The 72,089-nt window shown below is 41.2% G+C and overlaps 1 long non-coding RNA gene across 1 annotated transcript; it reads left to right on the top strand.

Annotated features, from left to right (window-relative positions):
• The first annotated feature begins 5,812 nt into the window (after positions 1 to 5,812).
• LOC126427395 (uncharacterized) lies at positions 5,813 to 49,010 on the top strand. Its single transcript, XR_007576664.1, has 4 exons — positions 5,813 to 5,879; positions 21,106 to 21,174; positions 28,854 to 28,910; positions 48,282 to 49,010. It is a non-coding gene; the product is annotated as an uncharacterized LOC126427395 (long non-coding RNA).
• The last annotated feature ends 23,079 nt before the right edge of the window (positions 49,011 to 72,089 follow it).

Genomic DNA, 72,089 nt, shown 5'->3' on the forward strand with positions numbered 1-72,089 from the left:
ATCTGTGTTCTCTGAAGTTTTTAAAAAGGATGTGACAAACAGCACTCGATTTTCAGTGAGCCTTAAGAGTACAGAGGGAACTCACAGGCTGTGAGTTTGTGAATGGGTGTAGAGGCTACTATGATCATCACTAGGAGAATCGTAAATGGGGGGCTGGGTAAACATCATTGAAAATTCTGATATTATCAGGGTTGACACAGATTATGGAAATCAGGGAATATCAGGGAATTTCAAACACATGAGGTAAATCTGAAAAAAAAACACTGGAAATATTTGGTTTTTGTCTCAGAAAATGGAATGGTTTGTTTGCTGAGGTGTCGTGCATCATCGCGGCTGGGTGCAGCCGAGTGTGTGCGCCGCTTCCTTACTTCCTCATTCCCACTGCTTCTTCCCTTCCTACCACTCCCCTCAGCTTGCAGTCAGTGCTACCACCACTTCTTGCCCCTAGCCTAGCAGCTGCCAATGAGAGCCAAGGAGGTAAGAGTAGTAGTTTATTTGGATCTGATTCTCAGAAACTGCAGATGCCGCGGCCGGAGACAGAGGTTATGTGTGACTGAGTTGTGTCTGAGTGGAGAGAGAGAGAGAGAGAGAGAATGAGTGAGTGAGTGAGTGAGTGAGTGAGTGTGTGTGTGTGTGTGTGTGTGTGTGTGTGTGTGTGTGTGTGTGTGTGTGTGTGTGCGCGCGCGCGCGCTCTCATTTTGTGACAGATACTTAGGATGAACATTTGGTTGTGAGAGTGTGATTGTTTTTTCTACATGTCTGTCTGAGCCTCAGCAATCATCTTTATGGTGAGTTACCGTACTACCTATCCTCATTATTATTGATTGTCAGAGTATTTGAGCAAGTTACCTGTTGCACGGATTGATCACCATGGTCTCATTTCTTCAACTAGCTGTCTGTTGCTCGTGAAGAGCTGGCTGTGTGCGGGATTTCCGAGGTGGGCCAAAAGTGCAGGCTGCTTCTGTGGGTATCTGTAACGGATCGGGCCTGCCGACCTAAAGCCATTTGGTTCACACTGAGGTGCAGGCCCTGCCTGTCGGATCTAGTCTCACCGACCTGCCCGCAGGCTGGATCTGTTTGTGTGTGATGTAATGCAGCAGATTTTCACGGATTATCCGTGGGCCTAGGACTGTGGTGTTCGCCGGCAGGCCAGAGGCCGTGGGCGATGAACTTCAGGAATTACAACTGTCTCGTCATAAGTATGTTGTACAGTGTGGCATTTTATAGACATTTTATTTGTTATAGTTCATTTTGGCGCTTAAAAGTACTGTACATGTTATAAAGCATGGAAAATAAGAAGAAAAAGATTATGCCAGTTGCTGGCGGTTTGTGCTTATATATTTCTTGAAAGATAAATCCCTGAATACCTGTAAAATAATAGATGTAGCACAGTGGGTAATAACCGACAATAACAAACATTGTAGAACCGATATTTCATTGGGGGTCCCCTGCAGTGCTGCTTTACGCAATTCTTTCCCACCTTGTACACTTCTTTCAAGGGGCCAGCTTTTTCCTGAGATTATTTCTGAAATCAGTGAAGGTATTTTAAATCTGTCTTGCAACTCCAAGGAAATATCCATTTTTATCACAATGTGTGTTTCGTTTTATTGAAGTAAAATAATATCATTGGTCTGAAGGAAACACACATACCATTTGGCTTGGTTTCTCCATCTAAACGCAGTTCATTACAAAAGAGTTTGATGTTAGTACTTAAGATTTTTGCTCACATCAGGAAACCCCATCTGATTGCTAGCTTTTTAAAATATTTCCTCATTTGCACTATTGTACCATAGCTGCAAAGACAGATTGTCAACTTACGTCTTAACTTACCTTTGAGATCTCAAAATTTGTCATGGAAAAGTGCTAAAACTTGTCCGGAAATCAGGGAAATATCTTGGAAATTTGTGGCAACCCTGATTATTGTCTGTTAGTATTTGGGGGCTGATGTATTGCACTTTTAGTTACAGTTATGGAGAATGTTCTAGAAGTGTTGAAATGTAGAAGCTTTTTTCTTTCTTTCTTTTTTCTATTGTGGTATTTTCTGAGAAATTGTTCATCTTCCTAAACACAAAGAGGCACAGGTAAACCTACATTTATACTGCATCTAGTTGATACAGGGTCTCTGTTAAACAAGAAACTATAATCAAGTGGGGAAGTTGGTTTATTTGAAAAACTATATGGTGTGTCCTCAGATGGAAAACCCGTCGTAAGCAAAGAAGGGAAAGCTGAAAGGTGGAGGAGTATGTATAAGGTCTCTACAAGAGAGGTGAACTTGAAGGCAATATTATAGAAATAGAAAATGAAGTAGATCAGATGAGATGGGAGAAACTATACTACGAGAAGAATTCGACAGAGCACTGAAAGACCTAATTCGAAACAAGGTCCTGGGAGTAGATGAGATCCAACTACTGGTAGCCTTGGGGGAGCCACACCTGACAAAACTCTATCTGGAGTGCAAGATGTATGCAACAGGCGAAATAACCTCATACTCCAAGTAGAATGTAATAATTGTAGTTCCGAAGAATGTAGCTACTGACAGGAGCGAAAATTATCAAAATATCATTTAATAAGTAATAGTTGTAAAATACTAACAGGAATTATTTGCAGTAGAATGGGGAAACTGGTAGAAGCCAACGTCGGGGAGGATCAGTTTGGATTTCGGAGAAATGTAGGCGCACACGAGGCAATACTGACCCTATAACTTATCTTAGACGATAGGTTAAGGAAAGTCAGACATACATTTATATCATTTGTAGACTTAGACAGTGTTGACTGGAATACTCCCTTTGAAATTCTGAAGGTAGTGGTGATAAAATACAGGGAGCAAAGGGCTATTTACAACTTATACAGAAAACCAGAGAGCAATTATAAAAGTCTAGGGGCATCAAAGGGAAGGAGTTGTTGGGAAGGGAGTGAGATAATGTTGTAGCCTACCCTTGATGTTATTTAGTCCGTACATTGAACAAGCAGTAAAGAAAACCATAGAAAAATTGGGAGTAGGAATTAAAGTCCAAGGAGAAGAAGAAGTAAAGACCTTGAACTTTGTCAATGAGATTGCAATTATGTCAGAAACAGGAAAGTACTTGGAAGAGGAGTTTAACAAAATGAGTGGAATATACAATGAACAGCAGCAAAATCAAAACAAGGATAGTGGAATATTATCAAATTAAATCAGGCAATTGTGAGGAAATTAAATGTAGTCAAATTAAATCAGGTGATGGTGAGAAAATTAGATTAGGAAACAGGACACTGAAAGTAGTAGATAAGTTTTGCTATTTGGGCAGAAAAATGACTGAAGACTGTCATAGTAGAGGGGATATAAAATGTTGGCTGGCAATGGCAAGAAAAGCTTTTCTGAAGAAGATTATGAAAAGGAAAGTTGCTACTCACCACAAAGTGGAAATGCTGAGTCACAAATAGGCACAAAAAAAGACTGTCACAAGTAAATAAAGCATATCTAATATATGGTGAGTAACAACTTTGCTTTTCACAATACTGTTACATTCCATCCTGGATTTTCCATTGTTGCATTTTCTGAAAAAGAGAAATTTGTTAACATCGAATACAGATTTAAGTGTTAGGAAATCTTTCCTGGAAATATTTGTCTCGAGTGTAGCCATGTAGAGCAGTGAAAAATGAACTGTAAACAGTTTAGACAAGAATACAACCTTTTGCAATGTGGTGCTACACATGAATGCTTAAGATTAGATGCGTAAATGATGTAACTAATGAGTAGGTGCTGGACAGAGTTGGGGAGAAAAGAAGTTTGTGGCACAACTTGACTGAAAGGCACAATTTGACAGAAAGAAGGGATCAGTTGAGGGGACTTATTCTGAGACATCAAGGGATCACTTAAGTGTGGTGGGTAAAAATCGTAGAGGGAGACCAAGAGAGGAATACAGTAAGGAGGTTAAGAAAGATGTAGGCTGCAGTAGTTAGTATGAGATGAAGAGGCTTGCACAGGATAAAGTAGCATGGAGATGTCCATCAGACCAGTGTCGAGATTGATGACCCTGACAGCAACGTGTTGCTTCTGTAAAATTAAATTTGCCCAAAAATTTATGTATTCTTCTCCCAGAGAGGAAGCTAAAAATATTATTCATAGTCAAGTTTTATGTTACAGTGCATTGAGTGTGTAAAATATGTTGCTTTATAATTGGTAGACAGTACTTGTACTTTTAAAAATTTGTTTAATAGAGGACTTGCATAAATAAATAACTGTGCAGTGGTGAGTAATCAGCTGGCTTGTTATGAGAATGATAAGCCTTGCCTTAGATATGTCAGTGTCTTTATCAGAGCAACTAAAATATTCAGTCCTGTAAGTTCAAGTTTCTTAGTGTTAAATGAGATGGAAGAAACCTATGCAATATAAGAAGAATATTTCAACAATTAAATGCTGCCAGTCAGACTACTGGGGGTCGTACTTGTCATCAACATCTACACTCCGCCTACCACTGTGAGGTGCATGACAGAGGGCATGTCCCATTGTATCAGTTATTAGGGTTTCTTCCTGTTCCATTCACATAAGTAGTATGGGAAGAATTGCTGTTTGAATGCCTCTGTGTATGCAGTAATTATTCTAATCTTATCCTCATGATCCCTGTGTGAGCAATACATAGCGGGTTGTAGTATATCCCTAGAGTTATCATTTAAAGCTGGTTCCTGAAGCATTCTTATTAGATTTTCTTGGGATAGTTTATGTATATCCTCAAGAGTCTGCCATTTCAGCTCCTTGTGTATCTCTGTGACACACTCCCGTGGATTAAACAAATCTGTGACCATTTGTGCTGCCCTTCTCTGTACACGTTCATTATCCCTCGTTAGTCCTTTCTGGTACGGACCCCACACACTTGATCAATATTCTAGAACCAGTTGCACGAGTGATTTGCAAGCAATCTCCTTTGTAGACTGATTAACTTCCCCAGGATACTGCCATCTGCTTTACCCGTGACTGAACCTTTGTGATTATTCCATTTCATATCCGCACAAAGTGTTGCACCCAAGTATTTGTATGAGCTGGCTGATTCCCAACAGTGACTCACTGATGTTATAGTCATAGGATTCTACATTTTTTTCATTTTGTGAAGTGCAAAATTTTACACTTCTGAACCTTTAAAGCAAGTTTCCAATCTTTGCACCTCTTTGAAATCTCGTCAAGATCTCACTGAATATTTATGCAGCTTCTTTCAGACAGTACTCCAACATAGGTAACTGCAGCATCTGCAAAAAGTCTGATGTTACTATTAATATTGCCTACTCACCAAGCGGCGGCAGGGGAACACACACACAAAAGGATTTGACTTTTGCAAGCTTTCAGAGCCAGTGGCATTACATTGTATTATCAATAATTGATTATTTCCATTGTTATATTAATATTGTCTAAAAGGTCACTAATGTACAACACATATAGCAAGGGTCCCTACAAACTTCCCTGGGGCATACCCGAAGTTACTTTACATCTGATGATGACTCTCCATCCGAGATCATACGCTATGTTCTCCCTACCAAAAAGTCCTCAATCCAGTCTCAAGTTTCACTTTATACACCATATGATCATACTTTTGACAATAACAACAGTCATTCTTGTCCACTGTACCCATTGAACACTGTGTAAGAGAATTTGTAACTTCATATCTAAATGCCCTTATAATATTGTGTAATGTTGATTTTTTTTTTTAAAGAAAGAGAAAAAAAAGAACAACAAAACCATTTGTAAGATGGCTAAGCGAATAAAACTAATTTAAAGGAAAAAAAAGAGGAAATAAAGAAAAGAGGACATATAATTGAGTGCCTTTTTTTTCTGCTTTCAGATACCTGGCCAATGAGATGAAGTTGTACCACTTCCATCAGTCCCGACATTTGTCAAAGAAGTGCAGTTTGTAAGTATTCTGAAACGTTGACTGTCGAGTACCCACTGCAGTTATGTGAATATTGACTGAATTCTGTCATGTTGAGAACTTGGATGACGCAGTCTGTGTTTTGTGAGGGGGAAAAAGCTTTCATTAGCAAAGATCACAGAAGTTAGTCTGTATTGTTGACAGTCGGTTTCAACAGTTGGAGCTGTCGTTTTCTGGTCTTAAGAAATTTCTGTGATGAAACATGTGCCATTGTGAATTTGTAGCTTATGGATAAAACCCAGCACATTATACATAGGTTTTTCAAAAACAAAACCGTTTACAGTTAAAAAAGCAGCTTGTGCACACAAGCATGTTCACATACATAGCACTCGCAGAGGCTCGTTAAGTCTTAAAATGTACAGTATACATTAAACTGTAGTTGCACCGTATACTTCGGCTGAGGTGTGGATCCACAATGTGTGGAACATTTCTGCAAACATAAACAGATGTGCATTTTGCTGTATATCATGTGCTTCAAGAATTAACAAGCCTCCGCGAGCACTACTTATGCAAACGTGCTCATGTGCACGAGATGCTTTTTAACTGTAAATGGTTTTATTTTTGACTAAATTATGTATAATGTCCTGCATTTTAAGCAGTGCAATGACAGTGTGGCATAAGGTACAAGCTCACAGTGGAACATGTTTCATAACAAACTTTTTTTGAAGACAAGAGGATGACAGTTAGAACTGTCAAAACCGGTTGTCCACAATAAAGACTAATTTATGCAATATTGGGTATTGAAAGTTTTTCTCAAGGAATAAATATTACTTCTGTTCCTTATAGCTATCGCAGAGAAGCTGTATGGATGCAGTTTCATATCATGTCTGCTACAGTGAAAGACTGAAGTTGAAACAAGGCTGCTGGATAGACACAGGGTGTATATACCGCAGGCTAACTGGGAAATCTGGGGAGAACACAGGAATCTTTAAGATTTCTGATAATTTTTCATTGTTTTAGTTTCCAGTTAAATTTTTGTAATTTTGACGAGTAAGAACTGATATTTGTAACAAAAATTTTACTTTGGCCCACTACAGCAGGATAATATTGCAGAAAGAAAACATAAATGAGAGAATAACACCAAAATGAAATTTTAGTTGCAAAGAAAGTGCGCCATTTACTACAAAACAAAGTGCACACACAAGTGTCTGCCAACAGCAAAATGTGTTGAAGGCTTTAGGATGAAGACTGTGTTATATTTTGTAACAACAAACTGCTTTCAATGAGTATGATGTCACAAAAGTTTACTTTTATAACAGGCCTTGGGAAAATATTGAGGATGGTGGTTTGAGAAGCATTATTTACGAAGTAAATTTCCTATTATGCAAGATGACTTACGTCGCATGTGAGAATCTGTGATTAATTTCTTAAATCACAGAACGTTTGACTGTCACTCAAAACTTAGCACTTTGAGGGACAGCCATGTAGAAAAATTTTGAATCTAGAAGACCAGCCATTTATGCCATTATTTAAATATTTACAGCATATTAGACTGAGTAACACCTTACAGTGGTTAGCACACTAGTCTCCCATTCGGCAGGACAACAGTTCAGGCCTGCATCTGGCCATTCTGATTTAGGTTTTCCATAAAAAAAACTCTCCGAACAGGCCTCGGAAGGCTCATCGGTACCGAACGGCCGCCGTGCCATCCTCAGCCCACAGGCGTCAGTAGATGCGGATATGCAGGGGCACGTGGTCAGCAAACCGCTCTCCCGGCCGTATATCAGTTTAAGAGACGGAAGCCACTACTTCACAATCAAGTAGCTCCTCAGTTTGCCTCACAAGGACTGAGTGCACCTCGCTTGCCCACAGGGCTTGGCAGACCAGATGGTCACCCATCCGAGTACTAGCCAAGCCCGAAAGGGCTTAACTTCGGTGACCTGACGGGAACCGGTGTTAACGACAGCAGCAAGACCATTGGCTAGGTTTCCCATGATTTCCCTAAATCGCTTCAGGCAGATGCTGGGATGGTTCCTTATAAAAGGGCATGGCCGACTTCCCCACCCTTCACCTATCCGATGGGACTGATGATCTCACTGTTTGGTCCCTTCCCCCTAACCTACTAACCAGCCAACCAACCAACCAATCAGCGTATTTGTGTTTGATATATCTTGAAAAAGGACAAGCTTAGTTTTTCATATCTGTTTTATTTCTGTCATAGATTACAAATTATGCAATAATGGTGGCAAAAAGTAAAATTATCCTTCAAAAGCAGTTCGAGGTGAAATCTTGAGCAATTTTCCATGTAACTGGCTTTTCTATGGAAAAGTTGGATTGCTTGTCAAAGGATCCATCGTATCCTACAAAAAAAAAAAAAAAAAAAAAAAAAAAAGGGCAAAAAGCTTTCGATGACTGGTATATTGTAGCTGATAGCGTATCTTTTCATGTAGCTATACTGAATGTATATTAATTTAAACCATTAACTTTTCCTATTTGCATATTCGCTCTACTTAACAGTGATGTTGCTATCGGCCGACTACAACACAAGTCCTGTGCTCTGAATATCTGCTGTCATTGGTTGGGGAGTACTGTAAGTTGAGCTATGATTGGTGGCAATGGCTCATCGCAATCTCGTTTTCGGTGCTTCGAAAGATACCGTGCTTTAATTGGTGGAATTCGTATTTATACTTTTGTAATTTGAAAATATGCGCTGTACATGATGCTGCGCATCAGATACTTTTCCAAAACAAGTTATTTTTTGCTGAAGTACCGGGAATTTCTACGCTTGTATACAATACCTTTACAATTCAAAGTATTTGTCAGTTCGGCAGCGCCAAGGAAAAGTATATTGTCACTTAACACAGGGAAAGTTTATTTTTAACTGGGAAATTTGGGAAAAAATCCATGCCCCCCCCCCCCCCCCCCCACCCGCCTCCTTCCTTGTCAGCGTATATACCCTGAGACAACATTGGCCCAGTATTACTGATATGTTTGAGAGCGCCAACCATTATATAATTATTGCATGTGCTGTGCAAGATATATGAGACAGACAAACTATCAGTTTAATAACTCATGAAACTTCCTGGCAGATAAAAACTGTGCGCTGCACCAGGGCTCAAACCAGAGATCTTTGCCATTCTCAGAGCTTTACCTCTGCCAGTATATCTCCTTTCTTCCAAACTTCTCATTCAAAACCTATGGGACTAACACTTTGGAAGAAAAAGGTTTTGGAAGTTTTTGCAAAAGCAAACATTACTGTCACAAAGTTCCCAATCAGCACCTTTCTTTAGCAGTCAGTTTCACAGAAATAAGGCTTTGTTTATTTTCACTCACGTGACAACCTTTGAGGCAGGTGCATCTAATCATTAAAAGAAATATGAATCTCAACAAAAATAGATGCAAATTTTGCCAAAGAGAGAGAGAGAGAGACAGAGAGAGAGAGAGAGAGAGAGAGAGAGAGAGAGAGAGATTCCAGTACGTGGGGTACATATAGAAGTTTGGGCCTGGCAAAGAGTTGTGCACAGACAGCTGAAACAGTTAAGGTGACCGCTCGTGTAAAGCGGGAATCCTAGGTTAGAGTTCCAGTATGGCACAAATTTTAGTTGTTTTCATTCCATTATACAGCTGATGGTTGTCCGTATTTGCAACTGCAAATACGTTTTGTGTATTCCATGTGGGCTGTGGTCAGCACAGTGCTTGTTCTTTTGGGCATGCATGTATGTCCAAAGGAACATTGCATCATACTTTTAACAACACAGGCCCTGCAATATCATAAAATGTCTGTGTTTATACAGTGTCTGCATCGTCACAATATAATGCTCTTCAGTCACGCATGCCTAAAAGCTGTGGATGAACATTATGAAATACACTCCTGGAAATGGAAAAAAGAACACATTGACACCCGTGTGTCAGACCCACCATACTTGCTCCGGACACTGCGAGAGGGCTGTACAAGCAATGATCACTCGCACGGCACAGCGGACACACCAGGAACCGCGGTGTTGGCCGTCGAATGGCGCTAGCTGCGCAGCATTTGTGCACCGCCGCCGTCAGTGTCAGCCAGTTTGCCGTGGCATACGGAGCTCCATCGCAGTCTTTAACACTGGTAGCATGCCGCGACAGCGTGGACATGAACCGTATGTGCAGTTGACGGACTTTGAGCGAGGGCGTATAGTGGGCATGCGGGAGGCCGGGTGGACGTACCGCCGAATTGCTCAACACGTGGGGCGTGAGGTCTCCACAGTACATCGATGTTGTCGCCAGTGGTCGGCGGAAGGTGCACGTGCCCGTCGACCTGGGACCGGACTGCAGCGACGTACGGATGCACGCCAAGACCGTAGGATCCTACGCAGTGCCGTAGGGGACCGCACCGCCACTTCCCAGCAAATTAGGGACACTGTTGCTCCTGGGGTATCGGCGAGGACCATTCGCAACCGTCTCCATGAAGCTGGGCTACGGTCCCGCACACCGTTAGGCCGTCTTCCGCTCATGCCCCAACATCGTGCAGCCCGCCTCCAGTGGTGTCGCGACAGGCGTGAATGGAGGGACGAATGGAGATGTGTTGTCTTCAGCGATGAGAGTCGCTTTTGCCTTGCTGCCAATGATGGTCGTATGCGTGTTTGGCGCCGTGCAGGTGAGCGCCACAATCAGGACTGCATACGACCGAGGCACACAGGGCCAACACCCGGCATCATGGTGTGGGGAGCGATCTCCTACACTGGCCGTACACCACTGGTGATCGTTGAGGGGACACTGAATAGTGCACGGTACATCCAAACTGTCATCGAACCCATCGTTCTACCATTCCTAGACAGGCAAGGGAACGGGGTGTTCCAACAGAACAATGCACGTCCGCATGTATCCCGTGCCACCCAACGTGCTCTAGAAGGTGTAAGTCAACTACCCTGGCCAGCAAGATCTCCGGATCTGTCCCCCATTGAGCATGTTTGGGACTGGATGAAGCGTCGTCTCACGCGGTCTGCACGTCCAGCACGAACGCTGGTCCAACTGAGGCGCCAGGTGGAAATGGCATGGCAAGCCGTTCCACAGGACTACATCCAGCATCTCTACGATCGTCTCCATGGGAGAATAGCAGCCTGCATTGCTGCGAAAGGTGGATATACACTGTACTAGTGCCGACATTGTGCATGCTCTGTTGCCTGTGTCTATGTGCCTGTGGTTCTGTCAGTGTGATCATGTGATGCATCTGACCCCAGGAATGTGTCAATAAAGTTTCCCCTTCCTGGGACAATGAATTCACGGTGTTCTTATTTCAATATCCAGGAGTGTAAATCTACTTATTTCATATCTGCATCGATGTCAGCATTTTGTTACACACGAAAGTTTGTGCCGGACCGAGACTCGAACTCAAATTTTCCACTCGTTACGAGTGTTCACCTTAACTGCTTCAGCGATCTGAATGTTCCCCCGGGACTGATCGAGACTTCTATACATCGTGTAGTCACATCCCGTATGCCCACACAATTTGCGATTCTCGTGCAGGGAGAGAATAGTGTTATATTATCATTTTAGCCTCTCATTGGTGCATATTTGTAATATGCGAACTTTTTCACAACATTATACTATTGTATATAAATTAGTTGTCAGTTAACAGCTCCCACGAGCAATACACGAATGGGACCTGTGCTGGTTTTGCAGGCTCCAACCCTGTTGGCAGTTCCACTATGCAAATCATTGTTCTTGCTGGTACTCAAGTAGCAAATGTATTTTAATGCGAAAATGTTGTCTAAATGAAGAAAAAATGTAACCCTGGCCCTAATGACAATTAACAGCACTACGGAGGTCTACATCGCAGTGAACTTAGAGAATTTTTATGTACTTTTTGTAGGAAGTACAGACGTCAAACTTAATACTTGTTACGAGTTAAATGTTGACAAAATTTCAAAACGATGTCATCCTCGAGGATTATGCGCGAGTCTCTATAGACCATACGCTGAAGCTGTGGCGCGATCCCAACCGAGGGATGTTTGGTGAAGACTAGGGACCGTATTATACGCTTTTGCATGCTGCATATCCATTTGCATATTTCGCTCATTTTCACCAGTTATTGCATATTTTAATGAAAACTGGTGACGATACATATTTCACTCTGTTTACAATATTTTAAAAATTGAGACGGGTAGTCTCTAGCTCTATCTAGTTTTTACGTCTCACACATTCACCACACCTAAAACTGCGTGTAATAGCTAACCGAAAGCCCACTGCATGGCGAAATCATTACAGAATAGGAACAGGAAGAGGCATACAGAGTCAGTGCTCCTGTGCCTGTGCCCCCCGGTTGATCCCCCCCACTCTTCCGCCGTATGCGTTCACAACAAATAAATTAAATTACGCGAGCTTTTAGTCGCACATCCGTTGTTTCAGTTTAGCTTTCTGCTTACTTGTACACAGTTGAACGTGTTAATGATGTGCAGTGTATAACGTGTCGTGTGCCATACCACCCGAAAAGAGAATGGTCGTTTCGTGGATAGCTGACCGTCCCGGAACATTTACGTATGACGGAATTATTTTATGTTTTCAAGTCTGTGAAAAAAAAATGTTTTGTGCAAAAAAAAAAAAGTTTCAAGTAGATCAGCATGCCGAGACAAATCTTCCTATCACAGGAATGCAGAAGAAAAGGTGATGACAAAAATTTCTGATAACAGCAAGTTGCAGTAGCAGGCACTTGTCCAGAGGTAACCAAGAAAGTCTGTTTAACATGGATCTGTGCAGAGCATTCATTGCAAGCAATATTCCTCCTCACAATCTTATAAACTCTATCCTCTAAGGCTTCCTGCAGAAATATTGCTTAAATCAAAATATACCAGATGAATCGACATTGTGTAAAAGTTACATACCGACAATGTGCGTAAATGTTCTGGATGAAATACGCAATGAACTCGAGGGCAACATGATCTGGATTTCAGTTGATGAAACTGCAGACAGTTGTGACCTGTACTTTGCAAATTTAATTGTTGGTGTTTTAAAAGAAAAGCCTTCTTCTTCCTATTTAGTGTTATGCAAAGAACTTAAAAAGTAAATCATTCTACGACCACTAGATTTGTGATTGAGGGTATTAGAAAAATATATCCAGAATCTTCTGCAGATGAAAGTGTGTTTGTGTTTGAGATGCTGCTCCCTATATGATCAAAGCAGGAAAAGCCCTCAGAGTATTTTATCGTAATTTGATTCGTGTGATGTGCTTTGTTCACTGAGCACATCGCCTTGCTGAATGTAAGTAAACTGATTTCACCCACATAGAAAGTGTTTCTAAAGGCTCCTGCTCGCATCAAGACCTACAAAGGAAAACTACCAAATGTGCAATGATTATAAAGAGTCCGCCTCGATTGCAAATAGAAACCGGATGTTCGCCTAGGATTCGGTGCAGATAACCACACCTTCTTCGGAACACACTAAAACTACAAACTGCGTAAATAGGCATCGCCCAGCATTAATACAGTTAGTAGTTTTAGTGTGTTCCGAAGAAGGCACGGTTATCCGCGCCGAAACCTTGGTCAACATCTGGTTTCTATTTGCAATTGAGGCAGATTCTTAATAATCATTGAATTATTCCAGTCGTAACTCATTGGGGTACATAGGTTGAAGCTGTGTCATTTTACAATGAAAATTTCAAGGCCATTAGAGGGGTAGTAAATGACTTTAATAGTGCAGAGGCTTTGGCAGTTTGCCAATCCAAGGAAGCTTTTAATGATTCCGGTATTAAAAAAGACATTGCTGTGATTAGCACTACTTTTCCCATATGCCTGCAAGTATTAAAAAGCTTGAAACTCAAGGTTTGGCATTGAATGAATCTATTCAGTTAATGAATGAAATTATTCTAGTGAGCTGCTCATTTTCGGAGGTATTCCCGAGAAAACTTATAGAAAAGTTTGAAAACATTTTATACAATAACCCAGGCTTTGAACCCTTGTACCATATTGATAGTTTTATTAATGGGATGGGTGAACTTTTACCAGAAACGGTAAGTGCCAACATAGCACCCAAATTCAAATACTGCCCAGTCACCTCAGTTGATGTAGAACGGTCCTTTTCTACTTGTAAAAATGTTTTGAGTGATCGAAGACACAATCTTACCGTCAAACTTTTGGAACAGTACTTGTTTGTATGTATTTACAATAGTAGAAAAATGTAAAATAAATTGTAAATGATGCTTTGGTCCAATAGTATTAATTAAAAGTTAATGATGTTAAAAATTTCATGATTGTGTTTTGTTTTTTAAATAAAATATTACTGGGTTTTTGAGTGTGCCCCCCCTGCGTGCAGTATACCTCGAAGTTGGTCCTGTACGTATCGATTGTTTTGTCGTGACTCAACTCACATCGCGTCTGTTTGTTACCGACAACAATAGTGAAGAAGGAACAACTCTTGAAATACAGTATGAGTCCCCATTTTGCAAATTTTTAGAAAATAATCCCAGAAAGCCCCCCCCCCCCCACCCCTTCCTAACCTCTACCAGAAATTATTCAGAAAGTGATATCAACATTCTAAATGTACCGATGTTTGGCATGGCTGGCACTCTTCCTCGTAATTGATATGCACAGGTTCGACTTTGAGATGTGATGCACGCAGTAACTCCTATGTTTTTTTATTATTTAATCTTGTAGATTTCTGCACTTTTTGTGCATTTTAAGCATTTTTCATGCATATTTTAAGATTTTTATGATGCATATAATCCAGTGATGACACACCCACAAGAATAGCATTTTAGAGCAGTTTTGAAAAAATTGTAAGCTTTCATCAACCTGAAGGTGGTTTTGAGCAGCACAGTGCTCTACTAGGGACAGTCCTACTCAAGGCCATACACCATTGCCCTCCTCTGACCTTTGAACTCATTCATCTACAGTTTGACAACTCCAAACTGTGGTGGAACTTGCCGTTTTTGACAATAACAGATCCATCAGGAGGTTAAGGAAGTGATTAACGACAAATAAAGACGTGTAGCTACCTCAGCTCGTACACCACTCCTCACCTGTCTGTCAGCGATGTCGCGAACGACCGACGGTGGAAAGATGGTGTGCTCCAGCAGTCAGTACCTCGCTACCTGCCATGGCGCGAGCATCAGTGTGTGTGCAGATAATGGATGTGTGTTACTTAAAGTAGCAAGCGGGATTATGATATTACGTGTGTTATCAGTTGCTTGTCTTATTACTGTGCTGACTAATAAAACATTATTATCTCGAAGTGTAGTGTTTGATTAGCTGCAAAGGTGTTACTCATACTGGCACGCTGCCAGCTTCATACTGTATTTACTTGAGTGTAAGACGCCCCTGAATATAAAATGGCCCAATTTTAAAAAAATTTTTATTTATTCAATTTTTTAATGAGAGGCTCCTTGAGAGAAATTTATTTTTAACAGATTCTGATTAACTAGAATTACAAACTGTTTTATACACATAAAGTATCTGCCAAAAAGGTAACCTTATAACTATTCTAAACTTTTGCCATTTATTGATTGTCTAAATTTTGATAACACTCGGAGAAATAAAATAAACAACAAGAAATTGTTCACATGAATTTTTGGACTGTTTTCTTTTCTGCCTTTTATGCTTACAATCCCTGTAGTGTGTGCTACCACTATTTTGGGTCATCACCATCATCAACCTAATGGCACAGCCGTGAAATTTATACCTTCATTGTCACAAACATATGGCTGTTTCTTCAGAATATGTGGCTATTTCTGGGGTGGTTGTTATGTTGGAATTTGAGAACACAGCTATTTTTCCCTGTATACATACTAGATTTCACCTCTATGCTGAGATGAGTATGTTATAATCCCACTTCCAAACATGTCACCTCCCCCCACTCTGTGTAGAACCACCTGATATACCCCCTTTCATTCTTGTCATACGTCACGGAGAGTGTTGACAACATTGCAGCAAGAAACACAGAAGTACATCACTTGCCTAGATCTAGGCTTTTGTTGTCTTGTGCAGAAATGAATACTATTGTTGAGTATTTGTCCAATTTTAAAGTCAATTCAATTCCGACTACAAATGCATTTGGGCAAACTGCAGTTTAAACACAGTAGATGTTCATACACTGAAGTGCTGAAGAAACTGGTATAAGCATGTTTATTATAACACAGAGATTTGTAAACAGGCAGAATACGCCGCTGCGGTCGGCATTGCCTTTACGAGACAACAAATGTCTGGGGCAGTTCTTAGATCAGTTACTGCTGCTACAATGGTAGGTTCCCAAGATTTAAATGAGTTTGAACGTGGTGTTACAGCCAGTGCATGAGTGATGGGACACAGCATCCCTGAGCTAGCAATGAAATGCAGATTTTCCTGTACGACCATTTCATGAGTGTACTGTGTACTGTGACTATCGGGGATCTGGTAAAACAGCAAATCTCAGACATCACAATGGCTGGAAAACAGTCCTGTGAGAACAGGGGTGATGACAACTGAAGACAATTGTTCAATGTGACAGAACTGCAACCCTTATGCAAATTGCTGCAGATTTCAATACTGGGTTATCAACAAGTGTCAGTGTGTGAACCATTCAACGAAACATCATCGATACAGGATTTCGGAAGCGAAAACCCACTCGTGTACCCTTGATGACAGCATGACACAAAGCTTTAGGCCTTGTCTGGGCCCGGTCAACACCAACATTGGACTTATGATCACTGGAAACATGTTGCCTGGTCGGACGAGTTTTGTTTCAAATTATATACAGTTATGGAGACAACCTCATGAATCCAAGGACCCTGCATGCCAGCAGTTGACTGTTCAAGCTGGTGGAGGCCATTAATGGTGTGGGGCATGTGCAGTTTGAGTGATATGGGACCCCTGATAAGTCTAGATATGACTCTGACTGGTTACACATACGTAAGCATGCTGTCTGATCACCTGCATCCATTCATGTACATTGTGCATTCCAACAGACTTGGGCAATTCCAGTAGGACAATACGTGGTAATTACAGCAGGACAATGCGACACCCCACACACCCAGAATTGCTACAGAGTTGCTCCAGGAACACTATTCTGAGTTTAAACACTTTTTCTGGCCATCAAACTCCCGATCATTATTGAACATATCTGGGATGCCTTGCAACGTGTTATTCTCAAGAGTTCCATTTCCTCACACTCTTAGGGATTTGTGGACAGGCCTTCAGGATTCCTGTTGTCAGTTCCCTCCAGCATTACTTCAGGCATTAGTAGAGTCCATGCCACGTCGGGTTGCGGCACTTCTGCGTGCTCGCAGGGGCCCTACGTAATATTCGGCAGGTGTACCAGTTTCTTTGGCTCTTCAGTGTAGAAAGCAAATGTACTTGGTATAGATTACCACGCATAACAACATGATGAAATTTGCTGCGGGCTCAGTTCTTCCCTCCATGCAATCATCATAGCTCTCAGCCAAGCTGGTGTCACTGTTCTCCTTCCAAGCTTGAGTAACTGTCAAAAACAGACTGCAATATCTGCTAGTATGCAGGTCATATGTAACAACACCAACTAATATGTAAATAAAAGATTGCATTTAAGATTCCGTTCCACTCTCGAAGTTTTGCTCATCCCGCGATCTATTAACGTCTGTCGGTACTATCTCCACAACGGGTCTTGCGACTGTAATTTATTTTTGCTTCGACAATTACAGTCTATTTAATATGATCTACTTCCTTTGTTAGCCACATCATTCTATATTAATTTTCCTTCTTGTTTCAACTGAATTGCACCAACATGGTATACAGCTGAGTAAAATCAGGTAATGTTTTTACATGGTATTGTAATACATGAAGATGATTGTGTGGTCAACTGAAATTAGTCTTCACATTTTAATGCTTTATAGTGCACGGGATCTAGACATTAAAATAGTTTTTACTGACTTGAGCTATTAATACCTGCTGGGTCGAAATGGAAACACAGTTTCGTTCTGCAATGTGTTTCTGTTGTTTTTGGGGAGGACACTAGACAGCGAGGTCATCGGTCTCATCGGATTAGGGAAAGAGGGGGAAGGAAGTCGGCCATGCCCTTCCAGAGGAACCGTCCTGGCATTTGCCTGGAACGATTTAGAGAAATTACGGAAAACGTAAATCAGGATGGCCGGACGTGGGATTGAACCGTCGTCCTCCCGAATGCCAGTCCAGTGTCCTAACCACTGCGCCACCTCACTCGGTGTGTGTTTCTGTCGTGGCCGGATGACGGTGGGTCGAGTGGTGCCGCTAAATGACTGCCGCATCTGGGAGTGTGGTGGCTCATCAGTTTGCACGAGGGCCACACTGTTTTGGAAGACTTGCAGTGTTGAGGGCTGCAATGTGGCGGGAGCTCTGTGTCTAGTGGTAGCCTGTATTGAGGTAGGCTGGCTTGCACCAGGACGTGGACAGTGCTGTGTCTACCCCTTTAATGTGGAGAGTGAGTGTGCTAGTGTTGTGTCCTGGGAATGGATTTGAGCCTCAGAAGGGCGGTTCTAGTGCTCCACGCAGTGGACCGTGTCAGAGGAAAATGTGGTACGTCATTGCCAGCTCTCTGAGAACAGAAGTAGCCTATTTTCAGTGCCGTGTTGTTCCACTCGGTAAGTAAGTGTGGAGGGTAAGAATTGTAGAGGGAAACCTAGGTGTAACTACGGGAACCAGGTCCGAAAAGATATAGATTGTGGTAGTTGTGCGTGAAGAAGAGGTCTGATTGAGATACACCGATGTGGGAAGCTGCTTATCTGTTGCAAAGCCGTTGTACAGCAGGCATGTGAATCGGTACTGAGGATGTTATGCCACCAGTTGTCAGATGGGTGATACTTTTACCGCAACATGTTTGGGACTATGTTACCTCATTATTGAGTGCTATAAAATATGGAAACGAGTTAAGAAATCACAATACTACACATACTGACCCCTATAAAAATATTTATATCTCCCTTTAATGTAACATACCATAAAGCTTCTGTGCCATTAGGCATCATCAGCAGTAAAATCCAGCAGCAAATGTGCATTGTCATACATAAAACTCTTCTCAGAACATCTCATATTGGCATGTTACACTCTCGAGGTACAGTTTGCGTGTTAAATTGGACGACATTAGTGTCACTTTAGCGATATCTCCTCAGGGAACAGCAACAGATTTATTCGAATTAGCGGCATTAGGTTTAATGTTTTCAGTTGCCTTCCATATGGATGCACACAATGAAACACAGGTGTAGTAATTGTTTTTAGAATTTTTAGAACTTTTGTTTTTCATAAATTTTACAGTAGAAAGTAACATTGTTGAGGGCTCTGACATATGCTTTGCAGTCGAGTGCTATTTTTGGTAGGTGACAGCGGCAGCTTTAGTTTAACAACTGTGCCTTGAGAGTATAACATACTTACTTGAGATGTTCGAGGAAGAGTTTTATGTTTGACAGTGCATGTTTGCTGTTGCCTTTTGCTATTGATGATGACGCTTAATGACACAAGAGCTTTGAGGTACATTACACTGTGGGCCGACATAAATATTTCAGTATAGGTCAGTTGGTAGAGTGTTGTAATTTATTGGTGGGTTTCCTTGTTTTATAGCACTTGATAAATGCGTTGTGGTAAAAATACCAGACATTTGACCACTCATGGTGTAACATACTCAGTACCATTGGGGTGCAGAGTAAAACAAAAGTCTTTTGAATGAAGACCACAGCAACATGCAGTTGACATTGATGAAGTTATAATAAGTGACAGATAATTATTATTCACGTATGGGCCCAGTAGGACCACACGAGGTACAATCCATCAATGTCACGTTTGATGGTTGACCTTTCTTTGTGCCCAAATTTGTTTCATCCTTTCAGAATGAAGTCTCTTTCTTTCATCAGACCACGGTGTTCCAATCTGTTGAATGTCCTTTAGCTGTAGCAGAGAATGCCTGTGGATGCAGTTTCTTATCTGCTACAGTTGATAGTGAGTGAATTGGAAAATACACATTGTATTGCGTCAAAATTCTACTGTGCAACAACGGAGCGAGGTGGTGCAGTGGTTAGACACTGGACTCGCATTCGGGAGGACGACAGTTCAATCCCGCGTCCGGCCATCCTTATTTACGTTTTCCGTGATTTCCCTAAATCACTCCAGGCAAATGCTGGGATGGTTCCTTTCAAAGGGCATGGCCGGCTTCCTTCCCTGTCCTTCCCTAATCCGATGAGACTGATGACCTCGCTGTCTGGTCTCCTTCCCCAAAACAACCAACCAACCTACTGTGCATAAGTGTACAGGTAGGCTAGCTTGCTAGCTCTGTGAAGCTCTTTGCAAATGTTGCCATTGTGTACAGGGATTTCATATTGTTAGGAAATTATTGTTAAATGTAGTGAGTCTTGAAGATGATTTGCATATCGTTCAAGGACTGGCAAATGATGTAATGTAAATTGTAAATTGCCCGATTACTAGAATCGAATGTAACTGTCAATAGGTGCAGTTAAGTGTGTGAGTAGTGAGTTTATGTTTGTGTGTGTGTGTGTGTGTGTGTGTGTGTGTGTGTGTGTGTGTGTGTGTGTGTGTGTGTGAGAGAGGGAGAGAGAGAGAAATTGGGAGGGACGGGGGGGGGGGGGGGGGGGGGGGGTTCACCCTTAGTTATGTGGGATTTGAAGAAGGGATGAGAGAGATATAGAACTAAAAGTACTGTCTAACTGAACTTTCCCAAAAATTTTGTAATGCAGGCTACATTCGATATTTGCTTTCTACCAGGATAATGTGTCATACTTATAGGTACAGCCCGTATTTGCGTGCTGCCTATTGTGGATAATGAAGTCATAAACATTGTTTGATATCACATACAGTTGTACTGTTGTCCATAAAGCATTGCCATCATACCAACTCAAATGCTTTTTGAAAGTTTAGAAATAATCTGTTCAGCTGTTTGGCCCAATCTGTGGCTCTCACAATGTCATAAGAGAAGAATGAAAGTTGGGTTCTGCACTGCTGATCCTTCTGGAGTCAGAGCTGGTTGACACAGAGAAAGTAATTCTGTTACAGACAGCCGTTGTAATGCTACAAGACATAATGTAGGGTAAGTTCATATGACTCTGTTGTGGACTCTGTTGCCAAAACACAAATGGGGTCTGCTTAGCAGCACGGTCACGCACTCTCCTGTCAAAATTGTGTACAGTTAGTACCAATTGTTCGTTGGTAGGACTGAGGGTGTAGCTCAATGTGTAGTTGTGTATGTTGCCTAACTTTGCATTTTTTATTTTAGTTGTGATTGCGCTCCCTTTTGTTTGGATTAAAGTTAATGTTAACTAGTCACTTTTAATATCTAGTGTACAGAGATACAGGTTTAATTCTTTTTTTAGGCATATTGTAAGGCAGAAGAGCCTGTGCTGGTCTCACTAGTCCCAGTGCTTCTCAAGGAAAAACATGTGGTAAGTTTTGTTATTAAGACATTTGCATTTGGTAATGAATTGGCTTAAGTGGAGACAATAATGACCCATGATGTATCTTAGAAGATAGATTGAAGCATACATTTTAGATAGATGTGTTAAATCTGACACTGTGGACTGGAATACACTATTTAATATATCAAAAAAATTAATCAATTTTTGAAAATATAATGTAATTGAATAGGTAAAAAATCTACTCACCAAGTGGCGGCAGGAGGAAACATGTGCAAAGATATTGAAATCTGCAAGCTTTCAGAGCCAGTGGCTCATTCTTCTGACAGAAGAGTTGAGGGGGATGGAAAGAGGGGTGAAGGAAAAGGTCTGGTGAGCTTTAGGCACCAGAGAGGAGATGACACTGATTCCAAAAGCCTGTGGATTTTAATACGTTTATATTTTTCTCCTGCTGACACTGCTCGGAATGCACTATTTGGAATTCTTAAGTTGTCACGCATAAAATACAGGGAGCGAAAAGAAATGTCTTGTACAGAAACAAGACTGCAGCTGTAAGAGTCAAATTGCTGCAGCGCACCTATCACGGACTGCTGGCAGCCCAGTGTCTGCCATCTGCACAAACCACGGCAGGGCCGAGAAGTCGGCAAGTAGATTGTGTTAGGAGGGCATTGCCAGTGGCCGCACCAAAACGACACTTGCTGCACACTGTTAGCATTGGCGTTAAGCGATTGAGGCTGTGTTCCGCTTCTCTGACCCGGCCGAGCAGCCAGTCGAAAAGCTGTAGTACTCTGCACACTGAAGATTTAAGTTCGTGCTATGGTAGCAGAAGGCAGTGACATTGCCAGTCACGAACTGTCGAATTCACCACAGCCGCTACCGTCCAGTTTGCCGTCCATTGCCACTCGCAACTGAGATGTCGCACGCCCTAGGAACGGTCTCCGCCAGCTTGGCATATCAAATGCGTTGCCACAGTTGCGAGCAAATCGTTTCTGAAAAACAGAAATTATTAATATTGAATATTAATTTAAATCTTGGTGAGTCTTTTGTGAACGTCTTTATATGAAGTATAGCCTTGTATGGAAGAGAAATTTGGGCGGTCATCATTTCAGGCAAGAGGAGAAGAGCTTTTGAAATGTCATACTACAGAAGGCTGCTGAAGATAAGTGGTAGTGGATAATTAGTGAAGTAGTTCTGGATCAAATTAGAAAGAAAAGAAATTTATGTCACATCTTGGCTAAAAGAGGATGTATGCTGGGGCATCAGGGGATTGTCATTTTGGTGATGGAGGGGATAGGGTTAAAATTGTAGAGGAAGAACAAGGTTTGAATACACTAAGCAAACTGAAGTGGATGCAGGTTGTTGTACCTATACTGTGATCAGGAAAGAGACTTGCCAAAGATAGACTTCACGGAGAGCTGCCTCAAACCAGTCTTTGTGCTGAAGACCACAGCAGTGTTGAAACCCTAATTTTGTATGAAAGGTCAAATTGAGTGAGTTCTCCATAATGTTCCAAGCTATAGTGTAATTAGTGGCTGCTTAGAATGTGTGAACTGTTTCAAGAAGTGTTTAGGCCATACGGTATATAGTGCCGCACTTAATGCTGGAAATGGGTACTGCACTCAAACATGGTGGCAACAGAAGTACACATTAATGGTCACACAGTAATGGTAACACTGTTTGTAGCATCTTCCACTGTGTAAATGTAAAACAAACTGTTGGCTTGTTTTATGAAAATGAAAGTTGCTACTCACCATATAGCGGAGATGCTGAGTCGCAGATAGGCAGAACAAAAAGACTGTCACAAATAAGCTTTTGACCTACAAGGCATAGTGTTCATAAGGAGTTGTCCTCTGGGATAAAGCACATAAAATAAATAGCTATGGGCACCCATATGGGGTCATTCTATGCCAAACTACTCATGGGCCATCTAGAGCAATATTTTCTAACTGCCCAGAATCCAACCTCTCACCATTTCAGATTCATTGGTGACACCCTCATGATCTGGACTGAGGGTGAGGTCACCCTAGCCACATTCCCCCAAAACCTCAACACCTTCCTCAGTGCTGACGTCCACTTCAAGGATAGCTTCATCAGTACCTCCGTCCGTATCAAACCTTCCAAACACTGACAGTACCTCCACTTTGACAGCTGCCACCCATTCCGTACCGAGAAATTGCTTGCGTACAGACTAACCACCCGTAGTCATTCCATCTGCAGGGACGAGCAGTGCCAGAGCGAATATACCGAGTACCCCACCGAGACCTTTGCAGACCGAAATTACCCTCCCAACCTTTTACAGAAGCAGATCTCGCATACCTTGTCTCCCAGCCATCTACCACCTCCTACTTACTCACCATCTGGCTGCAGAGCAGCATTCATCTTGTGCCTCGGCACTACGTACGACTGGAGCAACGGTTTTCACTACCTCTCAGTGTGCCCTGAAATAGACCTGGAGGTAAGACCTATCTCGTACATTCTCCCAACCACATACTCCAGTCAGGCATCTTCTACCGCATCAGAGGTAGGACTACCTGTGGAAGCAGTTTTTCTGAACTGTGCAGGTGGGAACTCTGTCTGCAATCAATCCTATTACCGTAACCCCCCTGGCCTCAGCCTTCATTAGTCCCTGTCCTCCACTTACCTATCCCCTTCCCTGCTCTCACTCCAGCAATACACGGTCTTCTATTCGACTAACACACCCATTAGTCACTAGTCTTTTTCCCCATCTCTTCTTCTCTCCTCCTTTCCCAATCGCCTCCCCTCCCATCCTCCCCCCCCCCCCCCCACTCCCCACACATACAAACCTCCCAACTGCACCTAAATGCCCTACCCTATCCCCACTGCGCCCTTACAAGCTCCCACAAGCAGCACGACACCTTCCCCCACCCCACTCTTCACCCCATGCCGCCTCCTTACCATCACAACTGCATAGCGGCTCCTGTCGGGCGCATATACGACTCAGCTCAGCCACAGTAGCCACAGGTGGCAGAGAGAGAGAGAGAGAGAGAGAGAGAGAGAGAGAGAGAGAGAGAGAGAGAGTCAGTCCGTCCGTCCGTCCGTCCGTCCGTCCATCCTCTAGTCCTCTGTATGGCTTTTCACAATATTGTTAAAATAAATAATGTTTTTATTCAGGAGAAATGAGCAGCAAGAATATTATGTAAAGTAGAGAGATGGTGGTGCCCCTTGCAGAGGCTGCTTTACAGATCTCGAAATTCTTACACTCACTTCCTGGTACATTTATGTCACAACGATTTTTGTTGCTTATAATAAAAATTTCCTTCAACTGAAAAGTGATTTGCACAGGTTCCTTTGGGTCTAGTATTCGGAGTTAAGTTATGTACTCTGATGCAAAGGATTTCAACATATACTACAAACATAAAGCAAAGATATTTGGGCAGGAACATTTGGCAGTTGATAAGAAAATAGAAAACATTCCTTGTTGGCCATTCCTTCTAGAATTATCTGAATCTGTAGATTTAAGAATTGAAAATTCATATTAGCTACATGACAAATAACAATGTTCATAGGAATCTACATCTACATCCAGATTCCGCAAGCCACTGTATGGTGCATGTTGGAAGGCATGCTCTACTACTACTAGTCATTTCCTTTCCTGTTCTAGCTGCAAATAGAGCGAGGGAAAAACAACTGTCTTATGGCTCCATGTGGCCCCTAATCTCTCTGAGCTTATCTTCGTGGTCGTTACAAGAACTGTACATTGGCGGCAGTAGAATCGCTCTGCAGTCAGCCACAAATGGCGGCTCTCTAAATTTTCTGGATATTGCTCCTCGAAAAGAATGCTGTCTTCCCTCCGGTGATTCCATTTGAGTTCTTGATGCATCTCCATAATACTTGATTATTGTTGAAACATATTAGTAACAAATCTAGCAGCCTGCTTCTGAATTCCTTCGATGTCTTCGTTTAGTCCGACCTAGTGCGGATCCCAAACATTAGAGCAGAGCTCGAGAAGAGGTTGCACTAGTGTCCTACATGTGGTCTCCTTTACAGATGAACCTCACTTTCCTAAAATTCTCCCAATAAACCAAAGTGGACCATTCGCCTTCCCCACTGCAGTCCTTATATGCTCATTCAATTTCATATCGCTTTGCATTACGCCTAGATATTTAACTGACATGAGTGTGTCAAGCATCTCATTATTTGTAAACTGTGGGTTTGTTTTTCCTACTCATATGCATTAACTTACATTTTTCTACATTTAGAGGTAGCAGCCATTCACCACACCAACTAGAAATTTTGTCTGAGTCATCAACTATCCTCCTACAGTCACTCAACGATGGCACCTTACCGTACACCACAGCAGCATTAGCTAACAACCGCAGACTACTGTCCACCAAATCATTTACATATGTAGGAAAACAACAACTTTCCTGTCACACTTTCCTGGGGCACTCCTGTCTCTGATGAACACACACCATCAGGCACAATGTACTGGGTTCTGTTACTCAAGAAGTCTTTGAACCACTCGCAAAATCTGGGGACCTATTCCGTATGCTCGTACCTTCACTAACAGTCGGCAGTGTGGTGCCATGTCAGATGCTTTACAGAAATCTAGGAGTATGGAATGCTGCATGACAAACAATTTTGTGTTTTAAGCAGCACTGTTGTGACCTCTCTGGTTATCTCAGGGTGACTGATCAAAGGTGTACACTCTGGTGTTTTGCTGAGTTGTCGTTTCCATCTCGCGCACAATATTTCAACAACTGGACGAGCCTTCTTCTTTAGGTGCTGTGAGTTTTACTGTTTTGTGCACTTGCTGGGTGGTCTCCACTCCACACAGTCTGGTTGGAGTCTGGGAAGTGAGTAACAGCAAAACTCATAGCATCTGTGGAAGATGGCTGCGTGAGATGTCGAAATATTGTGCATAAAATGTAACTGACAACTTGGCAGAACGGCCGGTAGCGCACAGTTACAGATTTTGTTCTTAGGATCTGCAGCTGTTTTCTTTTAAAACTGACAGTGTAATCAACTAAATGCACTCACAGAAACAGCAAGTGTCATATCGTGAAGCACCAGTCTGATACTTGTCAAACTTCACGGTGATGTTTATCATGTAACAGTTATTTCGTGATTAAAATTTCATTCCATTTTGAACTTATTCATCAATAAAAACTTATCTGGTTTTGATGGTGTTCCAGTAGAGTACTAAAGATTTATTCTCATAAAATAAGCCTGGTATTATTAGAAATATGTAATGCATCAACTGAGTCAAGACATTTTTCCAGAGAAACTGAAATACACCATTGTTAAACTCCTCTTTAAGTAAGGTGATAGGAGAGGTCAATAACTGCTGACCTGTTTCATTGTTGACATCATTTTCCAAAATTCAGTTGAATACCAGCAGCTGCCAGTCTTGTGATGGCTTTTGTTACCACTGGAAAGTTAGCATTGGTGACGCCAAGTTTCCAGACAAGGGGTGTGTGTGTGTGTGTGTGTGTGTGTGTGTGTGTGTGTGTGTAAAGACCTCTTTCACAGTTTTGGTAGCACTTGATTCATAGCTATTGAGCTCACAAAAGATTACCTTTCTTTTAGTGTGGATCATCCAGTAATATTCAGCAGCACTAAGCCAGGAATCCAATCATCTAAGCACAAGGTGGGGGAAGGAGGGGCAGTGAAGGTGCTCGTTCCTTGGATTTCTGCACCTGTAGCGGGACGTTCACATTAATTGTCGTGCCACAAGTAATTAATTTTCCTACATCAGAGCAATTTGATCGCACCTCTTCTGCAACTCTGCGTAACGCATGCACGAGTCAAATGACATAAACCATACTGCGGTAGAGAATTTGAAGCCCTCAGCTGCTTTAGCCGTGTATGAAGCACCATCTGTTGCCAGAAGCAAAACATTTTCTCTGCTCACAACATCTTGTCACAGTAGCTTCACAGAGTTGTGAAACAAAATGGCAACTGTTGAATTTTGTACTCTCTCTCAAGAGCTTCACGCATTAGGAGGAACATTTTTCCAGGCCTGTCAACTTTCAGAACACCCCATAACATCTGCAACATAATGTCCCCCCACATTGGTACCTTTGTATAGGGACGTTGATCTTTAGTTCAACAACACTAATATTTTATTTTTTTTTAGCTACTCTTCATAGCACACTGATAAATAGTTCTTTCTCAATTTGATTAACCTGGAACAGGATGTTTTGTGTACTTCTCAAGAACTGTCTGAAATGTGGATTCTTCAGCTTCTCAGATGGGATGTTGCAAGACACCATTATTTCACCTGTCTTTAAATGTTTTTACAATTGAAGATGAACCTGTCTGCTCAAATAACAGCATTTGTCTGCTGCCATTTTCAGCATTTCTCTTCACACAGCTGCTGTATTTGGTGGTATTACAGTGCTGTTGCACATTAAAGTGCTTTTCTGCCCTAACTTTGACTTCACTTAATTAACAAAATAACATTTCCCCACCAGTGCTGAAGAACTTATCATCAAACTCACGAACGAAACCTTGCAACTCCATGCTGATGGACCACTTTTGTTGAACCACTTGAGTTTATATTCTCACTGAGTAGTGTGACCACGTGTGCGATGTTTATCATGTCGGGAGGTGCCTTTGTTAGTTTTGAGAATGTTTTGTTGGCCCCACCCAACAGTGTCTTACATCAGCAAACTGACTAGTGTGTAATGCTACTTGTCTACTGTTGTTGTGATCTTCGGTACAGAGACTGGTTTGATGCAGCCCTCCATGCTACTCTATCCTGCGCAAGCTTCTTCATCTCCAAGTAACTACTGCAACTTACATCCTTCTGAATCTGCTTAGTGTATTCATCTCTTGGTCTCCCTCTACGATTTTTACCCTCCACACTGCCCTCCAATATTAAATTGGTGATCCGTTGATGCCTCAGAACATGTCCTACCAACCGATCCCTTCTTCTTGTCAAGTTGTGCCACAAATTCCTCTTCTCCTCAATTCTACTCAGTACCTCCTCATTAGTTACATGATTTACCCATCCGATCTTCAGCATTCTTCTGTAGCACCACATTTCGAAAGCTTCTATTCTCTTCTTGTCTAAACTAATTATCGTACTTTATTCCAGTCAACATTGTCAGAAGCCTTCTCTAAGTCTACAGATGCTAGAAACATAAGCTTACCTTTCCTTAATCTATGTTAAGATAAGTTGTAAGTCGTAGGTCAGTATGTCTCACATGTTCCAACATTTCTACAGAATCCAAACTGATTCTCCACAAGGTCGGCTTCTACCAGTCTACTAAAGTCTTGATAAATAAAGCTTTGTAGTAATTGTTGTGTTTATTTGTGGCATTATAATCTGAAACATTGTCATGTGAGCAACATTTTCATGTTTTTCTTCGTGTGTCCATATAAGATACAACAAATATATAAAGTTTTGCAAAAGTTGGCGGAAATATAACCTGTTACTGAAAAAAAAGATGTAAATATGACTTTGGATGCGTAATAGAAGTACATTTATCTATACTATAACACCTGAATTTATGCATAAATTGTTGTTAAATTGACCATGAAGTTCAGGAAAAAATATGACTTGTCATAAAAATGTGGGCCCTTGTTATGATTACTTGAAGTGAAATGTGAAGTGTCAAAAGTATTCAGTAATGTACCATAAGGAAACAGAGAATTAAACCTTTGAAACATAATTTCCGTCATGTAAATTTCATACACCACGAAAACGTTATAAATCTGACATCTGTTGTAAATTTTTCCAGCTTGATGAATCGCCGGAGGACTTTGAAGTTGGCAGTCACCCATTGCTAATAAATCTGGTGAGTCACTGAGTTTTATAATATTTCAGTACTTACAACTAGAATACAAGTTGCAATAAGCTCAGTAAGAAGGCCTGACTGCAACTCATTTTCTCAATGAAATTGTGGTTCTGTTGTTTGTCTCCTTCTTCTTAGTTCTTCAATCGTAAGGTTGGTTGTCGGCAGTGCACAACGCTTTTCTTTCTTGGGCCTTCATCTTGAGAGTGGTATGTGGTGCAGTCGTTACTGTCCACGATCTAGGCAAAGTATTCCAGTCTCGGTCTTCCGCTTGTGTTCTTATCTCATTCTGTACAGCGAAACACTCCAAACAAATGCCTTTATGAGGTCTTTCCTGAAATGTCTGTCTATGCAGCTGGGTGTGAAAAGGTTCCGCAGTTTATAAGTATTTTAGCATACAGTCACTAATATTAGGAACAAGTCGAGAGCAATGTGTTTCGAGAGTCGAGCTCTCATTATCAGGCTGTCTGAGTTAACCCTACATAAAATGCACTTCAGAAGCACTGGAGGTCAAAATATAAGATTATTCAGACATGGAGACTATCATCTTACTTTAAAACTGGAAGCACCAGATTCCCTGCATCCTTATCTGCATATTCTTCAAAACATTGTTTATGGAAGGCAGTAAACATCAGTCACACCAGCTGCCTCTCAGTGCACGTCAGAGCTGCACACGTGTTTATAAATAAGTGGTGCCCTAAAAGCAGTACTTCGAAGGATGTGTGTTAACATGGATAAGGAAGCAGGGAATCTGATGCTACCACTTTTCAAGTAAGACAAGGACTTCGTAGCTTAGTAATTTTATTTGTTTTTCTATTTTTACCTTGAATGTTTTTGAAGTGCATTTTATGAAGGATTAATTTTGAAGCCGGATGATGGCAGCTTGACCCCAAAAACATGTTGCTGTGGATTATGTTCCTAAAATTAGTGGTTGTATGCTAAAATATGTATAAAGATTGCCTTAAAAATAGCTACCTTTGGTGCTTAAAATGGACAATATTAGAAAGTTTCTTCTCTTGTTAAAATCAGTTTTTGTGTGATAGATTTGGCTTGCAATATTCTTCTTTGATCTTCCATTTGATGTAATTTTACTCCATCAGTAGGTGAAGGATTCGGTGGTTTACAGTTGCTCACTGAGCTTTGAGCAGTGATATTTTGCTTACTCACCACAAAGATCTTTTTTTTAGCTTCATTAATTTCCATGTTATAAGAAAAACTGAGTGTGGTTCCGTCTGGGCCAGCATCACTTGTAATTGAAGGGAATGGTGGAAGAAAGTGCTAACTCACAATAGCATAATTTGGGTTGTTACATGTTGTTCGATTAACCCTTTTGTTACAGCAGTCTGCTTCGCTGAGCTGATGCCACTGATCGGTGCAGCGTGCCACGAACTGTGCACATAGCACGTCAGAAAGATGATGTGCAGGTTACTGTATTTAAGTGTTACATAACAATATATTTGGAGATTTTATAAGTATTATAAGAAAAGCCATTTAGGATCATTTGAAAGATTCTTAATAATGTAATTCAGTATGATAAATTTGAAAACAAGGTTCAACACACAACCCACATTACAATTTTTACACTTGTACTTAGTCCCCCCCCCCCATGAACCATGGACCTTGCCGTTGGTGGGGAGGCTTGCGTGCCTCAGCGATACAGATGACCATACCGTAGGTGCAACCACAATGGAGGGGTATCTGTTGAGAGGCCAGACAAACGTGTGGTTCCTGAAGAGGGGCAGCAGCTTTTTCAGTAGTTGCAGGGGCAACAGTCTGGATGATTGACTGATCTGGCCTTGTAACATTAACCAAAACGGCCTTGCTGTTCTGGTACTATGAACGGCTGAAAGCAAGGGGAAACTACAGCTGTAATTTTTCCCGAGGACATGCAGCTTTACTGTATGAGTAAATGATGATGGCGTCCTCTTGGGTAAAATATTCCGGAGGTAAAATAGTCCCCCATTCGGATCTCCGGGTGGGGACTACTCAAGAGGACGTCGTTATCAGGAGAAAGAAAACTGGCATTCTACGGATCGGAGCGTGGAATGTCAGATCCCTTAATCGGGCAGGTAGATTAGAAAATTTAAAAAGGAAAATGGATAGGTGAAAGTTAGATATAGTGGGAATTAGTGAAGTTCGGTGGCAGGAGGAACAAGACTTTTGGTCAGGTGATTACAGGGTTATAAATACAAAATCAAATAGGGGTAATGCAGGAGTAGGTTTAATAATGAATAAAAAATAGGAGTGCGGGTAAGCTACTACAAACAGCATAGTGAACGCATTATTGTGGCCAAGATAGACACAAAGCCCATGCCTACTACAGTAGTACAAGTTTATATGCCAACTAGCTCTGCAGATGATGAAGAAATTGATGAAATGTATGATGAGATAAAAGAAATTATTCAGGTAGTGAAGGGAGACAAAAATTTAATAGTAGGAAAAGGGAGAGAAGGAAACATAGTAGGTGAATATGGATTGGGGGGAAGAAATGAAAGAGGAAGCCGCCTTGTAGAATTTTGCACAGAGCATAACTTAATCATAGCTAACACTTGGTTCAAGAATCATAAAAGAAGGTTGTATACCTGGAAGAATCCTGGAGATACTAAAAGGTATCAGATAGATTATATAATGGTAAGACAGAGATTTAGGAACCAGGTTTTAAATTGTAAGACATTTCCAGGGGCAGATGTGGATTCTGACCACAATCTATTGGTTATGAACTGCAGATTGAAACTGAAGAAACTGCAAAAAGGTGGGAATTTAAGGGGCTCCAGAAAGGCTCAAAATCATGAAAAGTTCAATTTTTACTTTTTTGCGTTTTCTGAATCTGCAGACTATTACCTTTTAATAGATATATAATTTATTCAATTCCGAAGACTACAACTATTTTTAAATTTTTTTTGAAATGTGTTCTACATGGGCGTGACCCACTGTGGCGCTGTTAAACTGCTGTCAAATGGTGTTATTATTAACGTCCGTGTTCATCAGGTACATTTTAGTGATGTGAGATAAAGTATATGTTGTGGCTAACCTGTGATGGTTCAATATATATCGCTGGTGTGATTGTCGATTGTTTCATGTTTATTTACTTTGTCGTTATCTCGAAAATATTCGTAATTAATTCTGTTTCTTGAGTCTCTGTTTTGTTGAAGTATAATAATGAGTAAAAGTAAAGTTATTAGAAATCCTCTGAGGGCTTTTAAGAAAAGGAGAACTGTTGGAAAGCCAAAGGTATGTGTTATTACTGTAAACAATAAAGATGATAACCAAGTGAGTGAACCTAACCTCTCAAGTACACCTGCCCATAGCAGTCAAAGTGGGAAAGAAAATACTTCACAGAAGAAGCTTGGTTCAATGAGTGAAAACTATGAATGTTTTATGGGCGAATCGGATGTGAATGAAATATTTGATATGTCGGTTCTCAAAGGAATTTTTTCAAACTGTGTAAGATGTATTCATTGTAGTGAAGTTGGTCTGGAACTCTCCATAATAAAGCACGTAGGACTTGCTAGTGAAATACAACTGAAATGTGATAAGTGTTCATACATGACCACCTTTTGGAACAGTGTTGCAGTAACTGCAACTGAAGAAAATGGTAGCAAAATCTACGAACACAACAACGAGCGATGCTTGCTTTAGACAAGGAACGCCTTCAGGCTGCAGACAGGGCTGTAAAGAGTCTAGAAATACAAGCAAGAGTAAACAGGAGGAGGAACAAGAGGAAGCTGGAGGAGGAGTTTGCAGAGGATGAATATAATCCATCCTATGGACCTGGAATGCACTAAAAAGTTAATCCAATCTTTGTCGCTCGATTCCCAAAACTTTTATTTTCTCATACTAATTACATGTTTTCTAAGGATCTTCCAAACATATTTGTTTCAAACTTTCAGCAAATGTTACACAGTACCTTCTGCATAATTTAACACAGCCTTTTTCCAAAAAACTGTATATTTTTGAATATATAAATAAAAAATTGCAAAAAAATGTTGTGAATTTTCATTACAATTGAAAAAAAAAAACATCTTTAATAACTGACTAAAATTTTGTAAAATCCCTGTGTTAAGTTGTAGCCCTTATTCCAATAAACAATCTGTAAAAAGTTCAACTTCCTACCTCAAATACTTTGTGAGGAAAGATGTAATTTATAAGCGTTACTTTAACATTGCAAGTATAGGGCGTTCCGGAGCCCCTTAAGGAGATGGGACCTGGATAAACCGAAAGAACCAGAGGTTGTAGAGAGTTTGAGGGAGAGCATAAGGGAACAATTGACAGGAATGGGAGAAAGAAATACAGTAGAAGAAGAATGGGTAGCTCTGAGGGATGAAGTAGTGAGGGCAGCAGACGATCAAGTGGGTAAAAAGATGAGGGCTAATAGAAATCCTTGGGTAACAGAAGAAATATTAAATTTAATTGATGAAAGGACAAAATATAAAAATGCAGTAAATGAAGCAGGCAAAAGGAATACAAATGTCTCAAAAATGAGATCGACAGGAAGTGCAAAATGGCTAAGCAGGGCTGGCTAGAGGACAAATGTAAGGATGTAGAGGCTTGTCTTACTAGGTGTAAGATAGGTACTGCCTACAGGAAAATTAAAGAGACCTTTGGAGATAAGAGAACCACTTGTACGAATATCAAGATCTCAGATGGCAACCCAGTTCTAAGCAAAGAAGGGAAGGCAGAAAGGTGGAAGGAGTATATAGAGGGTTTATACAAGGGCGATGTACTTGAGGACAATATTATGGAAATGGAAGAGGATGTAGATGAAGACGAAATGGGAGATAAGATACTGCGTGAAGAGTTTGACAGAGCACTGAAAGACCAGAGTCGAAACAAGGCCCCACATTCCATTAGAACTACTGATGGCCTTGGGAGAGCCAGTCATGACAAAACTCTACCATCTGGTAAGCAAGATGTATGAGACAGGCGAAATACCCTCAGACTTCAAGAAGAATATAATAATTCCAATCCCAAAGAAAGCAGGTGTTGACAGATGTGAAAATTACCGAACTATCAGTTTAATAAGTCACAGCTGCAAAATACTAATGCGAATTCTCTACAGACGAATGGAAAAACTGGTAGAAGCCGACCTCGGGGAAGATCAGCTTGGATTCCGTAGAAATGTTTGGACAAGTGAGGCAATACTAACCTTAAGACTTATCTTAGAAGAAAGATTAAGAAAAGGCAAACCTATGTTTCTGGCATTTGTAGACTTAGAGAAAGCTTTTGACAATGTTGATTGGAATACTCTCTTTCAAATTCTGAAGGTGGCAGGGGTAAAATACAGGGAGCGAAAGGCTATTTACAATTTGTACAGAAACCAGATGGCAGTTATAAGAGTCGAGGGGCATGAAAGGGAAGCAGTGGTTTGAAAGGAGTGAGACGGGGTTGTAGCCGCTCCCCGATGTTATTCAATCTGTATATTGAGCAAGCAGTAAAGGAAACAAAAGAAAAATTCGAAGTAGGTATTAAAATTCATGGAGAAGAAGTAAAAACTTTGAGGTTCGCTGATGACATTGTAATTCTGTCAGAGACAGCAAAGGACTTGGAACTGCAGTTGAACAGAATGAACAGTGTCTTGAAAGGAGGGTATAAGATGAACATCAACAAAAGCAAAACAAGGATATTGGAATGTAGTCAAATTAAATCAGGTGATGCTGAGGGAATTAGATTAGGAAATGAGACACTTAAAGTAGTAAAGGAGTTTTGCTATTTAGGGAGTAAAATAACTGACGATGGTCGAAGTAGAGAGGATATAAAATGTAGACTGGCAATGGCAAGGAAATCGTTTCTGAAGAAGAGAAATTTGTTAACATCGAGTATAGATTTAAGTGGCAGGAAGTCGTTTCTGAAAGAATTTGTATGGAGTGTAGCCATGTATGGAAGTGAAACGTGGACGATAACTAGTTTGGACAAGAAGAGAATAGAAGCTTTCGAAATGTGGTGCTACAGAAGAAATCTGAAGATAAGGTGGGTAGATCACGTAACTAATGAGGAGGTATTGAATAGGATTGGGGAGAAGAGAAGTTTGTGGCAGAACTTGACTAGAAGAAGGGATCGGTTGGTAGGACATGTTTTGAGGCATCAAGGGATCACAAATTTAGCATTGGAGGGCAGCGTGGAGGGTAAAAATCGTAGAGGGAGACCAAGAGACGAATACACTAAGCAGATTCAGAAGGATGTAGGTTGCAGTAGGTACTGGGAGATGAAGAAGCTTGCACAGGATAGAGTAGCATGGAGAGCTACATCAAACCAGTCTCAGGACTGAAGACCACAACAACAACTTAGATTCTCATTTTCTGTCATTTGCACTTCAAACAACACACCTTCTATTTCCCCCCCTGCGGGTCCGGGGTAAGAATAGGCCCGAGGTATTCCTGCCTGTCGTAAGAGGCGACGAAAAGGAGTTTCAACCGTTTCGGCCTTCCATGTGATGGTCCCCCTTGGGGTTTGACCTCCATTTTTCAAAATTCTACAGAAGTACGAGCCTTTTGGGGAAGGACGCCTTACGTGGTGTACCACTGGTCCTCAGTGCACTAAGACCTTGGCACTCAGCATTGTACCGGCGTTGTAACCATACCCACTATTCCTCAAATTGGGCCTAAACGCCTGATGGGTTGTACAAGTTACGCCCATAGTGCATCCCCATCTGCACCTACGATCATGGTGGACTTTCCATGGCACCAGAAATCCAGCACAGTAGCCAGCCCGTTGTGGTGGGGTCGTCATGTACCCTCTAGGTTGTAGCCCCCTGACAACACAGGGATCGTACTGCCGATACCTGAGCTGCACCCTCCCCACGTCGGCCAAGGAGTAGATGCCCGTCTCCTTGGGGCATCAGGACTCCCGGCAACGGTCATCCTGCCAGGTGGCCCTTGCTGAGGCTGGGTGGCTCCCGTGGGGAGAGCCCCTGGTCGGAGTGGGTGGTATCGGGGCGGAAGTTACGCAGATGAAACGTCAACACGTATCAGGTCGCTCTGCGGCCAAGTCTTTCAAAAGGAAAGGTACTGTTTCTAGTTCTGGTTCTCCTGCCCTTTCCCCCTTGGCCACTCCCTGGGAGGAGGGACAGGCCCACCGGCTTGGGGCGAAGTACTTCCCCCGCTATTAGGTCTGTTCTCGAACCGATGGGGGGACGTTCGCCACCTCCAAGCCCATGTTCTTTGTTCAGCACATTGAGGACATCTTCGGGGAAATCGAGGCTCTCAGTAAGATGCGTTCGGGGTCCGTTCTTATGAAGACCACCTCCGCCACACAGTCGGCGGCGCTCCAGGCTTGCGACCGCCTGGGGGACGTCCCAGTGTCCATTGTCCCGCATCTGGCACTAAATAGGACGCAGGGGGTTATTTTTCATCGGGACCTCCTGCTGCAATCTGATGAGGAGCTCAGGGCCAACCTGGAGCGCCGAGGCGTGCATTTCGTCCGGCGTGTCCAGCGCGGCCCCAAAGACCGTCGCATCGACACCGGGGCCTTTATCCTCGCCTTTGAGGGGACGTTCTCCCGGAGAAGGTAAAGGTGATGTGCTACCGGTGCAATGTGCGACCTTACGTCCCGCCTCCTATGCGCTGTTTTCGGTGTTCGCGCTTTGGGCACATGTCGTCACAGTGTGAGGCAGAGCCCCTTTGTGGCGATTGTGGACGTCCTCTTCATGAGGAACATACATGCACCCCACCTCCTCGGTGTGTTAATTGTCCTGGCATCCACTCGCCTAGATCCTCAGACTGCCCCACAATTCAGAAGGAGAAGAAGATACAAGAACTCAAAACTTTGGATCGGCTCACTTATTCTGAGGCCAGGAAGAAGTATGACCGCCTCCATCCCGTACCGTTGACCCCTTCATTTGCCTCAGTTGTGTCCACTCCTTCCGCGGTATCCTCACCCCTATCCTGTCCCCCTCCGCCTCCTCCCCCCATCCGAGGTCTCTGCCTCCGCCTCCCAAATCCCTCCCTTCCAAATCCTCCTCCCCCATGGCCCCCGCCCCCTCTGCCCCAGGGGCCACCATTCCTCTTCCTCCTCCCCCCCCCACCACCTGAGAAGCGATCTTCTTCTCAGGCGTCCATCGGGGAAACGTTCCGGACCCCAGCCTCCGAGGTCTGGTGTTCCAAAACGGACCCCGCCTGTGAGGACCTTCTTCGGGTCCAGCCCACCATCCCTGTGCCTCCTCGGACTTCCAAGAAGGCCTCCAAGAAGAAGTCTCTATCCCCCTCTCCACCCCGGCGCATTTCGTCTGACGCTCGATCCGTGAGTCGCTGCTCCCGGCCATCCTCAGTTTCACTGCCAGGCGCTCAGCTGGCCTCGCGTCGGCAAATGATGCTGCCCCTCCTACATAACCAGGGACAGCGGCCGCAGCTGGCGACGACTCGATGGAACAGGATCCGCCTCCCGCCGGTTGTAGCGTTGTTCCCTCGAAACCTGGCCCTCCGCGGCCGTCGAGGTGACCAGCTCTTCCCCCGTCTCGTTCCCCCTCTTTTTTGAGTAGTGATGGCCTTGTTACATTGGAACATAAGAGGTATTCGATCTAATTGGGAGGAATTACAACTGCTCCTCCGCCTGCACTGTCCGCTCGTCCTTGGTCTCCAGGAAACCAAGTTGCGCCCGACTGACCGTATTGCCTTTACCCACTATACCTCGGAACGGTATGACCTCACCCCTGTGGACGGTATCCCAGCTCATGGTGGGGTCATGTTGCTCGTTCGGGACGATGTCTATTACCATCCCATCCCATTGACCACCCCACTCCAAGCAATAGCTGTCCGTATTACTCTTTCTGCTTTTACTTTTTCAGTTTGTACCATCTACACTCCATCGTCATCTGCTGTTAGTCGTGCTGACATGATGCACCTGATCGTTCAGCTTCCCCCGCCGTTTTTATTGTTTGGCGACTTCAATGCCCATCATCCCCTTTGGGGCTCTCCTGCATCCTGTCAAAGAGGTTCACTCTTGGCGGATGTCTTCAACCATCTCAATCTTGTCTGCCTCAATACTGGCGCCCCGACTTTCCTCTCGGACTCTACTCATACCTACTCCCACTTGGACCTCTCGATCTGTTGTACCACTCTTGCCCATCGGTTCAAGTGGTATGTCCTTTCTGACACCTATTCGAGCGACCACTTCCCCTGTGTCGTTCGTCTCCTGCACCACACCCCATCCCCACGTCCTTCGAGCTGGAACATACCGAAAGCTGACTGGGGACTTTACTCCTCCCTGCGACCTTTCCGGACCACGATTTTCTCAGTTGTGACAGTCAGGTCGATCGAATACCTCACGGCTGTTATCATCAATGCTGCCGAACGTTCCATTCCTCGTACTACCTCTTCTTCCCGTCGCGTTTCCGTCCCCTGGTGGAACGAGGCTTGTAGAGACGCTATCCGTGCTCGACGACGTGCTTTACGCACCTTTCGCTGCCATCCTACGTTGGCGAATTGTATTGGATACAAACGACTCCGAGCGCAATGCCGTAGAGTCATCAAAGACAGCAAAAAAGCTTGTTGGGCCTCTTTCACCAGCTCCTTTAACAGTTTTACTCCCTCTTCTGTCGTATGGGGTGGCCTGCGCCGGCTGTCGGGCATTAAGGCCCACTCCTCGGTACCTGGCCTGACCTCAGGTAATGAGGTCCTCGTTGCTCCTGTGGATGTCTCCAATGCCTTCGGCCGGTTTTTCACGGAGGTTTCAAGCTCCGCCCATTACCACCCTGCCTTCCTTCCCAGGAAAGAGGCAGAAGAGGCTCGGCGACCTTCCTTCCACTCACTGAATCTGGAACCTTACAATGCCCCCTTTACTATGCGGGAACTCGAACGTGCGCTTGCACTGTCCCGGTCCTCTGCTCCGGGGCCAGATGCCATTCACGTTCAGATGCTGGCACACCTTTCTCCGGTGGGCAAAAGCTTCCTTCTTCATACCTACAATCGCGTCTGGACCGAAGGTCAGGTCCCCATGCGTTGGCGTGACGCCGTTGTTGTTCCTATACCCAAACCCGGGAAGGATAAACACCTTCCATCTAGTTACCGCCCCATTTCTCTTACAAGCTGTCTGTAAGGTGATGGAGCGCATGGTTCATGCTCAGTTAGTTTGGATTCTTGTATTTCGATGGCTACTTACCAATGTCCAATGCGGCTTTCGTCGCCACCGCTCCGCTGTTGACCACCTTGTGACCTTGTCGACATTCATCATGAACAACTTTTTGCGAAAGCGCCAAATGGTAGCCGTGTTCTTCGATTTGGAGAAGGCTTATGATACCTGTTGGAGAGGAGGTATCCTCCGCACTATGCACAGGTGGGGCCTACGCGGTCGCCTGCCCCTTTTTATTGATTCCTTTTTAACGGATCGAAAGTCTAGGGTACGTGTGGGTTCCCTATTGTCCGACGTCTTCCTCCAGGAGAACGGAGTGCTTCAGGGCTCCGTCTTGAGCGTAGCCCTTTTTGCCATCGCGATCAATCCAATTATGGATTGCATTCCACCTAATGTCTCAGGCTCTCTCTTTGTCGATGACTTCGCAATCTACTGCAGTGCCCAGAGAACATGCCTCCTGGAGCGCTGCCTTCAGCGTTGTCTAGACAGCCTATACTCATGGAGCGTGGCAAATGGCTTCCGGTTCTCTGAAGAGTAGACGGTTTGTATCAACTTTTGGCGATATAAAGCGTTCCTTCCGCCATCTTTACATCTCGGTCCCGTTGTTCTCCCATTCGTGGAAACAACAAAGTTTCTAGGGCTCCACATGTCTCTTATTTGGCGGCCCATTGTACACGTTCCCTTAATGTCCTTAGAGTTCTTAGTGGTTCATCTTGGGGAGCGGATCGCACTGTCCTGCTTCGCTTGTATCGGTCCATAGTCCGATCGAAGCTGGATTATGGGAGCTTCGACTGCTCGGCCATCCCTCATACGCCGTCTCAACTCTATCCACCATCGGGGGCTACGTCTTGCGACCGGAGCCTTCTACACTAGTCCTGTCGAGAGTCTTTATGCTGAAGCTGCCGAATTACCATTGACCTACCGGCGCGACGTACTGCTGTGTCGGTATGCCTGCCGGCTGTTGTCTATGCCCGACCACCCCTCTTACCAGTCCTTCTTCGCCGATTCTCTCGACCGTTAGTACGGATTGTATGTGTCTGCCCTGCTTCCCCCCGGAGTCCGCTTCCGTCGCCTGCTTCGACAATTGGATTTTGCCCTCCCTACCACCTTCAGAGAGGGTGAGAGCCCGACACCACCTTGGCTCCAGGCTCCGGTTCATATTTATCTCGACCTCAGCTCACTCCCGAAGGAGGGTACTCCGGCTGCAGTGTATTGCTCATGGTTTGCCGAACTTCGTGCTCGACTTGCCGGTCACACCTTTATTTACACCGATGGCTCCAAAACTGACGATGGTGTCGGCTGTGCCTTTGTCGTCGGGGCCGCCACCTTTAAATACCGGCTCCTCGACCAGTGTTCGAGCTTTACGGCCGAGCTTTTTGCTCTCCATCAGGCCGTTCAGTATGCCCGCCGCCACCGCCATTCATCGTATGTACTCTGCTCTGACTCACTCAGTGCTCTTCAGAGCCTTGGAGCTCCCTATCCGGTCCATCCCTTGATCCAACGGATACAGCAGTCCCTCCATTCTTTCGCTGATAATGGTTCTCCTGTCAGCTTTCTATGGCTTCCCGGACATGTAGGAGTGCCTGGGAATGAGGCTGCGGATGCTGCAGCCAAGGCTGCAGTCCTCCTGCCTCGGCCAGCCTCCCATTGTGTCCCGTCATCTGACGTTCGTGGGGATGTTTGTAAGAGGCTTGTGTCGTTGTGGTGGGATGCTTGGTCATCCCTCCAAGGAAACAAGCTTCGGGCAGTAAAACCACTCCCAACTGCTTGGACAACCTCCTCCCGACCATCTCGGCGAGAGGAGGTCCTTCTGACCAGGTTGCGGATTGGGCATTGCCGGTTTAGCCACCGCTACCTGCTCTCCGGTGACGCAGCCCCGCAGTGCCGTTGTGGTCAGGCATTAACAGTGCGCCATGTTTTATTGTCGTGTCCCCACTTTAGTCAATCTCGTGTTGTCCTGTCCCTGCCATCTACTTTACCGGATATTTTAGCTGATGACGCTCGAGCAGCTGCTCGTGTTCTGCGTTTTATAACTTTGACTGGCTTGTCCAAAGACATCTAACCTTTTTACTTATTTTATCTGCATCTTTGTCAGGTCTTTCTGGTGCCCCCCCCCCCCTCCCCTTCAGTTTTACTAGATTCCATGTGCTCTAACAACAGTGACTGGGCGCTAATGACCTCAGTTGTTGAGCGTCCTTAAACCCCACAAAAAAAAAAAAAAACAACTTCTATTTCGGTTTCTTCCTACTGGTTTGTAAACCGAAGAAAAGTGTCTTTCTGTTAAGCTCAGTGGATGATTATTGCCTGTTCAGTGTTGATATTTTATGCTTCGATGATACTCTTCCAGTATCTCCCTAATTAACTGCAATTGAAGTTTTGCCATGGATACCAGTTCTTTCCTTTTGTGTTTATAAAGACAATAGGCATTTCACACACAAATGTCCAGCAAGTGAAAGAAATGTTTGCGATGCCATTGCAGCGATTTGAGTGTTGATTCCACAGTGATTATAACCATGTCAGCTTTATCAACTGCACCCATTGAATTATTATAATCCAATACGCATACAGGTATTTGGATAACTTTTACTGTATCAAATTCATCTGAGTGCATGGTAGAAAGCATATAGACTTCTTTTTTATCCATCCACTTTTTGAATATTAAATTTTTGCACGATTGACAGGTTGCCTGTCCTCATTTTAATCGTTCACCAGTTTTAGGCATTCCTTTCCTTCTCTTTCTTATGGTCCCGCACACATTTGTGCAACTATTGTGTAGCTTTCTAAATAAAGCTGCACTGAAATACCAAATATCTATGTGAACGGTATGGCCCTTTCCTAAATAGGGCTTTACAAGCGCTTCAACTATCGCTCCTGACTTTCCAGTATCCTTATTTTTGGTATCCACCAGGGCAGATGATCCCATGTAAACAATTAAATCTTGTACAAATCCTGTCTCACAGTCACAGAGAAAAAAAGATTTTATTCCAAATCTGTTTCTTTTTGACGGGATGTATTGTTTCAAAGACAGCCACCCTTTATAAAAAAAAAAGTAAACTTTCATCTATGCACAGCTTTTGGAATGGCTGAACTGACTATTTTTTTTTTTTTTTTTTTTTTTTTTTTTTTTTTTTTTTTTTGCAATAAATCAGTGATGATGTTCTGTATTTTGTATAACAATCATTGGTAGAACCGACATCATGGTTGAAATGCAGCATTCATAGTAATTTGGAATAGTGGTCTCTAGCCATTACTTCTCCAAAAATATTGCTTCACAGAAGCACCTTGCTTATAATAATTATTAGAGAGCGGATAATACTTGCTCAGTGTTATCTTGTGTGTGTTGTTGTGGTCTTCAGTACTGAGACTGGTTTGCTGCAGCTCTCCATGCTGATCTATCCTGTGCAAGTTCCTTCATCTCCCAGTACCTACTGCAACCTACATCCTTCTGAATCTGCTTAGTGTATTCATCTCTTGGTCTCCCTCTACGATTTTTACCCTCCACGCTGCCCTCCAATGCTAAATTTGTGATCCCTTAATGCCTCAGGACATGTCCTACCAACCGATCCCTTCTTCTAGTCAAGTTATGCCACAATCTTCTCTTCTCCCCAATCCTATTCAATACCTCCTCATTAGTTACGTGATCTACCCCTCTAACCTTCAACATTCTTCTGTAGCACCACATTTCGAAAGCTTCTATTCTCTTCTTGTCCAAACTATTTATTGTCCATATTTCACTCCATTTAAATACTCTCAGAAATGACTTCCTCACACTTATATCTATACTCGATGTTAACAAATTTCTCTTCTTCAGAAACGCTTTCCTTGCCATTGCCAGTCTACATTTTATATCCTCTCTACTTCGACCATCATCAGTTATTTTGCTCCCCAAATAGCAAAACTGCTTTACTACTTTAAGTGACTCATTTCCTAATGTAATTCCCTCAGCATCACCCGACTTAATTCGACTAGATTCCATTATCCTCGTTTTACTTTTGTTGATGTTCATCTTACATCCTCCTTTCAAGACACTGTCCATTCTGTTCAACTGCTCTTCCAAGTCCTTTGCTGTCTCTGAGAGAATTACAATGTCATCGGCGAACCTCAAAGTTTTTATTTCTTCTCCCTGGATTTTAATACCTACTCCGAATTTTTCTTTTGTTTCCTTTACTGCTTGCTCAATATACAGATTGAATAACATCGGGGAGAGGCTACAACCCTGTCTCATTCCCTTCCCAACCACTGCTTCCCTTTCATGTCCCTCGACTCCTGTAACTGCCATCTGGTTTCTGTACAGATTGTAAATAGCCTGTCGCTCCCTGTATTTTACCCCTTCCACCTTTAGAATTTGAAAGAGAGTATTCCAGTCAACATTGTCAAAAGCTTTCTCTAAGTCTACAAATGATAGAAACGTAGGTTTGCCTTTCCTTAATCTTTCTTCTAAAATAAGTCGTAAAGTCAGTATTGCCTCACGTGTTCCAGTGTTTCTACGGAATCCAAACTGATCTTCCCCGAGGTTGGCTTCTACTAGTTTTTCCATTCGTCTGTAAAGAATTCGTGTTAGTATTTTGCAGCTGTGACTTATTAAGCTGATAGTTCGGTAATTTTCACATCTGTCAACACCTGCTTTCTTTGGGATTGGAATTATTATATTCTTCTTGAAGTCTGTGGGTATTTCGCCTGTTTCATACATCTTGCTCACCAGATGGTAGAGTTTTGTCAGGACTGGCTCTCCCACGGCCGTCAGTAGTTCCAGTGGAATATTGTCTACTCCGGGGGCCTTGTTTCGACTCAGGTCTTTCAGTGCTCTGTCAAACTCTTCACGCAGTATCATATCTCGCATTTCATCTTCATCTACATCCTCTTCCATTTCCATAATATTGTCCTCAAGTGCATCGCCCTTGTATAGACCCTCTATATACTCCTTCCACCTTTCTGCTTTCCCTTCTTTGCTTAGAACTGGATTTCCATCTGAGCTCTTGATATTCATACAAGTCGTTCTCTTATCTCCAAAGGTCTCTTTAATTTTCCTGTAGGCGGTATCTATCTTACCCCTAGTGAGATAGGCCTCTACATCCTTACATTTGTCCTCTAGCCATCCCTGCTTAGCCATTTTGCACTTCCTGTCGATCTCATTTTTGAGACGTTTGTATTCCTTTTTGCCTGTTTCACTTACTGCATTTTTATATTTTCTCCTTTCATCAATTAAATTCAATATTTCTTCTGTTACCCAAGGATTTCTACTAGCCCTCGTCTTTTTACCTACTTGATCCACTGCTGCCTTCACTACTTCATCCCTCAAAGCTACCCATTCTTCTTCTACTGTATTTATTTCCCCCATTCCTGTCAATTGCTCCCTTATGCTCTCCCTGAATCTCTGTACAACCTCTGGTTCTTTTAGTTTATCCAGTCCCATCTCCTTAAATTCCCACCTTTTTGCAGTTTCTTCAGTTTTAATCTACAGGTCATAACCAGTAGATTGTGGTCAGAGTCCACATATGCCCTGGAAATGTCTTACAATTTAAAACCTGGTTCTTAAATCTCTGTCTTACCATTATATAATCTATCTGATACCTTTTAGTATCTCCAGGGTTCTTCCATGTATACAACCTTCTTTTATGATTCTTGAACCAAGTGTTAGCTATGATTAAATTATGCTCTGTGCAAAATTCTACAAGGCGGCTTCCTCTTTCATTTCTTCCCCCCAATCCATATTCACCTACTATGTTTCCTTCTCTCCCTTTTCCTACACTCGAATTCCAGTCACCCATGACTATTAAATTTTCGTCTCCCTTCACAATCTGAATAATTTCTTTTATTTCATCATACATTTCTTCAATTTCTTCGTCATCTGCAGAGCTAGTTGGCATATAAACTTGTACTACTGTAGTAGGTGTGGGCTTCGTATCTATCTTGGCCACAATAATGCGTTCACGGCCCTCTATATACTCCTTCCACCTTTCTGCTTTCCTTTCTTTGCTTAGAACTGGGTTTCCATCTGAGCTCTTGATATTCATACAAGTGGCTCTCTTTTCTACAAAGGTCTCTTTAATTTTCCTGTAGGCAGTATCTATCTTACCCCTAGTGAGATAAGCCTCTACATCTGTGATGTAGAGATCGACAGGAAGTGCAAAATGGCTAAGCAGGGATGGCTAGAGGACAAATGTAAGACATTTGTCCTCTAGCCATCCCTGCTTAGCCATTTTGCACTTCCTGTCGATCTCATTTTTGAGACGTTTGTATTCCTTTTTGCCTGCTTCATTTACTGCATTTCTGTATTTTCTCCTTTCATCAATTAAATTCAATATTTCTTCTGTTACCCAACGGTTTCTACTAGCCCTCATCTTTTTACCTACTTGATCCGCTGCTGCCTTCACTACTTCATCTCTCAAAGCTACCCATTCGTCTTCTTCTGTATTTCTTTCCCCCATTCCTGTCACTTGTTCCCTTATGCTGTCCCTGAAACTCTGTACAACCTCTGGTTTAGTCAGTTTATCCAAGTCCCATCTCCTTAAATTCCCACCTTTTTGCAATTTCTTCAGTTTTAATCTACAGTTCATAACCAATAGATTGTGGTCAGAGTCCACATCTGCCCCTGGAAATGTCTTACAATTTAAAACCTGGTTCCTAAATCTCTGTCTTACCATTATATAATCTATCTGATACCTTTTAGTATCTCCAGGATTCTTCCATGTATGCAACCTTCTTTTATGATTCTTGAACCAAGTGTTAGCTATGATTAAGTTATACTCTGCACAAAATTCTACCAGACGGCGTCCTCTTTCATTTCTTAGCCCCAATCCGTATTCACCTACTATGTTTCCTTCTCTCCCTTTTCCTACTGTCAAATTCCAGTCACCCATGACTATTAAATTTTCGTCTCCCTTCACTACCTGGATTATTTCTTTTATCTCATCATACATTTCTTCATCATCTGCAGAGCTAGTTGGCATATAAACTTGTACTACTGTAGTAGGCATGGGCTTCGTGTCTTATCTTGACCACTATAATATGTTCACTATGCTGTTTGTAGTAGCTTACCTGCACACCTATTTTTTGATTCATTATTAAACCTACTCCTGCATTACCCCTATTTGATTTTGTATGTATAACCCTGTATTCACCTGACCAGAAGTCTTGTTCCTCCTGCCACTGAACTTCACTAATTCCCACTATATCTAACTTTAACCTATCCATTTCCCTTTTTAAATTTTCTAACCTACCTGTCCGATTAAGGGATCTAACATTCCATGCTCCGATCCGTAGAATGCCAGTTTTCTTTCTCCTGATAACAATTACTGCACCATATCGTTAACTCATTGGAAAGACCTACACATACAAACAATGTACAACATTAGTTATCTGGCAAATACGTACATACAATACAGTACACTTTAGTTTCGTCACCTTCCACAGAATTAAATGTCATTTCTTTGAACTCCATTTTTTGTTGTGAACGCTCTCCAAGTGGTATATCAGTTCTTGCCTCTGAGAGCATCAAAACGTATTGCACTCAGTACATGTCATCTAAATAACAAAGAAAACTGGTTTTTGCTTAATATCTTAATATCATACTGTGATGGAAAAGGAACGTGTAAACAGAATTAATGCACTTATTCATCCATCATGTTTAATACTGCCAATTATGAAGCAGAATCTTCAGGGATGTGGAACAACACAGTGAAGGTGCTGAAACTAGGGCCTGCATTACTTAAATATCTAAAATAAGTTATTTGTGCTTCATGAAACTACTGTGAAAATTCAGGCGAAAGGCCGCACCTCCAACTCTTCATAAACGATCTATCCAGAGGGCCTACACCACAAGTGACACTTTACTTTGCTTAAGTGTACTAGTTACCTGTTAACTGTCAAAGAGTAATACAGCAGTTCTGGCATTAGCCTCCCATGACTTGCCTAGTAATTAACCCTCTCAACCCTTTCATTTATAGCCTTAGCTTGGACCCATTTGTGGGCTTTTTGTGATACGTGAACGTTTCTGCTCAGTCTGCAATGCAGAGAAGCTACTGCAGACGTTCACACTGGTGATATCTCCATAACATTTTTGCTAATATAGCACACTTGACTATAAACCAGCCATCTGGTTACGGCAGTTGTGTTACATTATTACATTAAGGTTCACGCAGCATTTAAATGGTGACTGAGTGGTAACCAACATTTCTCCTACCTTTCCAGAAGCAGAACTGTGTCTCTTCATGTGTTTGTTTACGTCTGTCACTAGCTTATCATAAATATGTAATATTTCTTTCCTAGGCTCTACTTGTATATTCTTGCGATGCTTCACCCCCATACGTCACACAAGCCTGCCACACCACCAGTCTGTGCAACATCAGCCATGGTGTAACGTACGGCGAGAAATTAAGAAAAGCACAACACACACACACACACACACACACACACACACACACACACACACACACACACACACACACCAAGATAGCTCCTGGGAAAATCATAATAACGAAGCGTTCAAAGATCTACATACCGGTAGCTATAACTAACTGGCTCTTACGGCCAACCAATGAGACATCGGTGCCAGTTGAAACAGCTATGTATAATGCCTTGTGGCTGTAGAAGGTGTAATGACAAGCGGCTCGCAAGCCCTGAGGAATCATGGGGTCAACAGAAGCGTCCGATTCCACCTGTCTGCATTGACGTAAGGGTGTTGTCGTGGGTGATGTCATTACGCCATGGTGTTTATGAGTTGGTTGTGTTTGTAGATGTTGTCTTGTTGTGTTTCATGGTGCCCTCCCGTGTGTGTTTGTTTGTTTGTTTTCCGCAGTTGTCTCGTTAATTTGATGGAAGTTTTGGATGGAGATGTTATTGTCTTATTTATACATATTTTTATGTTTGTTGCCATGTATATGTAGTAACATCACAGGTGCCATATTGGAGATGCTTAGAATAGCCATTTCTGCCATATTGGTGATGTCATGGGTCAAAGCAGACGGCTGGAATCTGACACTTCTGTAATCCAGGGATCATGACGTCATCTCTCCCGCTAGTCAATATCGCTGGCAGTTTTCAAACCACGGATTTCTTTGAACCTAGCCATCCTTTGCAGAAGCAGCTCGCAGGCCCTCAGGAATCATGACGTTATATCATGACATGAGGTCATCTCTCATACTAGCCAGTATCGCTGGTAGTTTTTGAACCCCAAATATTCTTTGAGCCAAGCCATTCTTTGTGATGCTTTGTGGGTGTATGTACAGTGCCAGATTTTGTGTTGCATGTGCGATAAAGCATTTCAATTATGGAAAACTTTGTATCCTTCATTTTCCTTGTGTGTGCATATAGAGCCAAATATGGAAGTTACTGTGAAGTGCCTGCAGGATGACTGCAATTTTTTTTCAACGTCTTGGCAAATTTGAGAACATACGCTGCAAAAGCATATGCTTGCAGAGGAGAAAGGGAAGTTTATATTCCAGACAATGGATGGTAAGTAACTTCGTATAATAATTTTATGATGTGCAAGAAAAGTAAAGTGTCTGGTAAATCTACAGAATTTCCTTCTTTGTGCCTATAGTATTCTGATGCACTGTGTTACCCTGTAAAGTTTCTTTCAGTACAACTATGAGGATTATTTGTGGTAACAGCATATTATCATAAGAAATGGCTTCGGTATTTAAGTTGCAATCTTTGTAACTTTTGTTGGTCAGAATTTGTGTAGTAACTGTATTCTAACTTCAGTATCACTCTAATATTTTGTTTCAGTAACATGTTCCTTCACACTTGAAAATTTCTGAATGTTCAAAATGACATCAGTGACCATAGTCAGTATTTTTACAGTAAAATTGCTATGAATTGCAGTGACAGAATCCAGATTTGTGAGTGGTGTTACCTATTTTTGTAATGGATGTTTCAGAGTTTCTGAAGTGAAAGTCCAAAGAAGAGAAGACAGCAAGAAGTAGCTATTTGTGTTTTTCATGGTTTATAGGCCTACTGGGGAAACTTGCCATGTAAAAAAAATGAGTAACGCCTCAAGCTTGGTACCTGTATGGTGATGTGGAAATCCGAGCATTGTTAATAAAGAAATTAATTTTGTGTTTTTTTCGTTTGATTCCTTTATCGTGTTGCCTATAGTTCACAAAATTTAATTGAAATACCAAGTTGATAATTTCAACATAAATTGGACTATGCACATAGCTGTCTCTAATGGCTTTGCTGCTTTTCATCGGTAAAGTATGATTATTCACTAGTCCTTCAGTTTGCATGTTTCTTAATCAATTGTGGCAAAAGAAATCACTGACTCAAAGCATAATTTGCTTGGTACACATAATTGGAAATTGCTTATTTAGTTGTAATTTTACATTTTTAGATTATAGTATTCTCTGAGAGTTTATCTTGCTGCCTTTCTTGGGTGTCGTTTTTCTATATTTAACAAGTTTACTGATATGGTTAATGACATGTTTCACCACCAGGTAGGGTATACAGCATTAAGCGTGCTGTGCTGTTATCGCTGGTGGAAGCAGCATGGTAGTCAATGTGTTAAGGGGGGACTTAGGAACATGGAGAGTAAAGTATATGCATCTATAATAGTCTTGGCTAAAAACATACAGCTAGAATGCTAATTACTGTTTGAGCAATTATCCTTTAGACAGTTAATATCTTATGCTAAATATGTATTAGAACTGAATTCGTAAACAACTTTCTAGTCATTTAATCGTTTGGCTTTGTAGAAATTGAAATAAAAATACTGCAGACCCAAAAATCGCCTGGAAATGGTAAGGAATATCAGATACAAGTAAGTCATTTTGCTCAGTAAGAATAAAGTGTAAAAATGCTGCTATCTGGTTATTACCATGAGACCACTGCACACAAAACAGGGCAGTGTAAGACTTTGTCCCCTAGTTCTCATTGGCTGAAGCAACTAAAATTAAATTTCTGAGAAATGCGGAAACTTTGTTATCCGTATATCCCCAGAATGATTTAAAATTTTTGCAGTGAAATGGCACTGATAGTGCATAACATATTTTGCAACTGAGTCTAAGTACTTAAAAATTGATGTGGGGTATGTATTTCAAGACACACTTGAGAACCAAACCTGACATTTGTATTGACACACAAGTAAACACATCTGAAAGGCGCACTGGGTTACACAAGCATTAACTGTAGGTATGGAATGGGTAATTTACTCAGAAAACTTGCTGTATGAATTTTATATGTAAAGCACACTAAAGTTAAGGGAAAGATGCAGTGCACAGATGAGATACACTTGGATGGGCATGAATTAGTTTTGCTTAGATATATGGAAAATTAACTGTAGTATTATATTGACATATTTGGTGCAGTTTCCTGTGATAGCAACATGTGTGAGGTGCAAATTTGTGGACAGGAGAGATTACATTGAACCTGTCGTGCATGGTGCACTTTTAGTTGCAGTGCAAGGATGATGCCATCCAGATTTGAAAATTAGGGGCCTAGAAATGAACCTCCCATCAGTTTTAATATTTAAAAATAAACATGCATGAAAATGGAAGCTTAATTAGGACTTTCAAATAAATTGCAAAAATTTTCTTGTTTTGCACATTAAGTGCAGCTGACACTTACAAGCACAGGGTTAGTGGCTTATTTTGACATTTATAAGTGTCGGCCACAGCTAACATATTGAAGATTTTAAAGTAACAAAGTAGTTGTTGACATTCTGATATTAATGGATAACAGTAAGAACCACAGCAATGAAATGATGTAAATTACTTAAACCAGGAGTTAAACAAATGTACATAGTCATCACACCCACTTCGTAGTCACTGCATATTTGTGCGCTATAGCTAAGACAGTAACCTTTTGTTTTCTCGTCTGATCTGGGACACATGTCAGATCTTACTTGTTTTGCTAGATCAACTCCCGGTTTACAAGTTTCACCTTTCAGAATTTTGGTAATTTGTAGTCCTACCTCCTGTGGGAAGTGGGGTTGATAGCTGTCTTTTCAGATATGGTCTCATCAATTGCCATTTAAGGAACTTTAAGCAAAAATGTGATTATTCAATTTTCTGTCAGTGTAGAATATACCACTAATGTATTTACCAGAGAAATATACATGATGGCACAGAACAGTGAGAGTCCATCTTCTGGAGCACCTGCTGTGTGGAGTAAATTGTGCACTTCACATCCAGTGGTGCATCAATTTCTTCTTAGGTAGTATCACAGTATTCTACTATCTCAGGCTGTTTATTGTGATGCTCAGTGGAGCAGCATTATGCCTTGAAGATACTAAGCTAACAGCCTTCTTAGGCTTTTGGATGTAATATATCCAAAAACAAACGACTTTTACATTTAGCTGTTAGGAACTCCTTTGGAATCTTTCTTTTTATTATTATTGTGTGTGGCCGTTTTGTGTCTTCTTCCCAGTTTGACATGTACATCTGATAAGCTTAATGAGGATATTTATGGCTACAAACAAAAAATAAAAAATTAAAAAATGTGGTGACTATGCAAATTTAGATAACACACAAGTTGGAATTAAATCTGCAGATATGATCCACCAATCCAAATACAGTTTCAAGATTATCCTCCAAAACTTTACAAGCTGAGGAAGTAAGCACAAAGATTTGGACAACATGTGTTAATAAACCAGATGTTTCAGGTATTACAGAGCACAGGTATACCAAAAAAGAACCTTATTATGCACCCATTAACAAAGCATTTCTGCTCATCATTTAACAGGGAGATCAAGCCTTAAGGTGATGTTGCAAAAGTGGCAAAAATTAGGGCCCCAAAGATGTAAGTTCTTTAAGTGTTGAAGGTGACACTGAACTTCCTGCAATTAACTGTAGTTGTGAAAGGACACACAATTTTGGATATAGACAGACCTCCATCTGCAAGTACAGATATTGTTTTAGCTAATCTCCATCAGTTGCTTGTAGAGAGAGATAGTAAACACTCAGGGAAAATTGCTGGGTAATTATGCTGATAATTGTTCAGTCTTGTTGTTGTTGTTGTGGTCTTCAGTCCTGAGACTGGTTTGACGCAGCTCTCCATGCTACTCTATCCTGTGCTAGCTTCATCACCTCTCAGTACCTACTGCAACCTACATCCTTCTGAATCTGTTTAGTGTATTCATCTCTTGGTCTCCCTCTACGATTTTTACCCTCCATGCTGTCCTCCAATACTAAATTGATGATCCCTTGATGCCTTAGAATATGCCCCACCAACTGATCCCTTCTCCTAGTCAAGTTGTGCCACAAATTTCTCTTCTCTCCAATTCTATTCGATACCTCCTCATTAGTTATGTGATCTACCCATCTAATCTTCAGCATTCTTCTGTAGCACCACATTTCGAAAGCTTCTATCTCTTCTTGTCCAAACTATTTACTGTCCATATTTCACTTCCATACATGGCTACACTCCATACAAATACTTTCAGAAACGACTTCCTGACATTTAAATCTATACTGGATGTTAACAAATTTCTCTTCTTCAGAAACGCTTTCCTTGCCATTGCCAGTGTACATCTTATATCTTCTTTTTAGTCTGAGGAAATCTGATCTCACAAAAATCAGTTTTCACTCTTAAGAATGATGAGTGGCACACACAGATCTGTGTGCACTGATATGTAATACAGGGTACCCTCGGCTTTGTACTTTGCTGCCTTCGTTTGTTGATTTTTTTTATGTAAATGAGAAAATACTGCTCCCCAAATTCAAAACTAGTTCTGTATACTGATGCTACATCCATTGTGTGTGGGCATAAAGATCACTATGAAACTGTATTACAAATTATATAGTTCAGTATTTAAATGAAAGTACTCTCATTGTCAACACAAGATAACAGCAGTAATGGATTTTAATCCCACAAGACATATTTTGAAATTCAGCTGTGCTGTGGAACTGATATTGCCATCAAAGCAATATATATCAAAATCATGGGAGTAACAACACTGGGATACATATGTTCACTCACTGGGAAGTAAACTGGCTTAAAATGTATTTGCGATAAATATGTAGAGCAAATACCGAAACAATACCCACCTATTTTCTGCTTATCATATGTCAATGTATCGATTAGAAGTATGGGATGCCAAACACGAGCAAATCTTCATAAGCTTTTAAAGTTGGAGTAGAAGGCTGTAAGAATAATTTGTGGTGCAGAACTAAGAGACTCGTGCTGTGTTCAATTCCCTAAAGCTGGGATATTAACTGTTATAAATTTGTACACTGATCAGCCAGAAAGTTATAGCCACCTACCTAATACCCTGTACGATCAGCTGGGGCACGGATAACAGCAGTGACGCATCACGGCACGGAAGCAGTGTGGCATTGGCAGGTCTGTGAAGGGAGCTGACAACCCATATGGACACACAGGTCACCTAATTCCTGTAAATTCTGGGGAGAAGTGCAATGAGCTCTGATGCCACTTCCAATCACTTCCCAGATGTGTTCAGTCGAGTTCAGGTTTGGCTATTTAGGGAGCCAGCATACCAATTGGAACTCGCCACTGTGTTCCTTGAACCACACCATCACACTCCTGGTGTTGTAACATGGCACATTATCTTGTTGAAATATGGCTCTTCTAACAACCCTACCACAACAAAGGTCAAAATTTAATAATGATTGTGGTGTTGCTCACTGCTCAGTGCTCAGTGCTAAATACTGCATTTTCGGGCAACAACTAAGTTATTATGTGGCAGGTGTCATTGGAGCACAGTTAATAAAGTCATTTCATGTAATAATGAATAAACTAGGCACTTATCTTTTCGTATTTCCCACGCTGGTCTCATTGTAAAATCGTGGCTCAATTGTCGAAAATCTAGGTGGTGGTGGCTCCAAGCTCGGATGCAAAGAGGCCTAGGTTTTATTCTGCTATATTCAAAAGTTTTATAGATGTATTTCACAAACCATTCTTTGAAGATTAAACCTTTGAAAGTTAGCACAATGATGATGTAAAAAATAATCAGCACTCTGAATTTAAGTTACACTTCCTTTTTATTGCTTTTGTTGCAATATCTCTAACACACAAAAAATCACTTCGCAATACAAAACATACTTGAAAACATCTTTCTCACTGTTCACATTTTATAAGCTGACTACAATATACGTCTTTTCAACATGACGTCCAAGATTTGACTTTCTTAAGGTCCGACTCTCTAACTAACTGATAATCGCTTACGTGCCCAAAAATCAAGAGTTACAAGTATGTCAAAGATCATAGTGACAAAAGAAAGAATACACATAAGAATAATATCATTGCAACATAAACATATCAATGTATCAAAGTACCTCTACATTAATGAAATCGAATCTGAATGTTGTCTCAGAAATATGTTAACTACTTTACAGAAACACAGTAGAATAATGCTGGTATCGAGAGATTCAGGTGAGCTGCCGTAATGGTTACATAATTCAAGTACCATTACACTCTGCACGATTGTCCTGAAGGAGTGTACATGTGCAACCAGGATACGACACTCCTCGGCCATCGTGGTGCCTCGCACGAGCTCCACTGGACCTGTGGATGCCCATAGCATAATGGAGGTGCAGCCAACTTGTTGGATCCTGCGGTACAGGTATCGAGGAGCTGTTCCCCTGGAGGACAACAGATTTGCGCCCATTGCAGTCACACTTGCCAATGTCGTGGTGTCAAGATTGGCATATGCCCGGATTGTCAGCTGCTGCATCCCATCATTAGAAGTGTTCTGTGCACTGTGTGTTCACACACACACAGCCCAGAATTAAATTCCGATGTTCATTCCGCCACAGTCTGCCCAGACTACACTGTCCGACATCCAACCCCGTGATGCCTGTAGTTAGTTTCACCACCTGTTGAAGACACTCACCACAGCACTGCTTAAGCACCCAACAAGTGGTGCCGTTTCTGAAATGCTTATGTTGAGCCTGCAGGCCATCACAATCTGCCCTTGGTGAAATTCAGAAAGGTCATGGGTCTTCCCCATTCTATACATGGACAGCATATTCACTGATACTACAATGCACCATGCGTGTGTCTGACCAGCAGTCATTCCTCACCAGGTGACGCTGCTATTGCCTGGATGGGTTTATACTGATAGTAGGTTCATGATCATAATATTCTTGCTGGTCAGTGTATACTTTTAAACTGAATATGTTGCCCCAAGCTCTTAGTCTAAATGTAGACACTGACCTGAACAAGCATAATACCAGAAACATACATCAGTTTCATCTTATAAGCCACCAAACTGCACTTTATCAGAGAAACCTACTATATGCAGGATTGATGCTTGTCAGTTCAGTCAGATCACTCTCCACTGCAAAATTTAAAGTCAAACTAGAAAGAATATTTATTGCCAACCCACATTAGCCACTGGATGAGTATCTCGGTTTTACACTGAATAAAGGCATTTTCGTATAGGCCTCATTATGTACTTTTAGCATCATTTAATAGAAATGCTTTATTATCCAGTATTAGTTTTAAGTTATTTCTTAAATAACTAATGTAATAAATTAGATCTCAGTTGAAATCAAACAGTGGAAACTTCAGGCTGGAATAACAATAATATGAGGAAAAGGTAGATTGCTTCTCACCGTAAAGAAGACATGTTGAGTTGTCAACAGGCACAACAAAAGGACGTGAAGCATTACCTTTCTGCCAAAGCCTTATTCAGAAAATGAAACACACATACACAGTCATTCATTCACTGTGTGTGTGTGTGTGGGGGGGGGGGGGGGGGGTGTTTTTGTCTTCCTTTTTAAAACAAAGAAGGCTTTGGTTTAAAGTGTCTTTTTATTATGCCTGTCCTGTCTGTAACTCAATGTGTTGTATTTTTAGTGACTAGTAATCTGTGTTTTCCTTATATTGTTGATACACATCTTAGATGTTAAGGTGAAAGGCTCTCTTCCTTCAAATGAAGGCTCACCTACAAATAAATTACTTTTAGACCTGTGCCTTATTGTATCAAAGTTTGTTGTAAAAAATGTCCATATGTGTAGCCCTTTGTTATGAACTCATGAATTAAGCAAAATTATCCTTGTATCATAAGATGATGAATAAAGTTCTTGTCATTATAATTACTATTATTATTATTTCTTTTCTTTCTCAGACGTTATGTCTAGTTAAAAATGGAAAGTGACACGGATCTTGATCAAGCGTGACTTCCTTTTAACTGTACGGTATATGTTACATTGCATTTAGGAACTTCCGGGTAATTGAACAGGTATCAATAATTACAAATTTCTGTAGTTGTATAAATAAGTTTGGATGTAGCTGTATTGCATTGATGTACTGGTGGATATTGTGTGGTATGACTCCTGTAGTTGATAGTAAAATCGGTATAATGTCAACTTTACCCTGATTCCACATGTCCTTGACTTCCTCAGCCAGTTGGATGTATTTTTCAATTTTTTCTCCTGTTTACTTCTGTATATTTGTTGTATTGTGTATGGATATTTCGATTAGTTGTGTTAATTTCTTCTTTTTGTTTGTGAGTATGATGTGAGGTTTGTTACGTGGTGTTGTTTTATCTGTTATAATGGTTCTGTTCCAGTAGAATTTGTATTCATCATTCTCCAGTACATTTTGTGGTGCATACTTGTATGTGGGAACGTGTTGTTTTATTAGTTTATGTTGTGTGGCAAGTTGTTGATGTATTATTTTTGGTACATTGTCATGTCTTCTGGGGTATTCTATATTTGCTAGTATTGTACATCCGCTTGTGATGTGACCTACTGTTTCTATTTGTTGTTTGCAAAGACTGCATTTATCTGTTGTGGTATTGGGATCTTTAATAATATGCTTGCTGTAATATCTGGTGTTTATTGTTTGATCCTGTATTGCAATCATGAATCCTTCCGTCTCACTGTATATATTGCCTTTTCTTAGTCATGTGTTGGATGCGTCTTGATCTATGTGTGGCTGTGTTAGATGATACGGGTGCTTGCCATGTAGTGTTTTCTTTTTCCAATTTACTTTCTTCGTATCTATTGATGTTATGTGATCTAAAGGGTTGTAGAGGTGGTTATAAAATTGTAGTGGTGTAGCCGATGTATTTATATGAGAGATTGCTTTGTGTATTTTGCTAGTTTCTGCTCGTTGTATAAAGAATTTTCTTAAATTGTCTACCTGTCCATAATGTAGGTTTTTTATGTCGATAAATCCCCTTCCTCCTTCCTTTCTGCTTAATGTGAATCTTTCTGTTGCTGAATGTATGTGATGTATTCTATATTTGTGTCATTGTGATCGTGTAAGTGTACTGAGTGCTTCTAGGTCTGTGTTACTCCATTTCACTACTCCAAATGAGTAGGTCAATATTGCTATGGCATAGGTATTTATAGCTTTTGTCTTGTTTCTTGCTGTCAATTCTGTTTTCAGTATTTTTGTTAGTCTTTGTCTATATTTTTCTTTTAGTTCTTCTTTAATATTTGTATTATCTATTCCTATTTTTTGTCTGTATCCTAGATATTTATAGGCATCTGTTTTTTCCATCGCTTCTATGCAGTCGCTGTGGTTATCCAATATGTAATCTTCTTGTTTAGTGTGTTTTCCCTTGACTATGCTATTGTTCTTACATTTGTCTGTTCCAAAAGCCATATTTATATCATTGCTGAATACTTCTGTTATCTTTAGTAATTGGTTGAGTTGTTGATTGGTTGCTGCCAGTAGTTTTAGATCATTCATGTATAGCAAATGTCTGATTTTGTGTGGGTATGTTCCAGTAATATTGTATCCATAATTTGTATTATTTAGCATGTTGGATAGTGGGTTCAGAGCAAGGCAGAACCAGAAAGGACTTAATGAGTGTCCTTGGTATATTCCACGCATAATCTGTATTGGCTGTGATGTGATATTATTTGAATTTGTTTGGATATTAAGTGTGGTTTTCCAATTTTTCATTACTATGTTTAGGAACTGTATCAATTTAGGATCTACTTTGTATATTTCCAATACTTGTAGTAACCATGAGTGGGGTACACTATCAAAAGCTTTTCGGTAATCAATGTATGCATAGTGTAGCGACCTTTGTTTGGTTTTAGCTTGATATCTCACCTCTGCATCTATTATCAGTTGCTCTTTACATCCTCGTGCTCCTTTGCCACAGCCTTTTTGTTCTTCATTTATAATTTTGTTCTGTGTTGTATGTGTCATTAACTTCTGTATAATGACTGAAGTTAATATTTTGTATATTGTTGGTAGGCATGTTATGGGGCGATATTTAGCTGGGTTTGCTGTGTCTGCTTGATCTTTAGGTTTCAGATAAGTTATTCCATGTGTAAGTGTATCAGGGAATGTGTATGGGTCTGCAATGTAACTGTTAAATAATTTAGTTCGATGTGAATGTGTTGAGGTGAACTTCTTTAGCTGGAAATTTGCTATTTTATCTTTTCCAGGGGCTTTCCAATTGTGAGTAGAATTAATTGCTTGGGTGACTTAATGTTGCAAAATTATCACTTCAGGCATTTGTGGTATCATCTTGTATGTGTCTGTTTCTGCTTGTATCCACCGTGCATGCCTGTTATGCTGTACTGGGTTTGACCACATGTTGCTCCAGAAGTGTTCCATGTCTGTTATGTTTGGTGGATTGTCTATTTTAATGTGTGTGTTATCTATTGTCTGGTAAAATTTCTTTTGGTTTGTGTTGAATGTTTGGTTTTGTTTTCTTCTATTTTCACTTTTTTTGTATCTTCTAAGTCATTTGGCCAATGCTTGTAATTTCTGCTTCTTTTCAACTAATTGCTCTATCGCTTCTTGTTGTGAGATTTTGCCTAACCTTTTTCGTTTTTTGTCTGATATTTCATTTCTTATAAACTGTGTTAGCTGTCCGAAGTCTTTTCTCAGTTTTTCTATTCTGATCTGTAGCCTGTGTTGCCATGCTGGTTTTGTGGGTTTCTTCTGTGTGTTGGTTTGTTCTGATCTCTGCCTAGTGTGTATATTTAGTGTAGTGAGTGCTACTATATAAACCAGTAGTTGTAACTCTTCCATAGTTGTATTTTCATTTATTTTGTTGTGTATGATTGTGTTGATAGTTGTTATTGTTGTTTCGACTTGTGGGTTATTTGGTGATCTATGCAAGAATGGTCTAATGTCTGTATTTGTGTCTTTGTATTCTATATATGTCAGCTGAAATTTTTCTTCTGTATCTAACATGTGCGTCACTTCGTGTTCTATTTATGCTTATTCTGGTGGCTGTCTTAAGATTTCGTTTTCCTCTGATTGTTTAATTGATGCATGTTGTTCTTTGTTTGTTTGCTCTGGGATGTTTGAGTCCATTACTGTATTTTCTTCTTCTTCTTCTGATTGCACATTATTTTGTTCCAGTATTTGTTGCACTTTTTGTTTGATGTTTCTTAATTCTGACTGGGGTATCCTGTTATTTTTGATTATTACACGGATCCGATCAGCTAGTCGTTGTTCTGTTAAAAATTTTAATTCTGGGTATCTGGTAATAAATTCTGTGTATACTTGTGATCTGTATCCAGTTGTGTTGGTTCCTAAGTTTGTTGCTTGGTAATAACAGAACGTGAGGTGTCGGTTAACTTCATCTGACCATCTCATCCTTTGTCTTTGTTTTCCTTCTAGGGTGGTTGCAGGAAGCATATCCTGCAAAACACCTCTATTTGGATTTAAATCATTTTCCGTGTGGCTAGCAGTGTTGTTACCATTGTGGACGGGCATAGGGTTCAAGCGTCATCCCTGACCATGACAGTGCTTTTCCGAGGCTTCATTAGTTCTGTCCTGAACCAACTAATCACACTAAAAGAGGGGTTAGCCCTATTAGTGGTTTGTTCATTTCGTCGCCTTTTACGACTGGCAGAACATACCGGAGGCCTATCCTTTTCCCGGGCCTCCACGGGGGTTATTATCATTATTATCTGTCACAATTATTATTATTATTATTATTATTATTATTATTATTGAAGAGAACCATTTATCTGTTACATTTCTAAACGACGAAACCATTTCAAAAAACCACTGTAGGCTGTCTGTGTTATTGTGCAAGATGCCTTCATTGCATTACTGGCCAGTTTTGGTCTTTGGCCAGTTCCAAATGTTGGTGATGTGTGTGTCACAATCTGTAACCAGTTTCATGCTATGTGGACACATGTATACAACAGCTTTTGAACATAGAAACACAACCAACAGCAAGCTTCCTGGTCCTCATAAATTCATGTTACACCTCAACATTAACATATCTGTTCACTTACTTTCATTTCATTATGAGAATGTAACACCACTTCTGTCTGGGAGAGCAATCTTTCAAGCAGTAGGATGGTGTCAGTCTCACCACACTAAAACAAAAAATGGTGTAATCACAAACTTCCTTGCTGTAAACACGGCCAATCTGGTGGTACTAGTTACAGGTTAAATATGTTAGGTCTGATGAGTTGGCAGGCATTTGTCAAAACACAAGGAAGTGAATTGATGTAGTGAAATAAAAGAACCAAGTGAAAGTAAAGAGTACGGATAATTGAATTCAGATGCACTTTAAAAGCAAATACAGGAAGTAAATTTTGTCTAATAATTGGAATATATTTTCAAATCTCATGTATTAAAAAACCACTGAACTTTCACGTTAAGTCAATAATATATTTGCCTAAATAAACACTGGCATCTCACCAAATTCAGTGGTAAACTGCAACATGAGACTTTAAATTATTGTTTAGAGAGTTCTCTGTAAAGTGATCTTAACCACAGTATTAACTCATTCTATAGAATTTCTGGGAGTGCTGTGATTAAACTCACCTTGGTATTTCAGTAGCATGTATGAATCACCTGCTATATATTTCTAAATACACTAAAGATAGCAAAAAATTGTAAAATGATTGAATTTTAAAAAAGGTAGAAACAAACAATGGCAGGATCATGAAATAGAACAAATAAAGGTGGGTTTTCTAACAACGAAGTACTATTATTTCTAAGTTGTGAGTATTTTCAATTATTTCCTTTTTTTAATAAATGCACGAGGAAATGAGGTGGAATGTAAAATTTTAATCACCAGATAGTTGACTACATGTTAAACAAGCAATAACAGGTAAGTGACAGCTAAATATTGTAACTGGAACACAGAAGCTGTTTTGAGATGCAAGATATGTAATTGTAGTGATAATTTATTGCAGTTTCCAGTTAAATTTTCAAACTGAAGTCACTCAAGAGGCCCATGACGATTATATGAGTAACTGAGCTTGTATCTATTACCGTTTTGAGTCACTAACAAGAAGAGCCCAATTGTAATTTAAATTTTCTTATTAATGCATTTTAGGCAATGCCCATCTTTAGACTGTCAAAAAACATCACAGCTGCCATACGTGCACAAATTCTGTATGACACATTAAGAGCAAACATGTGGGTTCAACAACAAACTAGTTAACATACCACAGAAAAACCTAATTTCAGAATATCATGCCAAGAATTGAAACTTCCTGGCATATTAAAACTGTGTGCCAGACTGAGGCTCTAACTAGGGACCTTTGCCTTTTGTGGGCAAGTGCTCTACCAGCTGAGCTACCCCATTCTCACAGCTTTCCTTCTGTCAGTACTTCATCTCCTAGTGGAAGAAAAGCTGTGAGGACGGAGCGTGAGTCATGCATAGGTAGCTCAGTTGGTAGAGCACTTGCCCACAAAAGGCAAAGGTCCAATGTTCGAGTCTCGGTCCGGAACACAAATTTACCAGGAAGTTTCATATCACCACACACTCCACTGCAGAGTGAAAATCTCATTGTGTCAAGTATTATCTGTTGTAACATTGGTGCTCAACTGACAGTGCTATGCCATTACAAAATTAGCAATTATAACAAATAATTAGGTAGCATGATTGTAGGGGTGCTAGGATCTAGTGTCAAATTTTGATGGACAGTTAACAAAATCAACTGTAACACCATAAAATAAATGTAAAGGGTTTATTCCTTCATGATAACTAAGAATCATAAAGGCACAAAAGATCACATCCCAACAAAAGTTCATCATTAATATGTGTGGGATGAGTAAGGGAGGATGGTTTGGAAAGTGAAGGGAAGGCAGATGGACAAGACAACACAGTGGGAGGAGTACAAAATAATCTCAGCTTATACATCGTGTACAACTTTGCTTACACTGTTTCCCCATAGGTGGCGACAATGTTAAGTAGCTATACTGTATATGGGCAGGGAAGGGGGGAAGGTTGTTACATATGCCTCGTGACGACAGTGTGCAGGAGGTCGAGTGGACGGGAGTTGAGAGTGGGCATCCAGGGCTGCTGTTAAATGACAGAACAGGAAAGATAATATATTTCAGCGTATGGCGTACAAGGGGTGCGCCTACGGTCAGAAGTTAGCAGGTTTATGGCTGGTCTAGGAGGCCAAACAATTAATTGATATGGGCAACGGAAGGGGAAGCGGTTCATGTTAACTTACATTGGTGGCTGGTCATGAAAAGCAGAGCCAGAGCAACGGTGTGAATACGTTTCAGCAGAGGTCTCAGGGTATCTCTTGTCAGCAGCTTTAACTCGACAGAACTGCCTCAGTTTTGAAAGACAGGCGACTTGTGTCACGTAGGCACAGCATAAGTTAATCTAGCAGTAAACTTCTAAAGATTTGACTGCGCCTTTGAAATACATTTTTTAAACCAATTTCCTTGACTGGCTGCCACCATGTACATAGCGGTCGAAAGAAACAGATCGCAGATGTCAGGCAGTTAGCTTGGATCTCAGTCAGTGTAACCTCATTCAATCATTACTCTATTTGTGTATGCATAATAAAGTTGTTCTTTATTCAAAATGTCAGTGTACGAGCCTAATTCTCGTCATTTGTGGGAGGTGTTACCATTTTGCTCGAACAGTACACCCGTGGACTGTTCAAGCAAGAAATACACCAGGTGAAACTGAAGAATCATATGTTACTCTCGCAGGAGAGCTTCTGTAAAGTTTGGAAGGTAGGAGACAAGGTACTGGCAGAAGTAAAGCTGTGAGTACCGGGCGTGAGTCGTGCTTCGGTAGCTCAGTTGGTAGAGCACTTACCCGTGAAAGGCAAAGGTCCCGAGTTCGAGTCACAGTCAGGCGCACAGTTTTAATCTGCCAGGAAGTTTCACACATAATATTATTTACAATCGATGAGTGAGTCGGGATAGGAAGAAGCATGGATAAATATGGAGAAGCATTGGGCCCTTGGCAAATTTATCTTTATTGACTTATAATGCCACTGCACTATAGAAGTCACATTACAATAAAGTGTCTTAAAATTTACAAACACCAAAAATGCAATGAAGAGAAGCAATAGTTTAAGAGATCATGTACTCCAACATTAAATATAAGAAAATGATATGCATTTGAATACACAATGAATAGCATTAAAATTACAGTACTGTTTTTCATATCTGATAAGATGTCATCTATTCTATCTGTTAAACACAAATCACTCATCCTGGTTAAAAGAAACACATCAATTTATTTTTGCAATGATTACCGGTGGGATGTGCAAGTGAGGGTAGGGGAGCAAGAAAAAAAGGTGGAGTTGATTGTGGGTGATTAAATGGAAAATGATGATGCATGATCAAAGGAAGACGTAAACAGAAAGTACCTGTTACTGGTGACTGCATATGCCAACACTAACAGGTAAATGTAGAGGTCATCTTATAATGACTGGTATTGACAGACATTAGGTGCTGGGTGCAGCTATATAGTCTTTGTGAAACTGGTCTGGCCTGTGGTTTTGCAGACGGGTGAAGGCTTTCTTTCTTCTCCCCGTGTTTGGATATTGTCTACTGTTTTCTATTTTTAATGACTTTTTTATCTTCATGAGTAGTATTGAAATAATGTTTGTGTTTGCGTATTCATCTAAGCATGAGATTGTTCGCATTTGTTGAGATATTGTGTAATATAGGTATTGGCTATCTAACAAATTATGTGATGAAAGTGGGTCTGCTATTAATTCGTATAGTACAGTGCTATAAAAATTTCAGTTATGCATTAGGATGTGCATTCCACAGTCTTATCTTAATGTTGTGATATAATCTCGTATGGCTTTGAACATCTCATCACCTCAAGCCCTCACCCTCACCCCTTTATTTCCTATTTAGCTTAGTTCGTCCCTTGCCCATGCCTGTTCACCTTTCCATTACTCATGCAAAATCTAACCCACCTCCACCACCGCAGTGCATATTCTGCCTGTGTAATTAGGTCAAATCTGTCAAAGAAAACAAGACTTGATACCATTCAACTGAGCCATGTGGTCCAGCATGTAGAATGCTTCCCATTCTGTGGTGCAACAACAAGTAAGATAAGTAGAGTCTAAACTGGTCACAGAATCAGATCGATCTTTTGGCCAACCAGGAAAATTAGAGAGACACGATCTGTTAAAAATACTCTTAGCCTCAGAGTACTTGTAATTGCGGTATCTGTTATGAAGGGTACTCTATACAGACTGTTGCTAATTGTTGTGTTGAACATTGCCACCTTAAGTACAGGAACACTAAAAGCAGCAGTTTCCAAGAACAACCTAATGAATAAACAGGCTGTTTGTACAGATGAGGATTCAGGCCCATGACTCCAACTGTGTCTGTGATTAGGGAAGCAGTAGAAATTAGACTGTATGGTCACAGCTTCAAGAGACACTGGTAACACACCTAGTTATTTATTTATTTGTTTACTTGCTCTTGGTTTTAGTTTTAGCTAGATACAAGAACAGATCAAATCTCACACACAAGTTAATACATCTGAATATAAAACTTAATATTTTAAAACAGTTTCAAATTAGCTAGTATAACTAAATCAATACATGGAAACATGCACTTGAGAAAGAAAAATTTCAGAGGAGAACTTTACATAGTTTTACATCTACACACATACTCTGCAAGCCACTATGTGGAGTCTGACAGGGGATATCTTGTACCGCTACTGGTCATTTTCTTGCCTCGGAGTTTTCAAATTGACGTGGCTTGGAAACTGATGATATTTTATTCATTTCCTTTCCTGTTCCACTCACAAATAGAGAGAGGGGTATATGACTGTCTACATGCCTCTGTAAGAGCCCCAATTTCTCTCATCTGATCTTAGTGGTGAAATGTACATTAGTGGCAGTAAAATCTTTCTGCAGTCAGCTTCAAGTGTCGGTTCTCCAAATTTTCTCAAAACTATTCCTCAAAAAGCGCGTTGCATTCCCTCCACGGATTCCCATTAGAGTTCCCAAAGCATTTCCATAATACTTGCATATTGTTCATAACAAATCTGCAGCCCACCTTTCCTTTAATCCTGGTGGGGATCCCAGACACTCCATCAGTACTCAAGTACATGTCGCACTAATGCCCTATGTGCAGAGACCGTTACAGATGAACTACACTTTTCCAAAAATCTCCTAATAAACCAAAGTCTACCATTAATACCTTACCCTAACATGCCTGTTCCATTTCATATCACTTTGCTACATTATGCTGAATTATTTAAAAAACTTAACTTTAATGCAGTATTTCGAACATTACACAACAGTTTCTCCTACTTATCTGCGTTATATACGTCTTTCTACATTAGAGCTAGCTGCCATTCATCACACCAACTGGAAACTTTGTCTAAGTTATCTTGTATCCTCCTAAGGTCACTCAATAAAGACATCTTCACATACACCACAACATCATCAACAAACAACTGCAGATTGCTGCACACCCTGTCTGCCAAATCACTTACATATACAGAAAATAATAGCAGTCCTATCACACTTCCCTGTGGCACTCCTGATGGAACTCCTGTCTCATCGTTGACAATGTACTGGATTCTATTACGTAAGAAGTCTTCAAACCACTCGTATATCTGGGTACCTATACTGTATGATAGTCATCATCCGATATGAGTGATGGCACTGCAAGCCATGCTGGACAGCAACACTAATATAGCCTATGAATGCAGAGATTGTCATCTTAGCATACGCCATCTCCATGTTGTCATCAGATGTAATTTAGCCAATCATGTGCCATCCACTGGGCGTAAAACTGTGAACCTCACCAGTTTTATGACGGTCAGACTTAGTACATGCTGATGGTGATTGAGGCTATCTGAAAATCTTGGGATTTTATAGAAATTTGATGGGGAAGTTTAACGTAACTTTTTAGCCACATGAGTAAAATTAGTGTGTAAAACTGGTAGCTCAGCACCTTACAAATCTCTCTTCAGTGTCCTTGGGAGTCTTACACTTACATGTTAATATATTTACTCACTAATAGTATTTGTTGTTAATAACAGGGATAGTTTTACTATGTTCAGTGAAACGAACTTGCAAAATGCTGGAAGTAAAAATATTGTTCATGTAGACTACACATCCCTGTCTATGATTCAGGATAGAATTTTATATTCTAATACAACAGTCAAACAGGTACCAGGCAGAAAACTGGAAATTCTAAGATATTAAAAAAATACAAAGTGAAAAACTATTTTATTAGCCTCTCCTTCAATAATTAATTATAATTAAAGATAATGCTTGGACTGAAGGATGCATATGCTGTTTAACACTAAGGTTCATATTAAACAGGATTTTAATGTTACTGCTATATGTGAGGCTGACAATACTCATTCTAAAATTATTACATGCTTTGTGTGAAGTATGAGATAAGAACAGCACTAGAATAAAATAACATTTCCAATTTTCAAGTCCATTAGTTCCTTCCTCTGGGAAGATGGATATGTTTTGCAAGATTGGGAATGAGGGGAAGACCACTTAGACCACCCATGTAGAGCACTTGTGTGACCCATTCATGAGTACTTACCTAATGTTTGGATATCCACCAGGTCAGATTTGAAGTGACTCAAAGGTGGGCTTCTAGATAGGTTACCAATATTCTTCTTGATGCAATAATTTACCAACAGCCATGCTACTCACTTTCAGCATTACATTGATGCCATCTTCAGGCCCCAGCCACCATAGTCGTGAAATCTGTATACACGGAAGGAGCCATATAACTGGATCTGTGAATCAATCGTCCTGCAACAGCTCTTGGTGGCCAGGCGACACAGACTCAGGTGTTAAGCTGTTGTAGGACGATTGATTCACGGATCAAGTTATATGGCTCCTTCCGTGTATACCAATTTTACGAGTATGACGAATGGGGCCTGAAGATGACATCAATGTAATGCCGAAACTGGGTAGAACATGTTGTTGTTGTTGTTGTGTGGTCTTCAGTCCTGAGACTGGTTTGATGCAGCTCTCTACAGTAAAGCTGCATGCCCTTGGGAAAAATTACGGCTGTAGTTTCCCCTTGCTTTCAGCTGTTCGCAGTACCAGAACAGCAAGGCCATTTTGGTTAGTGTTACAAGGCCAGATCAGTCAATCATCCAGACTGTTGCCCCTGCAACTACTGAAAAGGCTGCTGCCCCTCTTTAGGAACCACACGTTTGTCTGGCCTCTCAACAGATACCCCTCCATTGTGGTTGCACCTATGGTACGGCTATCTGTATCGTTGAGGCACGCAAGCCTCCCCACCAACTGCAAGGTCCATGGTTCATGGGGGGGGGGGGAGGGGGGGGCAGCACATAGAAGTTCATAAAATAAAATAAATTTCTACAATACATACGGCTGTTGGTAAATTTCCATAATGGATCGACGAAGGTTACCGATAGGTTCAAATAATGTGCGAGTATTATAAAGATGCTAGACAAACTAATACAGGGTGTCTACATGGACAAGGAAAAATAATTCCCGGTTGAAAATACACTTTCTCCCGGGTGAAAATACATTTTTTCCGTGTTAAATGACAGTATACTTTTTCTCGGCACTTATCAATCCTTTTATGGTTTATGGTTTTATACACCGGCGTAGAATTTCCCAACACTTTAGAAAATGAAACTCAGGGGAAAAAACACGTTTTGGAAAGATCTTTGATGTGCATAAACATATACACTGCATATTTCCGTGTTACGAAGGTATAAATTCGAATTCCACCAAACACCGCATGTTACTTTGCGAAGCGTTAAAATCGAGATTGTGACGCACTTTTTGTAATCCAGTCACAGCTCATGTCACCTGATCTCGCCAGCTGATGACAGCATTTGACACGTGATGTAGTCAGCCAATAGCAAGATCACTCTTAAGTAGCGCGAACACACAAATAAGAAAAATTAATGGCTTAAATTAATGTACAATTGTTGCTACAAGAAAAGAAAAGCTATCACATATAATATTGGTCTCTAAGATTAATACGCTTCAAGAGAAGCTAAGTTTCCACATATAATATTGATATTTTTTGCGTGTCATACATCACATAAATGTGCCAGTAAAATTTTTTAATAACGACGTAAATGTCTAATCTTCTGGGCTCGAAATTCTTCATATGGTCGTCCCCAAAGAGTTGATTTTTAAATGAGAGTCAAACGCTCTGTGATTTAAGAACTTCGTCGTACACTCTCTCACATAGTTTATCTTACATAAAAGGAAATTTACTTTGAAAGTAACGCTTTTCAAAGCAATATTCGCAATATTTTTCCGTGACCTGTTAGAAAGGCACGTTTCAGCAGTTGCCACAGAGCGCCAGATAACAGGCGTCACTGCATTTGCGCAGGAGGCCCACATGTTCGTACGTGTGAAACATTAAAAGATCTTGCATTAAAACGAATCTAATGTAAAAAATTGTCACGGCACGCTCATTGGAGGCAATTTGTTGTTAAGAAGCACTGCACAGTCGTCCTAAAGCCTTTGACACACTTTGCTGTTGGCAGACGCTTGTATGAGCATTGTGTTTTGTTGTTGTATATGGCGCATTTTCTTTGCGACTTAAGTTTTATTTTCGTTTTTTTTCTCTCTTTCATGATTTGTTGCTGCAGTATTATTCTGCAGAAGCGGGATACAGTAAATTTTTTTGTTGGAGTATTGGTTCTTACCAGTCAAAATCACAAAAATTTAACTGAAACCTAAAACAATGAAAAATTCCCGGAACTCAAAAAGATTCCCGGGTTTTTCCCGGTTTTCTCCCGGATGAAAAAATTCCCGGGTTTTTCCCGGATCTCCCCATTGTCCCGGGTCGTAGACACCCTGTAATATGAGAATGGAGGGAAGACAGAGTTCTTTTTCTACTACACTACAGAGAAAATTTAGAATATATGAGAAATCAGGGCTCGTATGGAAGCATATAGATAGCCTTTCTTCCCTCACTCTACTTGTAAGTGGAACAGGAAAGAAAATGATTTGTAGTGGTGCAAGGTACCCTATACCATGTATCATTTGGTTGTTTGTATATATATATATATATATATATATATATATATATATATATATATATATATATCGCAATACGGAAGAAAATTGTGACTGTCTACTACATAAAAAATATTAGTTGAAACTGACCGAAAGCTTCATGATTTATTTAAAATGTTTTGTTTCACATTTATCTCTACCTGATACACTCTGACAATCAGTGACTTGCAACTATAACAATCATTCAATTTGGAGATCTCAGTATTGCTTGGATAGTATTAAAAACCCCTCATTCATCTCTTTTTGTCAAAATATCACATAAAAATAAACTGGATTTGAAGAAAACATGATTGACATATAGCTGTTTGTTTACAGATCAACAACGATCTAAATTTGAGCATATCGGTAACACAAATTGGGTAAGAGCACATATCTGAGCTAGAGTACTATATTGGATTTCATGCCCCCCTGCCCCCTTTTTCCTTGAATGCTTGGCTGGAGTAACAAGTTTAATTGTAATATAGCCTGAGGTCTACATTAGGTTGAAAAGTGATAACTGGAATTGTGGAACTCAGTCGATGAGAAATAAAGGTTGTGATAACAGACAGATATCTGGGTTTGCCTAATACTTTGATTGCGCCATATTTAAATGCACTTTCCCATAACTAACACATTTTCGTAATAAAAAATAAAGCTACTAGGTCAAGCCCAAAAACATATATTAGAAAATAAGCAAGCATCCGACGTGTGTTTTGATGCATATTAAGTACAGATATCATAATTAAGTACAGATATCATACACAAACTGGAAAAATGTAAGAGGCATTTCACTACATATCCCTTACATTTCAACCATTTTCCCACATTTGCTACTGCTTTTATGGGTGCAAAGACAAATTCTTACTGTAAATGTCTTAGTAAGCTGCACTTAATAAATTAAACATTGTCCTGAATGCATAATATTTGTTATACTATAAAACTCTGCCATTCAACCAATAATTCGTAATCATTTGGCTTCAATCAATCACGTAAGACTATTATGTAACTCCAACAATATTGCGGATTAGTATGTCAGCTTAATCGAGATTATTCACATTCAAAGATTGTTTCTATATTTAATTCTTTTTATGGAAGCCTCGTTCAAACAATCTGGAGTGGCTTGACATTCCAAAACGACAACTGAAACAAGTCTGTATAAAGGCTGTGGCCAACAGGTGATGATGTCAGTTATGTCAACAGAGCTGCTTACAGGTCTAGATACCAGGCAACACTGTCACGCTTTCTGCCTTTCTGACGACACCACGAAGCGATTCCTGCAGGCTCGCGAGACCCACTTCTCACACGTTTGTACTTTACTGGATGTCTCACGATGTACAGCATATGCTTCAGTGTCCCCTGCCAAATGCCTACTATCAACATACAGTGTTCTTTTGTCTGACTACCTGTGCACTTCCACAGCATCCAAATGTCCTATTAAAAACCATCACATCCTCCATTGCCTCGTCTGAGAAGCAACAAATTACTGCGAACACTGCCAGGTCATACGGAGGAGAAGGCACTGTCAACCCAGACTTACTTTCGGCTGATTCCAACTATGCTGAGCCTGACACTTCCCCAGTGTCTACTCACGATTAAGTTCGAACTTTCTCTGCCTCTCGTTCTCAAATTCATGTTTTAACACGAGTAATCACTGTATTACAGCAGCAACTGCATCCACACTAGTAGTAGCCAGTGTTTCCACCATTTGCAGACTCTTACTTCTACCGCAATTCAATTGCCAACTGCTACGAAAAGAAAACTTCCCATTTAACCCTTCTCCACACACACACTAAAGCCTAACCACTAATTAATTCTTGTGGTGAATCAGTGCTCATCTAGAATCTAGACTGAGTACAGCTACTAGCCAGATGTTCAGTTTGCTTACACACAGAACAAGTAGCTACTACAGGTCTGCCACACTGGAAATTGTGCCCGGACAAATTACAAAATGTACAGCTCACTGGCACGGGGCATGCAGAGGTATACAGAGAAGTTTGGCATCGATTTACATTCTGCTGAAGAATACACGGTGCCTCTGTCGATCCCTACGACGGTGGTGCAGTACCTGTACATGTGCCGGCACAAACACCAGTGCTGGATCTGCTGCTACAGCACCTGGCTACTCCATCCTTGTCATGAAATGACTACTGTCCTGGACTGGGTGGCACGACCAGCAGCACGTGTTGGCCGAGTCGAAATCCCCAGGCTGCTCTCTGGAGCTCGGCTGGTTATTCCCTCGAGCATTCCTTGCGTTCACCGCGTGTAGCACCGAAGTATAACAGCCGGCATCCGTCACTGTAGTAAAGCCTCAGCAGCTCCAGTCGCCCACTCGGAGCAGCTCTTTCAGTGACAGGACAGCCTCGAATCGGGGAGGCCACGATATCACATCCCAGCTCCGCCCGTGCAGACAGTGGCTCGCAGTCTGTCGGACGATATCACCCAGAGAGCAAAGGACGGCTGTCCCCTGCTGCCCACACCTCTGCAGTACGAAGTTTGGGACCTGCCTCGCCACGACTGTGGCACATCTCTATAGCAGAGCTGACGGTTCATTCAGTGGGCCTGTTGCTGAAATTCATCCAGACGGTTGTTGTGGTTGGCCTGCAACAATCGTTACTCTCTCTGGTTCCAGACACAAAGTTTGGTGGCACGACTGCTTGCTTTGAGCCTCTGGGCTCCCTTATTTATACTCCTTTCCTTACACTTCTGGCATAGTCTCTCTGGAGAGCACGAGTGGTACGTTCCTTAATAATTATGCAGTTGCAACTGCAACATATGGGTTTTTCATGCCATGTCAATGCCCTTTATTCCACCTTATCACTCCACATCCAAATTTGTTTATAGTGCCTGTCAGGCTATGCGTCCTCACCTGTGAGCAGTGTTGTAATCATGCCTTGCAGAACTGCTTTTTTAGTAACAACATCGCTAGTGTTTGCTACCGGGCGTGTCCATCAGTATGTTAACTTCTACTTTCTGGCCACAGTTGTTTAAAATTTTCAAGTATTTCCCAGATCAATGC

This window comes from Schistocerca serialis, chromosome 11 (genome assembly GCF_023864345.2).
Source record: "Schistocerca serialis cubense isolate TAMUIC-IGC-003099 chromosome 11, iqSchSeri2.2, whole genome shotgun sequence".
Taxonomy (NCBI): Eukaryota; Metazoa; Arthropoda; class Insecta; order Orthoptera; family Acrididae; genus Schistocerca; species Schistocerca serialis.